At 39.8% G+C, this 72,089-nt stretch overlaps 1 protein-coding gene across 1 annotated transcript; it reads left to right on the plus strand.

The window, feature by feature from the left end:
- The first annotated feature begins 11,766 nt into the window (after nt 1–11,766).
- Nucleotides 11,767–41,102, plus strand: sema3d (sema domain, immunoglobulin domain (Ig), short basic domain, secreted, (semaphorin) 3D). The gene is made up of 18 exons (XM_063874602.1): nt 11,767–12,042; nt 19,288–19,545; nt 23,396–23,556; nt 25,679–25,741; nt 25,833–25,952; nt 26,044–26,137; nt 26,670–26,798; nt 28,233–28,369; nt 30,035–30,149; nt 30,290–30,359; nt 30,434–30,578; nt 31,132–31,354; nt 31,762–31,850; nt 32,106–32,147; nt 32,756–32,913; nt 34,737–34,801; nt 35,009–35,148; nt 39,861–41,102. Exons 2-18 carry the CDS (start codon nt 19,338–19,340, stop codon nt 40,323–40,325), a joined length of 2,424 nt encoding a protein of 807 aa, XP_063730672.1. The 5' UTR covers nt 11,767–12,042; nt 19,288–19,337; the 3' UTR covers nt 40,326–41,102.
- Nucleotides 41,103–72,089: the final 30,987 nt, after the last annotated feature.

Genomic DNA, 72,089 nt, shown 5'->3' on the forward strand with positions numbered 1-72,089 from the left:
ACACATGCCACGGGCCCCAGGATGTGTTGTTTTCCTCTTTGCTGACAGCCTGTGTTCTTCTGTTTGGCCCTACGGGATTGTTGGATTAAAGAAGTCTGCTCTAGTTTTACAGTGAATGTTAAACGTCAAAACAGTCTCTCGTTAACAAAAAATGAGTAAGGGTAAGAAAGAAATCCAAAATAAAGAGCAGGAAATATGCAAATCATAATTAATTCAGACATGAATTAAGTGGTGACATAATATAACATGAACTTAAAGAGATGACAAATCTTTAAGTATCATAAAAAGTAGAGCTTAGAAGGTACAATGACAAAGAAGGAACTGGCAAACAAAACTGTAAAAGCATGTCATGATTTCTGTGCCACTGTCAGAGGGAGAAAAGCTTGTAAAGCAGAGAGAATATCAGCGCTCTTACGGTGTCTACCTGCCAGTCAGAAAATAATCACTAATTGGATGGTGCCATGTTGTAACCTAGGAAACAGTAGGTCATGCTAAATTCAAAACCCACAGCAATGAAGGTCATCTCACAATCATAAAAAACATGCTTCTCATAAAAGCATTTTTCCCTTTAACTGCGTGTCAATGATAATGATGTTTCCTGTCAGTATGCGTCCACATTTCAGTTAAGCCATACCTAAGCTAGTGGTTACTGTGGCAACATACATGTCTTATCCCATTGCCTTTACTCTTCTTTGCAACAGTTGGACATGGTCATATTGTATCTAGGGTCAATTCCCAAAGTCATAGGTTATATTAGACCGTGATACAAGATATGTACGAAACAATGAGTGCTTTAAACACAAACTCACACACATACACTAGGTGACCTTAAGCCAGGCACATCATGATTGATTACTAGCCTCAGGCTGTCCCTCTGTCTGAACTTCCTGGTTTTTAAGTCTTGCATCCTGCGAGGATCACTGCTCTTTGTGATGTGATTAACTTTCCAGAATGAGGTCATGATTCATGCTGGGGTCTTCAAACAGGTAGGGGTTACACCAGAGATTAGAGACAGTTTCCCAGGTGGTCTGGCTTTGAGAGTGAGGAGGCTAAAGGTGGGCTGGAGGGGGCTGGAGGAGAGCCACTGGTTATTTGTTGGGGTTTAAGGTTAAGGTCTGGGTTAAGGCCAGATCAATGAAAGGCTGGGCCTGAGGGAGCTTTTCTTTTATCCTCTTTAGAGGGAGCAAAGTGTTATTAAATCTAAGGCTCCTCACTTTATTAGTTTCTTAACTAAGATGAAAAGATTTAACTTTGTAAGCACATTTTACAGTTTTAAAATGTGTGATGGGAAAATGCCCTGTTTGTATTCACTTTCTTACAAACAATACCACTCTCATATCTTAATGCTAATTACAAAGCTACAGCAAGATGATGGTTAATGAAGTTAAAGAAATTAAAATAAAGACAAGAGTTGAGCAGCCTGGCATTTGATACCTTTAAAACCTACAAATTTACACTTAATATCTTTTTTATTTATATCATTCAAAACAAAGTGTTAAAAATGTGTAGTTCTAGATGTAATTAATTTGCTTTAGAAAGGCTGGTGGACTAGCTGTTTTACTTAGTTTCCATTATATATTCTAACCGTATCTAATGGCCTCATGAATGTAGCTTTATATTGACCATAAAAAAAGTGGTAATGTTCCTCTCAACTAATTCTCATCCAGAAACTCCAGAAATACTGCTTTTTGAGTAACTGTGGTTGCTTTTAAAAGTGCAATGAAACCAGGCATTCATTGCTGTTTTTTTCTCATTTCTTAATACACTGAGAATCATGTTGCTTATTTCTTTAGAATAAGCACACATCGAGACTTCGTCTTCCCCTGTTTTTATCCACCACCATATGTAGATTCCTCTTTTCTGTCTGTCAATCTCTTGAAACCCAATGCCCTCATATGACCCCGTTAGCTTTCTAATTGAGTTTCTTCCGTTTACAACCATATGGTATTGGTTTCAGTTGCTCTGCTCCAATCTAATGAGCAATCCCATGCGGGACAAAATAAAACCCTTTAGATTTATAACCAGCTCCTTCTAGTGATTCTAAGGACTGACCCCGTGATTTCAAAGGTTAAAAATTAATTGCAAGCTAGCACAATCTGAGCTAATGGCCATTACCGCAAATGAAAAGCAGATAAAAGGGTTCATTTTCCAACTTTATCACTGCTTTACCCATTTCTCTCATCTCCTCTTTCTCTCCTCTCTATTTATTGCCAATTTCTCTTGTTATGGGTGACAAAGTCAGGCAGGTTTACTGCCTGAGATTCCCAAGTACTACCAAGACTTTCCCTTAGAGCAACTTCTTCATACTCTAGGAATACAATAACATTATTATAAAACAAGAAGCATGCAACTGCTAAAGATTTGCACTCCTATGTAAATAACAAAGGAAATGCAGTCTGATTCCATATCTCATGTTGCGTGTTGTTGTTTGTTCGGGTTTAAAAAAAACACAGTGTATTTTTTATGTGCTTCAACACAGTACTCCATCTGTACTAATGCAATCAGCCATTAAAGATTATTGTTCCATAACATAATTAGGTTTTACCATCTTGTGAGTGTTGGAGAAGGAGGTGCACTAACATGGAAAAATGGAGAGAATGGTGCCACAGATTGAAATTCCATTTATAAAACATTGAGCTGTTACTGTTATCGGTCCCATACGAACCCCCCCCCCCCAAACCAACACACACACACACACGCACACACACTTGCAAAGGCTACAAGTTGCTCCCTGTTTCAGCACCAACACCCTGCAGGTTAATAAGCATCACAGTGGATGGAAACCCTGCCACTACCTTCGAACATATATCCCTGGCTTATCCCAGTGCCACTTTCAGTTCACAGTGAGTCATTGTACCAATCACTCCTAATTTCCTCTCCGGTGAAGTCTTGAGCTGTGTGGTAGCAGTCGTATCCAGCAGCCTGACACAGCACTCATTATGGCCTAAGGGAGGGGAAGGTGTTTTTATGGCTCTGTCTGGCCCATCTAGCCAGTCAGGTGCCACACAACCCTCTCTGAGGACCTTATTACTGATATCCTTACATGAATACTTAAAGACATACACAAATAACTGAAATTACTCATGTCTCCCACCTTGCCAGGACTCTGGAGTTTTGCCCTTTTCCACTTAGAAACTTTGTTACCGAACCCCTTAATAAGTGGCCTTATTTTATTGGAAATCCTAACTGCTGCTAATTTTTTCCAATTAGATTAAATTGGTCAGTAAAATAGTAGGCTTATAGTGGATGCAAGTGACTTTCTGAATCACCTCAGCATGTATTGTGACCATATTAGCATTGAATTTCTCTGTAACGACGCTGAAGTTCCTCAATAACCTGAATGTGTTGGTAATTGGATGCTTAACTGCTCTCAATTGTTCTCAAACTGTAATAGAGTGATTTATGGCCTCCAACAGGCCAGCCAGCACCAGACATCGACACTGAGTGTTCCCCAAAGTGAAGTCGTAGATTAAAAACACACCTGAGTTAGACGAGGTCACACTTCACTGGCACGCACATTTTTGTCAATGCCTTCCTCTGAGACTTAATGAAAGTCATGTAAATGCCTTTCATTGTCGTAATGAAAAGGGGCAGAAATACAAGCCCAATAATAACTGAATGAGTAAGTCAGTGGTGCGGCAAACAATATTAGACACAAAAGCAGAGTTAATGCTGTATCTGTAATTTGATCATATAGTCCAACTTTGGCTGTGTTGGGATGTCTTTACTAACTTCCAGGGAAATTATGGAAGGCCGTCACAATGGAACTTTGGTTCCTGATAATCTCAAGTAATTCCCATGACTTCTCGTTTTTGTTGACAGGATTTCACAGAAACAGCATTGGCAACATTTTCCACGGGTATGAGAGAGGTAATTTGCATGCTCAGTCTCCAAACCTGAATGTTTACAGTATTTCAGTAAGAGCAGTGAGGTTATCGCAGAATTCATCTCCCTTTTTGTTGTGCTTTTTCTCCTCTGTCGGCCCCTCTCTCTTGCCTTTATATGCTTGAGTGACCACAATTACCAGCTGAAGGCAGCACAGGATGCGGCAGTGATTTCAAATGATTCATTTAAGGAATGCGGATCGCTGACACACTGGAACACATACTCCCAATGCAGCCCTGCATCCCACCCACATGCACTGGAAAAATACTAAATGTATCTACACTTATACTGTTAATTGAGTAGATTCACATCCTTTTTAAAAGAACGACGTTAAGAATGCTCGCCTTTTCACTCTTAGCGAAAATGAAATGTGGTTTGAATGTAGTTTATTTTCACTTTTTCTAGGGTTACCACACAAGCATACACCATTTGCTCACTGGAATCAGACCGCAAACCCTGTTTACTTTGGAATGTCAAATCTTGACTCCATCTTTAAAGGCAACCTGTCTCAATGTTTGCAAATGTGGGACCACCTCAGGGGATAAGACCCCCCTCTCTCACCACCCCTGACTGAGTGATGATGTTTGATAAGCTGTGAGAATGCTGCAGTAATATTCAGCCAAGTTGGGCCACAGGCCTTGCTGTTTTATCTGCCGTCCTCTCTCCCCTTGAGCTTTCTCTATCTATCCCACCCCCACTATTTGATGGCCTGAAGGTGTAGATATGAATCACATGTCAACAATGTATCAGTTTAAAAAAAAAAGAGGGAGCCGAAGAGAGGGAAGATGAATCAGATAAGAAAGCTCTGCTGTCCCCACTGACACACAACAATTAAGCCTTCTGACAGGAAGTTGAGTGGTTATGCCTCCGGTCTGCATTTCCTTACACCACTGCCAACATCTGACACTCTCTGATGACAACACATATTGAAAGCAATAAATTACCTGAGTATAATATAATGGCATCAAGCCTATTCACTGAGAGCATTGCGTTGGCTTGTTTTGTGTTGTCCCTCATATCTAGTTTAGTTTTTCTCTGATTTATGCTGCGATGTATAATAAAAACTCACTTTGTTATCCTTTTTCAGTTTCCAGCTCACAGAAGAGGTTAAATGAGATGTCATATTTGTTAAACACTTAGCAGTGAAAGATAATAAGATCGGTAACTGAAACCTCCCTTGTTTGAGTCATTACTGTAGATCTCAGATTTATATGACACATTGGGAACAGCTGATCGAGGGAGGAGAGGTCTCCCTGATAAAAAGACATAGCACAGCTGTTCTGTATCACACAGACACATTCACTCACTAGCTACACAGGGGAGGATGTTGTTAAATGTGTTTTGTTCAAAGACTATACCATCTGAGGCCGCATGTAAGCCTCCTCCCCTGAAGGTGTAATTTCCACTCTATCCTTCTATGAGTCTCTCCTCTCTTTTTTCCCTTGTAAAAAATGCTATTGGCTTATCAGATGAGCTCCACAGATGTTAATCTCAATAGGTGTCAACTCAAACATTTAGTCCAGCTACATAACAAAATATTACAGTACATATACAGTTGAACATTTTTTCTGGATTTGACTTGAAGGAAATTATGTTTTTTGAAAGGTTGTATTTATTGCAGAGGCACAGTTATGGTTAAAAAATCCCCAAGCTCCCCTATCTATTCTAATATAATATGAAACTCATGCTAACATACACACGTTTTAATATCTGCTACACCCATTCTTAGGAAAACATTCATTTTTACAAGATAACAACCATCCATTTCCTAGGAAGGACAGACACTCCCTCATCATAATCGGTACTTTCCTCCTCTTTCCTGACCAACAAAAATAAATTCTAGAGAAAAAGTGATGCTGTTGGCATATATTTACTAGGAACCATTTGGGACTATCTGAGTGAGACATTGGTGGTTTGCTTTTGGTTATTTCCTGCACAGAATCATTTGAGATACAGAATCGTTATGTTTCTGTTCGCAGAGGAATACCCTGTTCACCAGCTGGTATACAGCATAGACCTAAGATTACATAATGAAGGTAGAGAAAATATACTTATATAATGTAGAGTACTGTACAAGACGGTGGATGTTCTTTCTTTGTTTTTAACAATTGCACCTATTCCATTACTTGGAGATTGAAGATGTATTCATGGCTGCATTAAACAAAAATGAAGGAATCTCTTATCAACACTTAAATGACTCTTCTAGCCGGAGTGTGATAAGTGCTTTATTATAGGATTTGATTTTTTTCAACCCCTCTTTCAAATGTCTTTTATCGAGTAACATGCCTTCTGATGTTTTCTTCTTTCTTTCCAGCTGCTCTACATCCTAACTGTTTCTACTTTCAGGTCACTTCACTCCTACTTTAGAGCTTTTTGCTCTCCAAGCCACAAAGCTGTATTTTCCTGCTGAAAATAAATAAATAACCACACGCTTAGACACTTCAGAATCACTAACAGACCCAACATATAAATAAACAAAATGGAGACGGAGGAAAACTCATTTTCTAAGTGTGTGCTCACTGCTCACTCTCTACCTCTCTGGCTGTATGTTTTTGCTACAGTTGCAGTCTAATGGGCCTACGTGTTTAGTGTTTATCTTTGGCAGTATGGCTTGCTGAATTTGGAAATGCGCATGTTTAAGTGTGTGTGTGTGTTTGGAAAAATGCATTAAATTGGGCTGCGGGTTTATTGTTTAGACTGCAAGACTGGGATGTTTGAAGCTGTGATTGTTTGCCTTCCATTTAGTCTGGGAAATGCAGTCTGTGAGTGTTTTGTTTGGGTCCCTGTGTGTGTATTGGAGGAAGACAGTACTATCAATGGAGTGGCTACAAAGGAAAATGTTTTTCATGCCGAAGAAGACCAAGTGTTTTCTTTTAAAGTGAGGTAAGAGAGGATTTATAGAGGTAACAGGAACAAACTAAGCTCTCAATAAGATGAGGTGGTGTGTTAAAAGGCTTTACAGCACATTTGCTTTTCTGGCAGTAATTGAACATGTACTCAAATGTTTCACTTGAGTAAACATAGCTATATTATTTATGTGATGTAGATTGTCCTCCATCTCATTATTATGTGTCATGCTACGTGTGTAATGTTTGTCCTTGTGTAACATGGATAAGTAATTGGTGTGCAATTCTTGGCAGCCATGGCCGGCAGTCCTACAGTACACAAAGCATGACGGTTTTAAAGCTACACTAAGCAATGCTTACACTGTTTCATTTGGGTTTGTCTTACCAGGGCTTCTTAGCTGTGTCTTCCTACTGTGGTAAAAGAGTCTGAAGTTGAATCCAAACTTTTTGTACTTCCTTGTTGTTCCATGAATGAGAAGCAGGTGAGGGTGGGGGACTGTTTGTTAGACACCTGTTCTTGTAAAATGGCTTAACTACAAACAGCAAGTCACACAATACTCTGAATTGTGTTATGACTTATTGATATATTGAGCAGATTTTATATCATGACTTTATTAATGAGGCCAAATATTGTAAAAGATGTGTAGGGACCACCCCCTTGTTTGGTTTAGTCCAGCCTGATTACTCAGTGGGAGGGTATTTAAAAGGAGGTTGGGCTAAATGTGTGGTTGTTGCTTTTGTCAAACAACTGGACATGTTGCAATGCTTCCATAAATGCCCACTCGAGAGCTGAAAAGGTCTATGACCGAACCTCTTCACCCATCCACATTGGAAGTAAGACCTTTTTACAAAATGTAAAGAGAGTAAAATGTATGTTGGGGATAGGTGGCACAATCTCTTTTTGCTTCCTGTTTCAACAATGAAAGCCATGTTCCAGTTTAATTTGCAGTTTTAAACACATGTTTAACGTGTTAATGAAGCAAAACGTTTTTTTATATTCCTTTAAAATGAAAAGGAATATGTTGAGTCTGCAACATTTCCAACATGCGTAAGCTTGAAAAATCATGTTCCCCTCAAAATGGAATTGCGAATGCATTTTTATTAATCGGAACGTTGTTTTTGGGAGACCAGGTTGCATGGTGAGCATCTCTTTCTGGAAAACTCAGTACATTTTTAATCAAGCAGGAAACCCAGAGTGGTGGAGCACATTTGAATAAAGTTGTACTTGTATACTCTCTGCAGCTAGAGGCACTTTAAGATGGATCTTTAGGTTACAAAGTAACATCCATAGTGGGAAAAACAGCCAGTCATGTTATATATGCAGCACTGTTGCTGTCATCCCAACACAGCCATAACCTTGATGTATGATGACAATGGTTTTAATGGTGCCCATTTAGTTTTATTGTGTTCACTGCCGTTCATCATTTTCACAGTTCATAAAGAGTTTTATGGTAACATTTCTAAGATTCACTGAAGGAGAAGCTTCAGATATATGGTCTGTGAGCATAAATGCTGATGGTGTCCTGAAATTAAGAACTTAACCACTTTATTTACCACTCATCTTAAAGTAGCCATTACACAAAAAAAATAGTTGTGTAATGGCCCTCTACGCTCGTCGACAAATCTAGTTGAGATCTAATTAATGATCCTTATCCCTTATTATCGATAAGTAACAATCATTGATAATTAGCTCCAGTTGTAGTTAGAGCACTACAAGCCTGGTGGCTGCTCATGAAATCAAGATTAGTTAATCAGTTCAAGTCTATTGGCACTAGGGCTTGGTGGCTGTGTGTGTGTGTGTGTGTGTGTGTGTGTGTGTGTGTGTGTGTGTGTGTGTGTGTGTGTGTGTGTGTGTGTGTGTGTGTGTGTGTGTGTGTGTGTGTGTGTGTGTGTGTGTGTGTGTGTGTGTGTGTGTGTGTGTGTGTGTGTGTGCGTGTGTGCGTGTGTGCGTGTGTGCGTGCGTGCGTGCGTGCGCGCGCTTGTGCGCGCTTGTGCGCGTGCGTGCCTCATAGAGGCTCCCTGGGTGACCAAGCCTGGCGGACGGCCCTATCACTGGAGATCTTCACGATTACTCTAAGAAATTACTCGCAGATTGCACTGCATTCTGTACTGTACCCTAACATCCACTATTTGTGTGATTATGCACAAGGCCCTCTCCCACAAGAATACCACAAGCATGTTAAAAAAAGCTGTTTCCTTCTGTAAACAACTGAGGACTGCGGACATACTAATGGAGCCTTTATGCCCAAGTTTACAAGATTTTTGGCACTCTCACCTCATTTCACAGAGCATTTCACCGACAGGAGACTGTTACTTCAAACTGCTTAAGAAAAACCTTAAGAAAATGAGACAGGGATTATGAACCAAACAATGTGAAGTGATATGTTGGCCACTTACATATCCCAAACACATAATGTACGATTGAAAGTGTTTCCAATTTGTAAGTAGTTAATCCCTTTTGAATGAGAGAAGATTTCCCATCCTTTAAATCTCTGCTTCTCTACATCTTCAGATAACACATTCTTCCTCCTCCAATGTCCATGATCTTCTCTTGTTTACACTTCAGTAATACCATCACAAACGTGTGGGAGTAAAATCATTCCGATCCAAGATGGTATATTTTACTGAAAACCACTAACTGCTGATCTCACATTTCTGCAGCTGCACCTCATCCAGAGTGAACGGTTGATCCTCCTTAATGGAGGATAACAACATTGTAGAAATGACTGGGGATTAACAGGCTATTCTTTGGTTTGCTTTACCATGTCTTGCGTTGCCAAACCCTTTCAGTTCACTCACACAACATCATATCAAAGGATAGGGATATTTGAAACACAAAACAAGCTACTATTGTTTAAGTAGTGGGAAGAAACAAAATGATCATGTGTGTAGGCATGTCGTTGTGGGTGTGTAGTGCGCACACTAACACATTCACGCATCAAATTTCATATCTATATATTGTCTAAAATATTTGTTAATGTAACCATAATCAGAAGTAATTTAACTCCATTTATAGTTTGTGTTGCAAGTCTCAGCACACATTATGTTGTGACAATATTTCTTTTAGAAATCTGAACAATAGATGAACAACTATATTGTTTTATGGTCAGATCTCAATTAACTGCTCCTACCCCTAATTGGACAGATGGACTGCTTGCTGTGCTGTCATGGTCTTTCCTCTTGATTTTTAAATAACTTGACAGCTGTTCTGGGAACATTGCCAACTTCCTCTTGACCTACCCAGTTAAAACAGTGTCTCACTAATTTGAAAAAAAAAGATGTACATTATTGTCTCCATCAATCTCTTTTTTGAGACTAGGGATGTTTGGAATAAAATCCTACAAAATGGCAACAAACAATATCATAGGCAATTAAAAGCTGTGCCTTGTCCTAGGGGTTAAGACTATGGACCCTTTTTGCCCATCTCTCTCATTCAACTAATATTAGACTAACGCATAAAAAGATGCATTAGTTATTTTTGAGGGACAAATGTCAAACACTTATATTCTACTTTCCTAGAGGTGTGGTGTCTGTAGCATGGGAAATGGTAAGTTAAAATTGCACGCTTATTTTTCTATATCCCTGAAAGAAAATGGTCTAATTGTGGCTTTTTTTTGTTTGGAAAAATGTGGAACTCACAATGATAAATTGAACAGGAATGTACAAAATGTTTAACACAACTCTCAGGAGAATGGGCAGGGATGGGATTGACAGCATGCGGGGTTTAACGTCATCACATTTTACGTCATCAAATGGTTTTACTCTTGTTTTTATGGGAGTTGTCCTGAGGAAGTACACACTCTGACACTGAACCACCCAACAGGGAGGGAGGACTATGGTTTAACCTTTAACCTAATCTTCTTCGGTAACTGGGACAAATTGCATCAGCTGAAAATACATACCCCCAGAGCTTGAGCAACAATAGGTAGATTACCACCGAAGTGCAATCACATGTGTATCCATCTCACTTTATCAGTGTGACACACTGCTGCTCTTTTTTCTGGGTCCAGCATTTCAGCTCTCATCCTAAACGAATGTAACCTCTGTCAGCATTTGGCTCTGACCCTTCTTCAACTTCTACTCAAGTAAAAAATAATTGTGTGGATTTGGACTGGCTCATGTCTGTGTGTTCATCTCTGAGAGTGCCAAAAGAAAAAATCTATCTTAACTTAAAAATCTACCAGAAGTTTAGGACGGCACGCTCCCGTCTAAAAGACACGCGACCAGAGCATCCCACCCAGCAGGATCTGGCTAACCCCACGTACAGCTGTTCGCTCCTCTCACCAGAGTCCAAGGGAAACCTAGAGAAGGAACGGTTCAGAAAAATGATCGGCCTAGGCCGTCACAAGACATGCATGCTTTCATATCCCAAATTTGACAAAAATGTGTTATTCCCTATGGCATGGGAAACATTTTCTTTATCAAATCAATTGTAATCAATCCCAGAGAATAGATCATACAAGTTTCTTTGTCTCTATGCTCTATATTATACTTCATTCTTATTCTATCATTGAGCTCATTTCATCTTATAGCTATCAAACTTCTATTGCATTTTGGTATGATTTTCTAATAAGTCATCAACTCAAAGAGGATTATAAGATCTAATTCATGACTTTACTAATGCTTTATTAATCGTTGAACAAATGTGAGTTGTTCAGCTTATGAAAACTCCTACTGGTGTTTTTCATCAAAAATACTTCTTCAATGCACTGCTCTTCCACTTCTGTAACAGGCATGCCGAGCATCTGGACCAGAATCCATTTATAAACAACTTTCGAGCAACATTTGCCGCTGCAGTGTTGATAGTTTATTTGATATTCCATACTTAGCTGGTTTCTATTATATCTTTTAAATTACAATCAGTGTTATTATAGTTCTCCTTTTGCTGGTGTTTCTACCATTTGAGAACTAATAGGTCCCAACCACAGTCTACAGACTGAATTCACTGTTGGCTGGCAGCTGCAGATGCGGAGGGCCCCTCCCCTCCAGCAGCAGCATAATTGGGAGCTAACCGTCTGTCTTTCCTGGGGCGAACTGCCACAGAGTAACCAGCCATCCAACACACACATACACACAGAAGGAGTGCACTGAGAGTTCAAGAGCGCAAGAGTGCGTTTGACTACAATTAAGGGGAGTCGAAATACTTTGGGGAAGTTTTAGGTTTATCCATCCATTTCCTTTTGGTCGGGACGACGTCGCGCAATGCTGTTGATTACTTTTGTCTGAGGGTTAGCTAATTAGGGAGAGTGACGCTTCTGCCCTCTGTGTGGGCATGTGTTGCATGTGAGAAGAGACGGAGTTTAATGCGCAGGTAAGAGGAAACAAGCAATATTGACAACGGAGATGCAAATCGTGTGCTGTAAAGTGGAGCTCTGATGTACTCTTTAAGTTAATATCATGAGTTTTGCTAATGACTTTCAAATTCGATGCATTTGTGTTATTCTCTTGCGATGTTGATTGATGTTGTCCAGATTTGAGCTGAATCGAAGACAGATCCGTATATCACTTCAGGTTTTACTTTCATTTAACTTCATGTTCATATATATTTCCCACAATACGTCGTGTACGCCGGTTATATTTCTTCTTTCCTAAAATCACCTACTTCCTTCGTCGTTAATGTGTCTATCGAACGTTATGATATTTAATGTATTCGATTACTTCTGCAACAAGTCCTGCAGGACTTTACACATTTCCTAAATCTATCTTTTTAAAATCTGGATTTTGGGGCTTATCCCTCTTAAATGTCAACTTTTTAAGAAATCCAGAACAGTTTTCATTAAACATATTGAACTGAACTTTTCAGTTACTCCGATGGATTTTGAAGATGTATTAATGATGTTGAGCATAACCCTTTTGAGTTGCTGAAAATGTACAATAATCATTGATCTTTTGATTCTATTCATCAAAAAACAGCAATGTGTGTATAATGGTGCTAACACTTGGGGTTGGACATTTCCCCTAGGATTAAATCACACACATGTGATATTAATATATTCGAACTTTACAGTTAATGAAGCTGGGTTTGTAACTTCAAGTCAATGTGTCACAGTGTGTTTTTATGTTAAACCAATGAGAGATATATGGGGCTGAATACGCACAGGTATACAGATATACTGTATGAGTAGTTGGTTCAGTGGCAGAATGTTATGGTACCAAATGTGCTTGACATGTATTTAGACAGTTTTTGATGAGGGGGCTGAATGTGGGGGCTTCAACCTCAAATTAAATGTGACAAAGTGCACTTAGACAGCCTTTTCAGTCCTCTTTGATGATCCAAGTATTCACATTGCATCTCTACGGTTCATTAAACATGCTACAGTGAACTTACTTGCTTTACTTTTGGAACTCACTGTGATATTTATGTTTCTGTGGTTTACTGTGCAGCATATTGGGGAAAAAAACAATCACGTGGGTTTAGTGTAGTTATTTAACCATCCTTACCTTCCCTGTATATCAAACAGTCTCAAGGACCCACTCTCCACTTGCTGTGCTTCTTAAGGTTTATCTAACTCCCTACAAGGCGCTTTGTGTTGAGGGGTTGTTATGGAAGCAGAGAAACTATCGAAGTGAGGCAGAAAGAGAGATGGGAGTTGTGCGGATATTGATTTCCCCGGCAGTGTTTCAGGGCTTTCGATCAGCATGACTGGGGAAAATAAATGATTTCTGCTTCGGGCCACAGAAAGACAAATTAGAAAAATCCTGTCTGATTTTCTCCTTTTAACATGGTCCAAACATTACGTCACTGAAGTGGTGTCTGCCAGGCATACTTAATGCAGGCCACTGTATACACAGCAGCTGCGGACGAAGCAGATTATGGGCTGTGTGTGATACCACAACCTGGAAACGTGTGCTGGGAACATTTTGAAAATTGACAGTATGCTCTGAAAATGTTTTTTAGTCTCATTTCTGTTAGAGCTGTTTTATAGTTAGGAAAATATATTTGTTAATAAGTTATAATGTAAGTCCGGTATGTGGTTCCCTTCCCTTTGTTCATTGTGTACATTTCTTCAAACTTATGTTGTGCTAACCCTGAGCCACCTGTGCTTTAACTCATCACTGTTCTATGTTGCTTGTCTAGACTGATCAAACATTACCCGTAAAAAAATCACAGCAACAACATGTAGCTGTGTTATGAATGGCCTCCAGCACCATTCCTGCGCTCTGTGACAGCGTCATGGCGTTCAAAGCTTTTTCCTGGACGGTGATGAAAACTATAAACCTAAAGAGGTCTTTCTCAAAACTCAACAGGATCTGGAAGGGGAGCATTATTGAAACAGATTTGTAGCCAAGCTGCACATTATCCTTATATGGACTTGTTTCCAGAATCCTTCCTTGCACACAGACAAAGAAGCAAGCACCTTTACTGCACTGGTGATGTTAGTGTGTTTAAAAAGTCTGCAACGTCTAGGTGCCAATGACTTGCAGACAGACATCTCGGCTAGGTTTGTCTGCCCTGCAGCTATTTAGCCTTTCCTCTGTCTATACTGAACTACACTGGAGCTCGGGTGGAGATAACCACATAACAAAAGCTCTCCCAGGACTAGGAAAGAACAATAGAGATACTTTCCACATTTGTTTAAGAAAGTAATGCTCTTGAGAGGAGTTGTTGCATAGCATACATGGGTGTACCCTTATATCCTCAGGCCGTCAGGAGAGTGAGAGCACCTACAACTGTCAGCCTCTGTTTAGTGTTTTCATGCCCTATTACTCCCATCTGTCTACCTCAGGATGGTATTAGCTTACATACACGCATATGCTCATACACAAAGAGACAATCATACACATTCAGAGATGCAGGCTTGGGTCATGCTCCGTTCAGCATGTGTAGAGTTACTTGTGTTGTTTCCCATATTAAACGTCATGTTTATCCATACTCCGTTATCTCAGTTACACGGTTGTTTCTCTCTGTTCTCAATAGCCTCTCAACTTTGTCTCAACTTTGTTTTTCCGTAACCATCCTCTCTATTGAAAGGAGTTAAAGCCCAGATCCAGTGTCTCTTCCCGCCCCGCCCCGCTCTCCCACCTCTCCATTCAATCTTGGTGTGACAGCAGACCCGAGCTGGCTCCATATACTGACTAAGATTGGAGGATTAAACAGTAACATTAAACATAAAGCAAGACTTTAACAAAGGCAGCACAAGCAATATTATGTGTCTTCGGTGTATTTGGTTACCATACCAGCAGTTTCTTAGGTTATTTCTTACCAGTGTTTTCAGTTAACAACTTAAGGGCAAAAGGACAAAATGTGGATGGATAGGAACTCAGGGCTGGTATTTTTATCCCTATCCTTATGATTTTCACCACAGACATACTCTTCACCTCAAAATAGCAAGGAATTCCAATGGAATGTAGTCGAGCCTGGGCATTACCATCCACCTATTTCATGCGTAGAGGCTTCCCAAGTGTGATTGTCATGAGATGTCTGTTATTCTTAATGTAGTTCTAATGTGTTTATGTGATGCAGAACACAGCCAGAGTGATTCACTCTGAGAAATCTTTTCATTCACTTATTTACTATAGCAGTTGAATTAACTGTCTGAGTTGTTTAGTTGTATGAGATGGGCCTCCTGAAATCAGACAGCTGTGGATTTCTGATTTATAGGATTTATTTGCAGGTAAACTGCTGCAGGAAATACCGACTTTCCTAATGTCAAGGGATCAAATTATCCCTGTTCTAGTGCAAGGAGAGGTATTAGATATCCCTATCTCACATGTTTTTCTACTAAGCATTTATTCATGTTTTAGGGCTAATTAATGGCTGCATTTTTAACTTCAAAGCCCATCTATGTCTTTATCGCTCTGTTTGGAAGATTAGGTTTTGTGCGCAAGGGGATATTTTGGCAGTTGATTCATTGTTTTGGAGTGATATGTAATTTCCCAAGTGATACACATGCTGTGTCGATTGATACGGCATTTCACTCAGATAATGTCGGGCAACGTTTGAGGTTGGAATCTATAATGAATTACAGCTTGCTGCCTTGATGTTTACTTTATGACTTGAGTAAATAAAGTACTGAATAAAAGCGGCTATACAATAAAAGCTGCTGAAAAGCTTTAGTATAGTATTTACGTTGAGGTTTTTGATCTTAGTCCATAAAAATATTACATGGCCACAGGGATCACATGTTTCATATTTACTTGTTCTGTGGCAACAGTTAATTCTCAACAGTTAAATACCATTAAGCTGCACCAAGTGTTTGATGTATTAACATTATTAAGGCAAAATAGTTTAGATAGGAGTTAGAAGCCATAACGGTTGGACCCTATAGATCAACATTCATATTTTTGGTTAGTAGCCTTAGGAGACAGAGCTGACAGTGCTTTTTTCAAAAGTATTTATTATGGAAGTAAAAAACACAATATAAACAGTGCCAAGACCTAAAGCTAACATTTTTTGTCTTTATTTGAACAATGTTGTGTTTTCCTTTTAACTACCATCCGTAAATGAAGTTATAGCCAGCAGAACAACGTTAATGCTTTTCCTATATGCTTTATAGTTTGTGTTAAGTGAAAACACCAACAGTGTGGCCTGGTGGCTGTCCTGCATGTTCCCTTTGAGACATGAACTCACACAGACTCACAGGGGAGTTGCATGCTTGCTTAAATACAAAGTAAAAAAAAGATGATTGACTGTTGCCAAGAAAAGCAATGAATGTCTTGAGAGCTAGAAACAATTACCTATGTTGTTGTGCCAGGTCAGTGCCTGTGGTCGGGGAATAAAGACAAATAGCCTTGCTAATGCACTCTGTCCTGTGGAGATGGAGGGGTTTGATAATAGTGTACGCTACAGGGCACCTGGGTGTTGCTAAATGCCTCATTAGGGGTGGTCTCTGTGTGAAAATGCCCATGGCCAGAGTACTTCTTCACCATCTGCTCCTTCCTTATGTCTGCTGACAACTTCTGTGAATATTGTTTATTTTTAAAGTTCAGCTACTCGTAATGTCTAACATAGCACTCTAGTAAAAAATACATTGTATTGGTAATTAATGGCTGCTGGTGAGTGGACGTTTATGACGGACAGCACATTTGTTTGATGTTGAGCCAACGACTGGAAAATTGGCGGTGACATCTTTAACATGCTATATGTTGGGCTGAGATCTGAAGGTAGCAGCACCATATTTGCTGCTAGCTTTAAATCTGTCACCATCGCCATCAGGATTGTTTCCCATCACCCCCTGCACCTTGTCCCGGCCGTGCTGCCAAAGACAACAGGGGCTGTAGCTGCCAGGAAACAGGGGTGTTAGCTTAACCCACATGGCACAAGCTGTCTGATTCTTCTCTTTTGCACCTCTCTATCTCTCACATTCTATCTCTCTTTTCATCTGTATTATCCACCATTTCCATAGTATCGACTGACTGGCAACCGAATTGTGTCCTCCCTTGCTATATCCTGTGACGATCTCCTGTTGCCATCTATTTCTCAACAGATGGAGAGTTCTTAATGCTCCACTTCTAACACTTGAGCTTTCTCCTTTGTTTGAGGTGTATTCTTCCAGAGGGGTGCTGCACAGGCCTGTACTACTGATAGATGGTGACACTCAAGCGGTAAAGAGAGATACATTACTCGATCACTACTCACATGGGTGAAATCGTGTCACTGCGCCCCTGAAGATACTGTAGGAAGGATGAGCCCCACTAGCATCACTATCACTGTCGCTCACAAAGTTTGCATCGACCGCACAGCTTTAAACCGTCTCCCTTTCACACTCTCTTTGCCGATTGCCCATCCATCACACACAGCTCTATATCTGCATTTCTAACCCTGAAGGTGTGAAGGTGCCTCAATTTGTCATCTTAAGTAAACAGCAGTCTGTTTATCAGGGTCTAATCCTCTCCAGTTTGGAGCTACAGGGTTTTGGATATTTGCCACTCTGCCCTGATTCTCCATAATGAGCTCAAGTTGCCAAAACTGGACAGGGAAAATAAATGAGGTGGAATGATGTTGTACTGTTACAGCTTGAATTTGTCTGCCAACATGCCATGCAAATCTCTGTGTGTAGGGTTCAATACATGTATGTTCTCAGAATGTTTTTCTAATTACATTATAATACACAATATTGGCCCAAAAGGGTTATCCTTTCTTGTCTATACTGTACATCCAATTGTTCGACATGCTTTGTTGCAGTGCAAAGAGAAAGTCTTGAATCTTAATTCACAGAGCATTGTGATGCCAAGTGCGTCTTCATCAGAGTCATGCTTGGTTTCAGTATTTGAGATGTGTGAGTGTTTGCAACATCCAATCTATTAATTTAGCTTGACATTGTTTATGTTGTCACAAGACAGGTTGATGTGTGTTATCTGAGATGGGGGTGGAAGGAAAGTAATGAGGGCAATTCAGCAATAAGGTCTTAGGGGGGAGGCATTCTTTTGATGCATTCATTAATTTCTTCATCGATTGTTTGGTTAATTAGTAGCTAGGTGGCTGTGGAATGTGCAGGAAAGCAGTTTTAAAAACACTGTTCGTAGTCAGTCGGTTCTTCGGCAGCGAGATGCACTACATACAGAACGATTCTAATTTAGGGTAAGGTTGAGGTAAGGATGCATTCCATTATGGTATGAGACACCATTTTTCTTGAGTTTGAACGATCAAAGTAACAAAACTTGTGTAGTTGTGTTGATTAGAGTAAATCAGCAACAATAAACTATGAAAGACATTTCAATTCAGATACCTATGAATAACCAGAGTCTGTTTTTTTGTCTTCATGCAGAAGTTGTTAATTACTTATCAATTAGCTCTTAGATCTGATTTTTTTCTAGTCATCTCCTTTTTATATCATTCTTGTTTTATGTACAGAATATATTTGACAAGGCCATGGGAAATCTGTTACACGGTGTTACAAATCAACTTTTAATATTACCATCTTTGCTAGTTCACAATAAAAACATTCCCATATGGCGCATTTCTAATTTCATGTTCAATCATTTCACTTTGTCCCTGTTCAATTTGTACTTGTCGTTCACGTTCTTCATGCTTATAAGTGCTAGAAAAGGCAGAAAGCGTTCCCATGACTGTTCACTCATATGTCTCACTTTGCATTGAGTGTGAACTAATGTCTGTGCTACAGGCCTCTTTAATGCACTGTGAAGTCCAACACCTTACATGGCCCATTTTTATCACAGGATATAAAGCAGGAGATGACAGGGTCCTCAGCTAATGCTGAAACTACAAAGCAGTATCATTTAGCTAAAGAATTAAATGAGTTATCCAAGTCAAAGAAGATAGAGGAGATAGAGAGGATGTGAAAGAGGCATAGTGAAGTGAAAGATTGTAGAATGTCACTGTTTTGTTAGCGTGACCTTTGTTTTGGGCAAACAGATTTAAGGGCGACACAAAAGGAAAGCCAGTGACAGGCAGCAGCTGATGTAGGACGGGTAAAGAGAGGGGACATGCCTGTAGGGCTCCATGGTGAAATGACTGAATAGTCACAACAGAAACCTGTGTGCATATCCTGCGCAAAGTTAGATGAGACTGCACATACACTCATGCACACACACAAACAGACACATGTATGATTGCTCCTCCCTTGCTTGACTCTTTACTCCGGTCTTCCTCCAGGGTTGCAGGAAAGGATAAAGTGAAAACGGAACAAGACCACTCCACACACCATGAAGAAAGGGGACTCTGTTAATCAGAGTCTGAATGAAGTTGGGGCTCTACACTGCATGTCTGGCAGTAATTATGGCAGCAAAAGGAAGAGGATTAAGGTACTATTCCATCCAGGGTTCACATTAGTAGGATTGATGTTGTTGGCCACCCTCCCTTTTGGAGCAAGCATCAAACAAACTGTCCCCAGGGTCAAACTCAACTATAAAGGTAAGAAATAGTTTTGATTTGTCTGAGATTTAAATGTTGTTCCATAATTAACATTGACCTTAATGCATTTGATTGCAGCTTGAACAAAATAAAGTTTGGGTAATTGAGTGCTAGCAACCTTTGCACCTCGCTGTAGTTATTGTATATATGAGATACTCGTTATGACTCTATTGAGTTACACTTTTGATTTTCCCAAATGTTCTTTTGTTGTCACATTTTTCCCTGTAAGCTTTTCAGACATTCAATGTGCATCTTCAAAGGCCTTGTCTAGCTCTCTCTCTCTCTCTCTCTCTCTCTCTCTCTCTCTCTCTCTCTCTCTCTCTCTCTCTCTCTCTCTCTCTCTCTCTCTCTCTCCCTTCTCTGTCTCTCTCTCTCTCTCTCTCTGTCTCTCCCTTCTCTGTCTCTCCTTGTAAAATTGGTTTCCACGTGTCTCTCTTTCTCTTGCGGTTGTGTGCACACTGCCAAGAGGAAAGAGTAAAAAGAGAGAATATTACACTCAGTTGTGCTGTTAAAGTAAATGGTCTTTGAAACAACACTGTAAAGTAGAGTACGAGCTATAAGACTCAATTATGGATCTAATAGCCCACCTCCTAGTTCCCTGTTTGTCAAGTTAGATGGGTATGAGAATGTTCCCTGGTCACCTTTTGGCAAACATGCACTATCTTGACATAACCGTATAACTCCAAATTGCAATCAGTTATTAAAATGTGCTGTATTTTATGTAACTTTTACTCTCATACAATACAATCATGCAGAGTAACTGTTCATGTTGATGCTCTCTGTCCATTGGAGACTCTCGTTCAAGCTGCTGTGTGCATATTAGTCGGCAATGTGCACTACAATATATGTTTAGTTTTGCGTGAACTGTTTGCTTTGTGCCACCGGAGAAAAGCTGAATTATGGTTCCCCTTAAAACCCATCCTAAACTCCAGAGCAAACTTTACTTCAAAGTCTCCATCCCTTATGCTTTGTATCAACTGCCAGAAACCACACAAATGAACTTCAGTCTTGCTCCATAAAATTCAATCCCCACTGTGGCCTAAACGTAAACTCACTCTACTTTAACCTCCAAAGCCTTCTGGTCAAAGGCTTCCAAAACCCATGGCTGAAAATAGATACACATGGATGTCCCAGGTGTCCACCTTAAATATATGTAAGTAGCTGAAGGAGTAATGATTGCTATGGATAGTGTTTACTCAGCAGTAATTCTAGCATTTAGCTCTACGGTTTGTCTCATTTCATTTTTTTCCAAACCCACCAGATAATAAAATAAAGCACTTTATTATTTCACATAGCATTTTAATAGGGCCATATATCTGAGAAAACTTTTTTGATACTGTATCTGGGTGTGTCTCTTGGCTTTGACTATCAGGGCGGGTAACTACAATTTGCTGTTGACTCAAGAGGCCTTCTGAGAATGTAATGGTTTTCTTTAAGACACCAGATTAACAACTGTAGAACAATGTCCATTTTTGGTGAAGAACAAACCATCAAAAGCAAAATCACCGCCAAGCCAATGCACACATCATTCACACATAACTTGTCATGGTCTCATCAGTGCACGCTGTTCAAAAGCAACACCACCATGCAGTGATCACTCTTCTAACATCACATCACGCCCCCAGTGAAAACACAGCTACAATGAGTGAAGGGTGAAACGATCAAAGCACAATCATCCCTGATTGAGTGAACACCTCCAAAACAACTGCCTTTTACTCCAAACTTATGAACTCTCCTCTTTAAAAAGACAAGTTCAAGTTTCATTCAGAGCCACATCATATACATCGAGGCCTTCTTACAAATCGGTTTCAAATACTTTTAATATGCTGCACATTCAGATTATTGTGATGAATTTGTTCCTAATGTGTGACTAAAAGTACTTAATTACATCGTTGCAATCTGTCATAAGTCTTGTGGTGTGTATTTCTCCAGGGCTACATTTTATAAGTCAAAATGTAGAGTAGAAGCACAATTTAAGGGACAGTTTCCTCATAGTGCAAAGTTGCACAATATAACGCTACAGTATTTAACTAACTAATTTTCTTAGAAACCACACATCATAACTCATGTCAGTGATACATCTGGCTGTGCAAAAGTTCATGAGCAATGGTTTCTTTATTTATAAGTTCTTATAAACATAATTGGCTGTGATGCTACTCTGTGTCTTCTGAAACCAGTACAGAACCTCATATACTGCATATTAATAAACAGAGAACAAAGACATAATCATGTGAAAAATACAGCCTCCTCTTAGCTAGCCTAACGCAGAGCACATTAAGAGGTAGGGAATTCTTATGGCGTGACTGTTCTTCCAGCCATATGGCAGATTTATATACAGCATCATTGCAGCAATGTACATCTTTTCCACTTCAATGCCCTTGTATCAAAATCAACCTTCAAACAAAAGGGAGCAATGCGGATGATGAAGCATTACCTTACTCATCCTTTGTTAGATGGTCTGCTCTTCTTCAATAGCAGACATTAAATCTAATTCATCAGCGGAACAGAAACCTGTTGGCAGCAAGCCAACATGGTGATGTCTTACTCAAATACATGTGTGGATGAGAGTGCCTCAGAGCTCCAGCAGAAGAGCTAATCGTCAGCTGTTAAGGGGAATGAGGGCTCTCCTCTCTGGGAGAAGGTGTGGACCACTATAGTAAGCGGCAACAGCTAAGCATGCTGTTTGAATGGGCTCATAGTGCTACGTGTTTACAGAGCAGATTAGCGTTAGCCAAAGGCTAGAAGGCCTAATCTCTCTGTGAGGTTTAGTCTGCTGGGGGCATGATGTTCAGGGGTGAGAGATATGAGCATGTGGCAGTGCTGTGTGTGTGAGCGTGTGTAAAGGAGGTGGTATTAAAGCAGGATTGCGTGGTTTGGAGGGGTCCTAGAAGTTAAAATATTGAAGGTTGGTAACCTCTCCAATCCTTCACACCAAGAGGGTAATCACAATGTCAATCCTTTCAGAGTGACTCCCAAAGGACTCCCCCACACTGAGCCTGTGTTTATTCAAGGCATGTTGCTATACTGGCGCAATGAAAAGAGCCTGGTGATAGAATAGATTTACTCAGATCAAGGAGATCAAGGACACAGTACTGGGCTGAGAATGTAGTCAGGGTTCAGCTCCCAGAAATGGAACCTGTTAGTCAAAGTGAAACTGCAGAACCTATTTACACCATATATTTTATATTTTTTATACAGCTTTAAAATGTAACACTATAAATCATAAAGAAGTCAAAAGCAAACTGCATCATCAGCTTATGGGTGAGCACCAGGTATTCCACCTGCTCTTATCATGATCTAATCCCACATTACCCATGACAGGCCTATGGAACAGCTAAATCCATGTTTTCTGAGGATGTTCAGTCATTTTTGTCAGGAAAGAACTAAAAGGCAGACATGTTAGTGTACATCAAACCTCATTTTAAAAGCTTCTGTTCAACAAAAATATTTTTTCATGGTTTATTAAGCAGCTATGAAAAAAGCTTGATGAAGATATCTGATCATGCATGCACCAAAGTAGTGTGCTGTTAAATGTGTCTGCTACTGTATCTCTTCTCTATTAGCATGTGTAGCTAAGGTGTTAAACCACATTGGATTAGTCACATTTTAGTTCTAGCCAAGACTTGTCTTCTTTTCTGTAAGAGGAAACCCAGTGCTTGTCTTTAGGATGAATGAACTGAAGAGAAAAAATTAAACTTGACAGCCTAATCCTGCTCAAATAACTTTTCCAACATAGTGTAATGCAATACTAGATGGTGCATTTTTAGATGTACATAAGCACATTGTACAGCAGAGATTTATTAATCTCTTTGTTTGTGTCAATGTCTTTCTTTTGCTCTCTCTGGGCCAGATCTGCTGCAAGCCGGCAGTGTATCTCTGTTTTTGGGCCCCTCCGATGGCCTCCACTCCCACTCGCTGCTGCTGGATGAGGAGAGAGGTCGTCTTCTGTTGGGAGCCAGGGATCACATCTACCTGCTTGACCCTGACAACCTGGCCAGAGCCCCAAGAAAGGTAAACCATGTTGTGAATTATACAGAATATGCAAATTATATACAAGAATATAAAACAATACAGGTCAAAGAATGAAATGCAATAAATAAACAATAGTTTTTGAGTATGTCACTGTTGCGGCCATTTGTTATTCATGACAAGTTGTTTTGGTATATTTTGAAGTGTTTTAAGAATCCCTAACACCTTCTGACCAGATGGTGGTCTATGAAATTCAAGTTTCAATAGGAGATGGAGTATCTGCTCCCCACTGAGTAAAAGTACCCAGTATTTAGACATTCAAACGTCCTAATATGCTCTGTTATTTACTGTCAACAGCTCAGTATTAGACATGAAATGCTTCAGCACATGACCCCTAAATGAGGCTTGCCATTAATTGGGGTGATGTAAGTTCCCCCCCCCCCCATTTGTTGCAAAGCTGAATTGAACCCTGACGTGTTTTGTTTAAGAGAAGAGCTCACCTTTCAGTCACAGTCTGAAACTGTCTGTCGGGCGAGGTCAGGGTCACCATGATGGAGGACACACGCACAAGTATAAACACTTTTATGGACTACACACACTCACACTTACACAAACACACAAATGCATTTTGACAGATGCCACATGTTAAAGTTTGTAAATGTGAGTGTGTGTTTATGCAGCTGAGGTTGATCCGCAAGTGGGATGACTGTGTGTTTATTTGATTTGTATCTGGTTATTTTAACTCTTAGTCTTGCTCTCAAGGTGTTATCTTTTTGTTGCCTCTATGGTTATTGTTACTGATGCCAGGGAGTTATGCACCAAAAGTGTAATTCTCTTTGCCCTCTGGGACCAGCCCTTGACCGTGAATATGATCTAGAAAAGCAATCTTGTTGTTTATCAGTTAATGAAGAGGCATACCTCGAAGATAGGGACCCTCTGGTACTGAAATACGAACAAAAAAAAAACTTCCCAGTTGTTTCTACCTTGATTTGCAGGACATAGCTGCTATGTTTTAAATGTTTTACTTCAGTCTTTAACAATCCCAATATGCTGTGGTTAAACTGTGCCACTGATTACTTCATTTTCTGAACTTTAAAACCATTTTAAGACCTTTACAGGCCCCACACCGTACTCAGTCGACACATCATGTTGTAACAGTGGCTTTTCTTATGAATTCCTTGCGGCATGCATTGATATGGAATCATAAGATGTTTTAATAATTATGCAAGTGTTTGTAGACCAATGAATATGTTTGGCGATAGCGCTCCTTGGTAGGATTTAGGGGAGGAAACACGCTAAGCACTTAAGCCTGTTATAACACATGTGTGAACAAGATGGGGAACACTGATTTTATACGTCCATAGCTCTCTTGTACCAGCACCTGGAGCTGTAAAATTATCGTACAACTTGGATCAGCTTTTTAATAATCCTCAACTTGTCACAGAGAGAGGTGAGGAGTGAAGATTTTGCAGAGCTCATTTTATTTATATAGCACTTTCAATATTACACTGGAACTTTGTACAGACCAAGGGGGAGTACAATGCAAAATTAAAAAACAACAGTTCAGAGGGAAACAGAAATAATATTCTGCCGCTAAAAGGGATTATGTATTGAATAAAGAACTATCGTGCCTGTACTTCTCTGGTACTTTGTTCCTCAGTTGGGAGGCCCTCATGGCAAAGGCCTGGCCTCCCCTTGTGTTGAGCCTTTAAGAGCCACTACAAAGGACTATCTTGAGGATTGTGAGCTGCACTTAGGCTCATTTAAGGTTATGGGGTCATGAGCTTACTCAGGAGAGCCCATTAAATTGATCCATGAAATCTTATATTCTACTCTAAAGTGCACAAGTAACCAGTGTAGAGATTAAAGATACTAAAACATGAGTATTATGCACCCCCCTTTTTGGATGTTATGAGAAGTCGTGTAGCTGCTTTCTGAACCTTCAGCAGCTTGAACGTGTTTATTGTTCTTTCATTATTTAAAAAAAGGTGTTATTGCATTTCAACATCCTGGCAGAAATGTAATTAATATGTTAATGACATTGTCTGAAACATGATCTTAAAAACCTGAATTATTGTTACATATACTTGGAAAATAACCGTGTGAGGATGTGTTTAGCATATGAGATGTGAAAAGATTCTTCATTTTTTTTATCTGTCATTAGATTAACTGGCCTGCTCCCCGGGACCGAGTCGATATGTGCAAACTGGCAGGAAAAAATGCAAATGTAAGTACTTGACTATTTCAAATCATATCATCTCTTCATCATTCTTATAATAGTTCATCATTGCTCTTTTTTATGTCCCTGCTTGTCGTAGTTGGAGTGTGCTAACTTTGTAAGGGTCCTCCACAACTACAATCGAACACATGTTTATGGCTGTGGGACAGGCTCCTTCCACCCCACCTGTGCTTTTATTGAAATTACTGGCCGCAGAGAGGTAAAGTACACATGAGAATGAGAACCTCAGCAATAATTAATTTTGACTCAAGGTCAGGATTTGGATTTCATTTTGTGAAACTTTCTCTTAGGATGGCGTGTTCCAACTGCTGTCGAGTACAGTGGAGTCTGGCAGATTGAAGTGTCCTTTTGATCCCCTGCAGCCATTCACCTCGGTCCTCACAGGTACGTTAAGCCATCACACAGGCCTTTTTGGCCTTATCTGTCCCGCACCAGATTTGTTGGGCTTCACGCACCATTAAACCAGGAATAAATGATGTTTCTCCTTAAGTCTCTACTCGGCTGTTTGAGTACATTTGCATTTGTCATGTGTCTGTTTTCCTGGCACTTTTCGGTAAATTATTTTGCTTAAGAAAGCAAAGCAAGTAGACATTTCCTAGGCAGCAACACAGTCACTTGGCAGAGACTTGAAAACAACAAGTGCCTTTGAGCCTTATCTCTCCTTTACATGTTTGTTTCTTGAAATGTTTTTGTAGATGAGTTCATTGAGGTAAGTCAATCAAAAATGGAAAGAGCTAACAATAAATGGAAACTGTTAAATCATTTTTATGAATGATTTTTTTCTGGTGTACATGTTTAATTAGATTGTGAGAGGCTACTGCTATTTGACTTTTCATGTACAATTATATTTAATATGTGCAGATATATTTTCTGCACATCTAATGTAATGATCGATTGACCTTTCTCTGTAATCTAGATCAGTACCTGTATGCTGGCACATCATCAGACTTCCTGGGCAAAGACACAACGTTCACACGCTCCCTCGGCCCTCCACCTGACCAGCACTACATACGTACTGACATGTCTGAAGAATACTGGATCAATGGTACGCACATGCTTGCACATATCCACATTAGCACGCTGAGTGCACTCAAAACTTGTTATTGCTTTTTCTGCAAACTTCCAGCCTCTCCACTGATACAAAGAGCCTCTCTGTGCCCTCCGGATGGTTATTGACATTCCAATGCGGAGGAAACAGCCCACTTATTCATTTAGCTGCAACTTTTATATGAATGCCATAGCTGAACAGGGACCGCACCTACGGGGAAATTTACAGTGTGCCACAAAATTCACAAGCTTAGTCACACAACCACAAAGCCACACACACATTTACACACACACGGACATGCCCAGTCATCACTGAGGAGAGAAACTTCTCTCTGTGTATACATCTCCAGTCTCAAGGGTTTTACAGCCACTGATGGGTTGTCGTGTATCAACAGTCGTCAACGGGATCTAAATCCTAACACATGGTCTCCACATTTCCCAACCACGCATTCAGAGATATTTGGACTAATTACGTCTCCCTCTCTCTATAGGTGTGTGTGGTCTGCTTGTGTTGGCGCAGGGCAGGCAGGGAGAGAGAGAATACGTCACCTCTTGCAGTGTTTCTGTGCCTCTGAGTCTTTGTTACTTCTTTCCAATGCTGCAGGACTAACAATGACCTTCTGTTGCGTGTGTTAGCAGCGTTCATTAAGCTGTTCCAGTTGGAGAATCACCCTCTGGTGTTTGGCTCTGATTGTAGGGGTTGAGCTAAAGTGAAGTCATTTCACTGCAACACTTAAGTCTTTGGACTTGTTCCAGCCTGAGTCAGGAAAATGAGGACAACATGCTATTGATTGTCTCCTTTCATCAATGTTACTTCCAACATCATATCTAGTATGCATTGTTCTTCCTGTCACACTGTGCAACAGCATCAAACAGTAATCACTGATCAATCTCAGAATTTGTTTTTCTAATGTGTTAACTTAGAAAACACTTATTTGTAATATTTACTGCAGCACCTTTAGCAGCGATCTTTCTCAGAGGAACAGAGCAGGTAGGAGAGTTTATGTTGGTCTTAATCCATTGGGTGCACAGAAACACAACTTAAACATAATGCTAATGTTGTTTGTGTCTGTTCGATGTGTAAATGGGCAAAACTGTTGATCTACATGTTAATCTTTATAAAACATTTTTTTAGATCTTTACTTTTCAGTTTGCTTTTATTTACTGCTTAACCTAAATATCCTGGCAAATGACTGCATTAGCCCACGTATCAAACTGTACGTCAAATTGAAGATTTACATGCAGCCTATGCATAAGCTCACTTAAAAGACATCATAATAGGTCCGACCTTTCTGAAAACATATTGAAAGGATGTAAATAAACAAGTTCTAAGTGTAGTGTTAATCCCACCTCAAGGCAGCAGCTCATGGCAAATCCATTACCTGACTTTTTTGAACAATTCCCCCTTTCTTTTCTTCTCTCCCTGCTTCAGAGGCCAGGTTTATATCGGCTCATCCCATTGCAGACACCTACAATCCAGATGATGATAAGATATACTTCTTCTTCCGCGAGGTTTCGTGGGAAGGCAATGACAAGAGCATCCTGTCTCGAGTGGCTCGTGTGTGCAAGGTGAGATATTACACAAGAGGGATGAGGATAGTGCAAAGGTATACAGAGGCACAGTGGTGAAGATATGACATATGGGAGGACAGGTAGTGGGGAAAGGGGAGGGTTAAAGCCCAAACAAGGCTACTTCTACAGTACATAGACTATGGGACCCAGTTAGTAATATCAATGTATGAAGTGGTACATGTAAGATAAAGTAGGTAGGACTATAGAGGAAAACAGCAGGAGGGAGTCATGACTCCTATAGTGATCTGATGGGCTTAGGGTCTTTGTGGTTACCACTACAGAAGGGGTTTTGGTCCCCCCTTCCTGATACATTCTCCTTTTGTAGTGATTCAAAAGAGTCTGTTAGGGAGTAAATCATGTTTTGGCCTCTTTGTGCCCTGCTGACAGAGTATTCTCAGGTCTGCTGCCTACATTGTCACCGAGATCGATTTATTTGCACCATCTCATTGTATTATTCCCTTCGCCAACAGATTTGCATGTATTATCTATTCAAAGGGTGATAAAGAGAGGCTATTTTGTGTGGTTCCGTTACATTACACGAGACTATGTTAGTTTGGTAGATGTTTCTTTTGTCCAATGCAACTTACAGTCAGAGCATACAGCCTCTACTGGAAAAAGAGTTACATGTCATCCTTGAAATGTCTCTTTCTAGCAATGCAATGCAAAACTTCAAATTCAAACACAACCATTTTTGAAAACAGAAAAAGTATCTGTTCAGTTGTTAGTTGCTGCAGGACATTTGAGGGGTTTTCAGCGCCCATTAAGTTATATTTGTCAGGAGGACAAAACAACTGTTAGCTTGAATGGCACTGCAAAGCTGACAGAGGACAGAACATATTCATAATGGGGGACCTTTAGTGTAAAGTACAGTGTAGCATTAGTCATTCAAATAGGGACTAGCCCACACAGCAATTTGCTATTAGCATTCGGAGGCCTATTGCTACATTCTTAGAAAAAAGCCTTCAGTATGTTTATGACTTGGGAGTAAGCTGTAAGGCAGACTAGAAGGACATTCCTTTGGATTACGGGCCTTTTCTTACTCTTTTAGCTATCTCTCTCCCTCTCTTTGTTGGTGTTTTCCTTTACTTTCATTAATCAAAGAAGTAAGAGCACTTCACTTCAATCCATTTTGGAGATTATCAACATTGTAAAACATCCTCATTAAGGGCTTCCATTTTGTGTTTCCTAAACACAAGTGTGTTTTTGTGGGTTGAACTATAACAGCCTTTCCTGTACAACTAAGTTAGTGAACAATCCAAATGTAATGGGGAGGATCTCTTAAGTTTTCTACTCAATACAAAGAGGTGTGCTTGGATGCTCTTGCAATTGCTAATTAAAGGTCTCTACTTTATTGTCGGCACTCTGTTTTCCTGTCTTTCTCTTTCTCGTCCTTTCCCTTTTCAATTACTCCAGACTGTTTTTATACTAACAAGTAGGTCTCCTTTGTGCTGGTAAAATAAACAAATTCATACCAGCGGCATGCGGTTTACCTGTTTATTTTCCTTATTAGCGTAGGAAATCTGAGTCAGGCTGTGATGCTGTGGGCCTGTATGCAAAACCAATAGATTGATTACAGTGGGTTTGTGGTAAAGTACAAATTGTGTATTTATTATGTGTGGTTGTCTGTCTGGTTTTTTAAGAGGTACTGTGGTTGTGTTTCAGAATGATGTGGGTGGGCTGAGGAGTCTGACCAATAAATGGACCACCTTCCTCAAAGCCAGACTTGTATGTTCCATCCCTGGACCGGACGGAGTGGACACACACTTCGATGAACTTCGTAAGTGATTGTAGGATTAAAATGTAGAAATCTAAGCCGATACATTTCTCTGCAGTGGGACAGTGGTAGAAAAGTATTTTCTGTGCAGATAAAGTTAAACAAACAATTTACCTTCATCTTGCTCCCACTTTTTCAAATAGAGGACATATTTATGCTTCCTACCAGAGATGACAAAAACCCCAAAGTGTATGCAGTGTTCACCACCTCCAGGTAAGTTAAGTATTTATCATATTATCATCACCACCAATGGCAGTTTCTCTTTAACCTGTTTCCTCTTCTCTCAGCTCAATTTTCCGTGGCTCAGCGGTGTGTGTGTACAGCATGGCGGACATAAGAGCTGTGTTTAATGGACCCTACGCCCACAAGGAGGGGCCCGACCACCGATGGGTAGAATATGAGGGAAGGATACCCTATCCCCGTCCTGGAACGGTAGGTTGCCCACTGAAGGGAATAAAAGTTAAAGTTGATTTTCTATTCACAAGTTGAAAAATAATCCTCAATGTAATTACAGAATAATAAACATGGCCTAATTTAAAAGTACTGTATTCAAAGAGTGAAATGTTCATGATACTATAGGGTCATGCATGCTCACATCTGCGCATGATGTATGACATCACTTTTGCTTTGAAGAGGTTACTCAACATGTTAATCAGACTCTTGTTTTATTTTGTTTACCAAATGTAATCAAGGGAAGGAAAGGGATGAAAGGGGAATTCAATGTATGCTTCAGGTGTGCAGCTGTTTCAGCTATAATATATACAGCATGGGGAGCTGGGGTGACACGGATGTTCCAGATGGGTTTTGTCTTCTGCTGTTCTGCATTTGACCACCAGAGGGCGGCATGCACCATTACATTGTAGGCACAAACCACTAGGTGAAAAGAAATATGGAAAGAATACTCATACTCTCAAAAGACACTCATAGATTTAAGACGTCATGTCATTTTAAAATGTTTGCTAAAGATCAACATGTTGTGCTTCAGTGTCCCAGCAAAACGTATGATCCAAGGATCAAGACCACCAAAGACTTCCCAGATGAGGTGGTCAGTTTCATTCGATTCCACCCTCTCATGTATCGCTCTGTGTATCCTCTGACTGGCCGACCCGTGTTCACACAAGTCCGAGTGGACTACACTCTGACTCAGATCGTGGTGGACAGAGTTTTGGCAGAGGATGGACAATATGAGGTCATGTTTCTGGGCACAGGTGAGAAACCTACCTCTCCTCTCAGTTTTCACATGGAGTTCTACCTTTAACCAACAGAGGGCACTAAACTACTATAAATTCTCATCAGCCATAGATTTCTTTTTTTCCTGATGCCATTATGGTATAGTGGTTAGAAAGATTTATGAACTTTAGGTTGTAGTTGGATCCATTATCCTTACTAAGGTACTATTTTAACACAGTATTTCTGAAAATAAGGTCTGTGAAATGTGTCAGTTCCTTAGAGAAGAACAGTAAGAAGAGTACATTTAAGGACCAAAAGTGCTTATGTTATTGATACAACTACAATACAATGTTCATACCTGGCCGGTTCACATGATTCACTTTTGAATGGGAAATTGATTTTGTGTGGTTTGCTTGATTCATCTCAGTCACCCCTTTTGCCGTAGATGCCGGCTCAATCCTCAAAGTGGTGAGCATCACTCAGGAGAATTGGCCAACAGAGGAAGTGGTGCTCGAAGAACTTCAAATTTTCCAGGTTTGTGTACACACGCAAATACAGAAACAGACACACACACTTTCATTCAACCTTTTGATAAACGATGCCAACTGTTCTCTAGCTTTCTTCCATGGGACAGTTAATTCATCATGCACAGTTAAAAACTTGGCACCACTGATGCATTTTTCGAAGTTATTTATCAACAAACTCATATATTACTCAAAGTACTCCATCAATGTTTAAATTGGTTGAGGTGATAAAGCTGGTGACTGCTGTTTGTTTTACTTTTTGCAGGTTCCCACTCCAATCCTCAGTATGGAGATGTCTTCTAAACAGGTTCGGTGTCATTCTTGTCTATTTTGATCACACACTCTTCCAACACTAGTTTCTGCTTTTATCATTCTATAGGCATTCAAGTTGTGTTTGTAGGTCTTTTACCCAATTCATTCAACTATTCAATTCTACCCTCTCTCTTAGCCATTTTTTGTCGCTCTCTCTCCTTACCCTGCCTCATTATCTTAGGGTCAGGGGTGTCAGTAGACACTTCAACTCCAATCATTGCTTCCATAAATCTCCAGCAGTGTTCACCCTGTGTGTGTGTCTATACGTGCATACTCTCTGGTGTTTTCACAATGTTGTTTGGAAGTTCAGCCCAGGAATCTCCATAACTTCAGGCGAGTCAGAGCAGGTCCTTACTGACATTTTTAAGAACATCCTTGAATCTCGTTGTTTGTTTTTTTTTGTTAAGATTTTTAGCTAAATATACATGTTGCAATTGTGATGAATAAATATCTGCACAGGAAAAAACTATCATAATTTTCTTTGTCCATGTTTTGCATAATCTAACCAAATGAATTTCCTCTCTAAATAATTAATTTGAACTAGAAATTGAATATGTATGTTTACCTTCCCTAAAGAAAAGTGTGGTGTGTGTTTCATTATAGCAAAAGCTCTATGTGGGCTCAAGTGAAGGGCTAGCCCAAGTTTCACTCAGTAGATGTCACCTGTATGGCCAAGCCTGTGCTGAGTGCTGCCTGGCTCGAGACCCCTACTGCGCCTGGGACGGACACACATGTTCACAATACGTCCATGCATCCAAGAGGTATGATACAGTCTTGAAAATTCACTATTGTATAAAGCATTAACCAAAGCATGAAAAAGTTTCTTTATAATCAATTTTTGGTTAATAGCCACTAAATGGATACACAGCTTTCACAGCAAACATGTAGGGAATTTGTAACTTTGCACATTCAGGATTGACCATGAAGTAGTCTGTTGTTGACTCGTGAACTTCGTAAGAATAATGACAGGCCATGGTAAATTGTGCTCAAATGTTCATGGTTATGTACCCACTGAACAGAGTTATTTAGGTGTATACTGCTTTATATCACCTGACATATAACCATAAAAACAGAGAGCTAAACCACAACAATGCTGCTGACAGTCAAAACAAAGTAAAGGAGATCAAGTGAACCACACGAAGTGTGTGTGTGTGTGTGTGTGTGTGTGTGTGTGTGTGTGTGTGTGTGTGTGTGTGTGTGTGTGTGTGTGTGTGTGTGTGTGTGTGTGTGTGTGTGTGTGTGTGTGTGTGTGTGTGTGTGTGTGTGTGTGTGTGTGTGTGTGTGTGTGTGTGTGTGTGTGTGTGTGTGTATTCTTGGACTGTCAGGCAAAGTTCATAGTTCTTGTTAAATATGTTTTCTATTTTGGTTGTCTTCACATATTCAGCATTTTTCCTCGCCAAAGGCTATTAGTCCATTTGAGGCATTGGTTTTAGATTCTGCTCCTCAACTGATTAATGCTACTGTCATTCCATACCTCTACAGTTCAGTTCTTGGGTGAAAAAACACATACGTGTGTGTACTGCATGTGTGTGTTTTGTTTGTGTGCTTGCTCTACAGAATATATACCCTACAGATAGAGGTCACAATGCCATATTATTGGCCAGTGGGGATGCTGTTATAGTTTGTGGAGCAGTGGAGTTCCTGCGTTTGGTTTCCAGAGCTATTTGAAAGATGATCTCCACGGTGTCAGTGAGTGTAGGCCACAGATGTCCCATCACAGTGGACTCAGGAGGTGGAGGAGGTGAAATCAATACAAACTGAAGGAGCCCAAGTGAGCGTCACCGAGCTAGAGGCCAAAGAAACATTGTTTGAATAAATTTTTTTAACCATTTTTACTCTTAACTTTTTTGCAGGAAATAAATAACTCAATAGTAGAGCGAGTGATTTCAGAAGTTGTGGTGTAATTGCATAACGTTTTACAGGTTAACTGGAGGTAAAAACTGAAGGTTAATGGTAATCAGAGGTCACCTTAAATCACATGTTAAGTGGTTCTGAAATTGTTTTTGGTAATATTCAGGCCACTTCTTCAAATGTCTACTATAGCATTCTTTCCACTATTTTACAATTTAAGATCAGACCCCATTTTGAGATGTGAGAAGGTGTTTTTTATTAACTTATTTTCTCCAGTACGCCTACACCGAGGTAATGTTTCCGGCTTTCTGTTAGCAGGATCATTGAATAAAACTACTGGCCCACAATTCATTAAACTTAGAATGGGTCAAGGCCAAGGAAAAGCCCATTACACTTAAGAATACTCCAATTCACAGAGGATGGGATACAGAATTTATTTATAACTTTTCTAAGCAATTTGAGATCAGTAAAATTATATCCCTACTGCTGAAATTCAAATGAACTCCCCCTGAAGTTCGCAAAACAAAAACTCGGAAAACAGCTCTCAATGTGTTATCACAACAGTTTAAGCAATACAAATAAAACTCTTTGTTAGTTTTATTGAATGTGAAACAAATATTTATTTTATGATTTGTATGAGAAAATATGGTTGCTGGCACTGTCTCACATTTCATTCAAATATGTATTTCCATTCTCTTGTAATCTATTTACACTCTGTGTGTTTGTTTTCCAGGCGAGCCAGAAGACAGGACATCAAGCATGGAGACCCAGCCAGCCAGTGCTGGGACACCGAAGACGGTATGTAAAATGTGTTCTTTTAAGAAGTACAGCCTTTATCCGTCTACTTAAAAAAAATCTGTTTTTCCCTGCAAGCTGTAAACAAAAATGTCAAGAAACAGATAAATTCATTACTTAACAAGTCTAGAGAGGATACTTGCAAGATAAACCTTTTTTTTTTTATAAACGGGGAAAAGAGTTCGGTTCAATAAGTCGTGTTTTCTGCAGGTCTTGTTGGGGGACGGGTGGAGGAGACAGTCCATTATGGGGTGCAGAGCAACTCCACCTTCCTCGAATGTATCCCCAAATCTCAACAGGCCAAGATCCGGTGGTACATACAGAGACGTAGTTCTGAACGCAGAGAGGAGGTCAGACAGAGCACTCAGCAACACACCTGTACACACACACACACACACACACACACACACAAAACATTCACATTCATTAACTCCCTCATTGTTTTCTTTCTTTTTCTCTATATTTATATATTCACTTTTACATTTGAAGGGGGACCTTGTGATTTTCCTTCTTGAGTTTACTGAAGCTTAGGGGTTACATTTTCTACAGGCCAAGTTTTTACTCTGAGAAGCTAAGAGCCTTCAACTCAGAAGCAACCGTTTATAGCACAAATCACAATGCTACTGTTCCTGCCTATCTTTGTAAAGATTAAAACAATGCTTGGACCGAGACAATTTGTTATAGGTAATATTTGATCCATTCAGGTTCTCACTGGTTCCTTAAATAAGGACATTATGGATGTTTATGGGTGTCCAGGGCTTTCTGAAATGTTTTGCAGACCCTCTCTTATCTAGAAAGGTGAGGAATGACTCAAACTAGAACCATCTGTGCGGACGGGGAATTATCTATCTCATATGAAAAATGAGGGGAAAGTACTCTGAGCATCACACTCAGACAATCTTCATTTTACCTTTTTTTTATATTGATGCTGGAATGCAAATGTTTTTCCCCACGGGCCACCGAACAGGAGATATAATTTAAACCATATATACTCAGTTGTGTTCTGGACTGGATTGTGTTGTGGATCATAGAAAAGTTTCTGGACACTTGAGCTGTTGAAAATACTTTCTACAGACAAAGCATTACCTTAGTTGAACATTTATATGACGATGTTTGTCGTAGTAATGGTAGTAATATCGTGTGTTAATGTCCATCTCTTGCAAAGTGTTGTATGTTAAGAATTTGTTCACAAATCTATTAAACACATTTTTCCTTTTTTATATTTGCTAATTGTCATTGCCTGGGACCAAAGTAACTTTGAAACTCCTTGGAGACAGGATGTTGGACAGCGAAGCACACACAGGGACAGAGAGTTTAATGTGTTTGTGTTTGAGGTGCTGAAAGGAACGCATTGATGATGACACTCGTCTCCTGAAAGAGACAACAGAGACGTGCTTACTCAGCACCTTGGTGCCACCCCCTTACCTATCCAAACATACAAACCTTCCTCCACCGACTGTGAGTGGCCTGCTTTCAACTCAACCCATTCTCTCCTCTATCAGTCAACTTCCTGCTACACTTCTCTTCTCCCACGACTGGTCCCCTGTCCTCTCTCTCAGGGGTATTGTAAACACAATGACAGGTGCAGAGGCCACTAAGACCCATGTTTCCTTAATAGGCCCGCACAGCAGAAAACCTGCATTTCCTTTGGTGTGTGTGTGTACGTGTGTGTATGTGTGTCTGTGCGTGTCTGTGTGTTTCTTTATGATCTCCTAAAGGAGAAATTCAAAACAAAGTGCTCCCTAGGGACAGCCATGTGTTTTTTGGTAATGAACACAATGGGGGGTTTTCTGTGTTTGTGTGTCTAGGCATGCAATGATATTTGACCTATTGTACTCTAGACAAAGTGATGAAGAAGAGAATGCAGGAGTTCTTCCTCCCTTAGGATTGTCATGTGATAGACACAGAGCTAAACAAATACAGCAGAATCTGTTGGATCAGCAGCAATTCAGAGTATTTATAATGGCAACACATCTTAGAGATTTGGCTGTGATGAACCATTTACATACATTTTTATGAGACTAAAATTGTATTTCAATATATTCTCTGCCAATGAAGAGAAAGACAGCCATCACCTTGACTAACAGGCAGCTCAATACAAATGATTTGGTTTTAAATTCTTTCCAAAAAATGATATTAGACTGAGGTCTCAGTTCTAATAAATACTTGTAAACAAGTTTGTCAGACTTATAAAGGATGCTTTGGTGCATGACTAATAATGACTGAAACCCAAATAAACCAGATGGTTCATTAATACAAAATAAATGAAAAAGACAGTTCAGTATTTGCATGAATAAATAAATAATGCACAGCAGCGAGTGAATTCAAAATGTTTTTAAAGAGAATCAAAGACAAAAGGAAACTGCGAAACAAATGCTTGAATTTATAAGTAATTATACACTGCTGAAAGATACATTGTTTCTACTAATGGGCTAATAAAAAGAAATTTAATTAACATGTCAGACTACCAAAAAGGCTTTCAAACTGAATAGCCATAGTCATTAATTTGAGAGAAATATTGAATTCATCTGGGCTGTGAGTGTCTAATACTTAAGTTTTCTTTCTCAATCCCCTCATTGGCAACAGGCTTTTAGCTTTACAAAAAAGTGGCAGTTCAGATCAAGTGAACCACACCAAGCTGGAGGTCAAAGAGACACTTCTTCACTTCTGTGTGTGTGTGTGTGTGTGTGTGTGTGTGTGTGTGTGTGTGTGTGTGTGTGTGTGTGTGTGTGTGTGTGTGTGTGTGTGTGTGTGTGTGTGTGTGTGTGTGTGTGTGTGTGTGTGTGTGTGTGTGTGTGTGTGTGTGTGTGTGTGTGTGTGTGTGTGTGTGTGTGTGTGTGTGTGTGTGTGTGTGTGTGTGTGTGTGTGTGTGTGTGTGTCACGTTTGAAACATTTTGGTTTAGGATGAATTAACAACACAGCTGTTGGTAGATATAGGGCTTCTCTCTATCAGCTGGACATGTGCTGTTGAAGCAGGTGATTTCTGAAGTGTCTGGCTCATTTCACCCTCTCACTCCCTGTGCTTTTCATCCCTCTCTCTGTTTCCATCTGTCCGTCATCCCCTTCCCTCTTCTGTCCCGCAACCTCCTTCATCAGTCGCACCTTAATCTCTCCTCACTTAATTTCAGCCTTCACGCTCCTTCTCCATCTACTTTGTTTCCTCATACTTTAAGTGACATCTTCGCTATTTCACACAGTCTCTTTCCTTCTGCGTTTCTCTCCACAATTTCTGCCTCCTGATGGGTTTTGATTAAGGCATCCTCAACCAGCTGCTCGCAGCACCTGCAGCACACCACCAACACATACCATATCCCCTCGTAAAAACTCAGCTATAAAGATTTGAGCTGGAAGAGATTCCTCAAGACTTTCTCACAGCATGTTTGGTTTTTTTGTGCGCATCTACATCAGAACCGCTATGTTAATTCACCTACCAGAGCCAGGAATGCAGGCCCATTAGAAAATAAGAATGCATGAATGACATACAATTGTAGCCATGGTGTTCATTAGAACCAAGCACAGCCTGCCTTAAAGCAAGATACGTTCTTAACCTGACACTTCAGCTTTGCTTAAATCTTAAACCTTTAAAACACTTACCCACAATTGAGCTTCATTTAACTAATAAAAGCTGTGTTTCATTGGATACTCCACATGCAGGCAGGCTTGGTCATACATACAAATATGTTTGTACCTACAAATACACAGCTTCATATAATTGGCTTTAAAGCTGAATCACTTTTCCTTGAAGGAAAGGCTTATTCAAATGCCGAGACAAACAGAGGTACACGAACAACGACACACCATCTGGTCGAGTTTAAATGTCTGGCATTAGATAGCCGCAGATGCCTTTGTTTGGATGGAAGAGAGCCCCGGCTTTAAGACACACAAACAAACAAACAAACATATAAATACCAATTGAATGAGCAGAGGCATTGTATAAGGGAGTTTTTCTTTTTTTTAATATAACCCATGTGTTTTGTAAGTCAGTTAGGTGTGTGAGGAAATGAGAATGTGATAGGAGACAGACTAGTAGGTCTAATGTGGGTAAGGGTCAAGATCCAAAGAGTCTCAGAGGCCTTGGGGTCTGCCTCTGGCTGGACAACACATCATCAGTGTCAGACCTAAAAAACCACACACACATTCATATGGAGAAGGATAAACAGACAAATATTCACGCTTTCGTACATGCAGTTTGCGCCTGGGCCTCCTTCTCTAGCTGTCTTATCTTACACCTCTGGGGGGTCGGAGCAAGGCTGTGGGAGGTATGCTTTTGAAGCATCTGCACATTGAAGGACACACACACACACACACACACACACACACACACACACACACACACACACACACACACACACACACACACACACACACACACACACACACACACACACACTGCCTTGCTCTTTTGCTGTCCTCTGAACACAGCTGTGTTGTTTTAGGCCCTGACTGCAGCCATACCACCTGATGATTCATTATGGATGCTAAATGAAAAGAGCGGACCATAAACATTAGCACGCTACTTACCATACTTGAATGTGAATGTGTACACACACACACACACACACACACACACACACACACACACACACACACACACACACACACACACACACACACACACACACACACACACACACACACACACACACATCAGATTTGCCAAATGCCTTCTTTAGCATTTGCTAACTGCTTACACTCATCATGCATCTTAAGACGTCTCCACGCCACATAATGACCCCTGGTTCCCCGGCGAGTGGTTGACACTCACCACACCCAATTCAATATGTTTCCTGTTTCATGGGTCATTACCATGTTTAACGCACCTTGGATACAAATCAGGTGTGAAAATCTATGGGTGTACAGGGGGGCATCTATCAAGCAGGTGATTTGGAATGTTCAGCCATTCTGATTGATTGTTTTGGGGGTTAGGGAAAACACTTTTGTGCTGTTTTATTGTAAATAATTATTTGTATTTGCTTTGAATTTAAAATTCTGCAAGAAAATGTTTGCATGCTTTTTTGTTACCATGACAAATAAAGCTCTTATACATTTTTTTGTCTCCCAGGTCAGGCTGGATGACCGTGTTGTACACACAGATCAAGGTCTCCTGATTCGCTCCCTCCAAACCTCAGATGCCGGTGTGTACGTATGCGTTGCTCAAGAGCACACAGACTTCACCCGCACTCTCCTCCGTCTCAAACTTCAACTCGTTACAAATGGACAACTGGATGGAAAGCCCAAGCCCAGTGAAGACCCTGCAGTGGAACAACGCCATGGCGTGGAGTCCCGGCAGCACTATAAAGACTACCTGAGGGCGATGAGCTCCCCCTTCGGCTCTCTGGAAGAGTACTGCGATTCACTGTGGCTTGAGAAGAGGCCGACAAGGATGCGCGGACGAGTCTTAGGAGCGGGAAAATGGAAACATATACAGGAAATGAAGAAGAGCAGGAACAGGAGACAACACAGAGAGAGGGAGGAAGATCGGGATAAACAGGAGCGAGGGAGAGTGGTGAGGACAGCAAATCAGTGAAGGACATGGAGAATAAAAACATTCAGTGTTAGTTGCCTATTCTTGATAAAGCAGGACGTGACGCAGAACATGAAATTCATAAGTAAGCTAAATCTAAGCTAGTTTAAATGGCTTGAAAGACCCTGAAATATATACAGTCAAGATTTGAAAATAAGTATTCATTTCCACAAGCAAATTTAATGAATATTAAATAAGCGAAGAGAAGTAGTTGTGTACACGTCATTTTATTCTTGTGTTTGTAGAAAACATGCTTTTAAAACCGTCAGAAACTGAATGACCACATTATTGCAATGTTAAAAATGGTGCTTAGTTATCTATCAACTTCTTTTACAGCCACAGTGATTATGGAGATAACCTGACCAGATGAAGGACTGCAACATTATTGCCATTTCCTTCATTTTCCACTGGCAAAATATGTTACCCAGCCATAGATTGATGGTTAATGGAGTTGATAATTCAACCATATTTAAAAATATGGTTGAATTGCTGAGTTTAGGAAAAAATAAAATAAAACAAAAGTAACAGACTTTTCTTTTAGTGATGACAATGGATTCATGTTGAAAGACTGTAAATATTTATATACGATGTACAGGAGATATGGCATGCTGCATTTAGTCTCATTACTGATGATATAACTATGATAATCATGTATTATGCTTGAGCTGACAAAATGTCATATTTTTGTACAAACTTTTCATTATATACAGTACTGTAGATTTGATAGTTTTTCTTAATTGCTGAAAGTTATTTAAATAAATGGTCTTCGAAACTCTGTGACCTGAATGCGTGCTTACTTTGTGTGACAAGATAAAACCCAAAAACTGAAAATCTGTTAATGTAAAAATGCAGTCACAGGCATTCTTGGGCAAAAAGCAGACACAATTGCGAATAGACTAGGGTTGGTTCAGCTGAGCCTCTCCTGATATAGCATCACAAGTCCCTGTACACTGTATGCAGATGTCATAATGATTCAGGACCAGCTGGTCTCTTGCATAGTGTGTGTGGGCAACTGTGTGTGTGTGAAAGGAAGTACGTTGGCATTTTCAGGAGAAACCATGCAAACGTGAAAGTCTGTGATCAAATTAAGACTTTCGTTACAACATTAATAAAATCAATTCAAAGTCCTTGGATTTAATGTTGACAATAGCATTACAAACATTTCTCAGCATTACAAAGGTTTTCTCTGCAGAGCGCTGGTGACACAACAAATGTATCGTCTACTTTTACTGTCGCACCTGGGCCAGGGCCAGCAGTTGGTGAACTATTTTAGTAAGTAGTTACATCATAATGGGTTGAGGAAGAGTAAATCCTATTTACAAAGGCAAAAAACCTTTGTTTTCCATAATTAATAATAGGTTTGATGCACCACCCAGCCACAACCAAACAAACTGATCCCTGCCCCTCTATGAAAGTTATAAAAACATATTGCTCGTTGGCCTTTTAATTATGTTTCTGATGTCATTTATAGGCCTCCAGTATTTCTATCTCTATGGGGAGGCTTGGCATGTTAGTAGTGCCTTACGTTTTGATAATACCAGCATGCCCCTAATTTCCTTGTAGGCTACTGGACCTCAATGCCTATGCACATAAGGAATGTCTATGGTCTCTCACTTTGTGTTTCTCCACAGTGATTTCTCCACGTTTCTTGTAACAAAGGCAATAAATATTTCAACACTGCCTCCTTGTCTATAGTTTATTTATCAGTCAGCTGCAAAGAACAAACTACATCTTCCCAAAAAACAAAACAGCATTGGGACACCAGGAAAGCATGAAAACAGACCTTAGCACAGTATTACTTAAGAAATAAACAAATAAACCACTAACGGTATGAGTCCCTGAAATGCATTTTAAATAAACAGAATAAAAAGTTTAATCATAATTACAATTTCATTTGTTGGAGAAGCACATTGCAAATGGCATTCAGTTTGTAGAAATAAATGTAGTCGTTGCATATTTTAGCTAGGACCAATATTGTTTGCATTCTTCTGGTTCTACACCTCAATAATTCCCCCATCTGCCTCTCACTTTCATGGGTCTATTATATAATGAACTAATCAGCTCATTAAGGCAGAGGAGAATTACAAAAAATGGAGAAAAACAAAACCGAAACAAAACACATTATTTCAAAATGAGATGTTTGAGGGATGATGAATATGGTAAGGGATATAATACGGTATGAGAGTGCTCGCCACTTTTCGCTGCAGCCAGCAAGCTCCGCCAGAGAATTTCGTCAAAGTAAGTCATTCTTATTGGCTGTTCAGGTTCAGCGAATCAGCGCACAGGAAGAGAAACGAAGCAAATAAACACAAACGACGAGTGCGCACATGGAGTCGCTTTTCATTTTTCATCTTATCTAATCTTTCTAACACTGGGATATTTTCACAACGAATTGGGGGTCGGAAATGAGGCGGTGAGTCTTGAGTGTTGTGAATATGGTTTGCATGGCTGCTGTGTTTCAATGTGTGTATCACAAAATTGCCTTGACTAGCTAAAGGTCTTCCGGTTTCCAGATAATATTACGCAGGCGCAGAACGTGACAGTTGGCCCTAGATCCAAATCTTTATTGTATTTAGCATGTGTTCAAGTTCTTCATCGTGGTTTGGTGTCAAACATTTGCACCAAACTTCACCTTGCTGATGATGGCAACAGTCAGTAGAAAGGCTCTACTTGTTGGTGATTTTGTTTTAAACATTGTTTGAACAAACAACAATGTTACATGCAGTAACAAGATGATTACAAATGAGTTACCTTTGTAGGTTGTTTCCTCAGTAACTTCATATCTTCATAATGTACATTTCCTTTCCTAAATAGGAGGGGTTCTTTCAGGTGTTGTTTCCTTGTATGGAGCTTTTCCCAATGTAGGCACAATTGGGCGTCAGGGAGTTGCGAATGAGTTAACTTGACCTTCACATTTGGCTGGAGAGGAACCACTGAGTAAAGATGACTTGTTGCGATAGACGGGCAGACAGAGACAGTTGGGGGTCCAACAAGGAAACCAAATTTCAAGGAAAGAAACCAGATTTTACGAAGGAAGTGCTTAATTTGATGTGATTGGTGTAATGAGCTGTCTGGTTTGGACCCCATGTAGTGGCCTACAGGATACACAGACAAAGTCACATGCACATTATACTCCCTATTCAGTGACTCTGTTTTAAATGTTTTCCTGAGTCTTGTAATCCACGTTGATCAAAATCAGATACAGTGAATGAGATTGGGGTTTTGGCACAGCTTTGACACTGTAAGCTGTCCAACTGAACTTTGAAAAGTGGTTGTCGTGTAGCTATTTTGTTTTCCCTCTGTGTCAGGAATCATTACATTACCTCCAAAGAAATTGCTGTACATTGTTCAGTGAAACCTGTGTAATATAATATAGCTACATACTTGTTATTCTGTTACAGTTTGATTCAGTAACACATTTTACTTTCTCGTTTGATTTAGAGGGAGGTTCAATTTTCCAAATTTACCTCAGAAAACAATTATCAATATCATTAGTATCTTGTGTTAGATGACACGTATAAATGACCATAAAGATAGCAATATTTGTTGACCTGAATCAGTCATTCTGTCTTAATTCATCATCCTGACACCAGTGTGCACATATTTGTGTCAGTTTATGGAAGTATGTCCAGGTGCAAGAGTTTAAAGGTAAGGTATTTTCCATTAAACACTAGTAGCGCCACAGCGAACTTCCACAGGATGAAGATATCAAACATTATGACAGGATAGATGAGAAGAGAGGGGAATTGAGATGTCAGACCATAGAGGTGTTCCTGGTTCAATATTACAGGGTATTTACGGCTGTGCAGATGTGTGTATTTGTCTGGTGTTGACAGTTGACTTCTGGGCTGGGCGGAGAGAGCCAAGTGTTGCATGGGACCTGTCGGGCTGGGTGGTATTGATGGCTGCCTGGGGGTATTGGAAGGCAAGAGGTATGTGTGTATGAGCTACAAACAGTTGTTCCCTGCAAGTAATAACTACTTGTGTTCTCCCTGCCTGATTTACAGACGTAGGCCTACATGATCTATCCTCACTCCAGGATTTCTGGCAGGAGGGGCAGGATACAGTGAATATCCTGAACACACCCTATGATAGATGTTTTCATTGGTTGTGTTTGTAGAGCTCCTTTGAAATGCCATGTAAATGAGATGTCTCCTGTGAATGCTCCATGCCCTGTCGTTGCGAACGCTTTGTAGATATGGTATGCACGTTTTTTGTGTTGGCTGTGGTGTCGTCGTTGCTGATTGGATATCGGGTGTCAGTTCGAGTTGTGCATCCATGCATATCTGCTTTCACAGAGGTTTTGATCAGGGCCGTGTTCGTCTCATTAGAGGTCAGGGGTCACAACAAAGGCTGCTGGGCTCAGACATCTCTGGTATCAAAGAAGCAGAGTTGCATGATACTGATTGTACTCATGTGTCTTGAGTCTAATCGAATATCTAACATTCAATTAAATCACTTATACTGCTGTTGTTGTTGCCTTTCACTACTGGTAAATTATAAAGTTTCTCAAAACAAGACATTTTTGAACAAGAGAAAAACGTCCTATATAACAACTGACTGTATTATTTTTGGTAGGCACAAGCATTCAATGTGATGAAATCAATAACTGCTGTTAGTATGAATTTGTTGGTAATAGCTTTACAACTAAATAAATCTTCATCCAATCAAACCCTTAATTATTTAATTATCTCAGATTTATCTGTAACATGGGAGTGATTCTGGTATTACTTGTAGACTGCATAATTGAAAATGAGTCGAAGTGTAGTCACAAAGATTTGGCAGTGTTCATTTTAAATTAATACATTTATAATTTCTCTCCAAAGGTTTTCATTCAGTCCGGCTATTTCTTCATGTTACCGTGTCATCTCATTAATTTATGGAGGAGATCGCCTATGGAATCCTCATGCTGTGGACATGTGAAAAATATTAAAGAGGAGAAACACTTCCACATGAAGTGAAACGATTTCCAGTAATTAATCATAACAACAGTTCAATTAGAGCATAGCGTTCAATGTTTATGGTACTGCAAGTGTCATCAATTCAAGTTAAAACCTTAATAAACATAAGGTTTGATTTACCCGTTTCAAAGAAGAAGTTAATTTCATCGGCTCTTGTCTAGAATCTAATCTACAGGATCTGGTAAAATAAATGTCATTCTTGTTTCTGCTTATGGTCAACCTTTTCCCAGGGATGCTGGAGAAACAGTACTGCTGCAAATCCAAATGCTAAACGATGACATATCGTGTGTCAATATATTTTTTTAATCTGTGAATTAAGGTTTATTTTTTGGAGTAAAATATCTAATGTAACAGAACTCTTACTTGAGTATTCAGATGCTTTTCCTCCTCTGGGAAAGGAAAAAGGCCCGATGAGAGATAAGTGAAAATGAAATAGTGAACAAGGGTAGAGAGAAATTGGACAAAGTGCTGTGCATGAGTAGCAACACGCTATGAGGCTGTCCTGTGTGTGTCTTGTATTATGGAAACCCAAACCCCACGAGAGAATACCTTTAGCCACGAAGGTTAATGAGCTCAGTAAACATGGAAATCTTCCAGAACATTGGGGCCGGGGAGGATTTTCAGCTATTTTCATTGTCTAGGTGTAAAGAAAGCACTCAAATTTCAATGTTGATTTCGTAGATCAGCACATTACTTTCTCAAAACACCCTTTTTAAGTCCAGGTCAGTCTGACTTTTAGGCAGGTTGTTTTTGTTAAATTTAGTATTTCCAAAATAACAACGGCAAGTGTTTAATCTGTGTCAGATTTTTGGCAGCCTTCATGTTTACATGATCTTGACTATATAAAAATCACTCCCAGCAATCATTACTCGATTCAGGGGCTTTGTCTGTTTTTATAGTTTTTAGTTGTTTTTACATCATGTCAAAAAGAGGACATGTTTAACCAGCTTATGTTTAAGTCCTGTTAAATTTGAACAAATATTTGATTGAAAAAATGGTTACACTTGCAGTTATTTGAAGGGGTTTCAATTCTATCTTATAAAATATTTAGAAATTCCATACAATATCCATGTATGAATAAAGGTGAGGTTTTATCCATCATTTAGTCAATTTATTATGTACAATAGATGGCAGTCGGCACATTCTCAGTTCCTTCAAACCAGGGATGGGTCTACCACCACATACTGAATATACCCGCTATGAATAGTACCTCATACAACCCCACTTCAAAAAAATCTGAGCTACCCTTTTTAGAGAAGGGTAAGAAAAATAATCCGTAGCTTCATATGTAACAAGAAAACCTTTGACTGTTTGCTAAACATTAGACTTTTAAACTTCATAAAATTGGAAGCCGATAGTAAAAGCAAGAATTTAAAAAATCCTCTGTAATTAAAATGAACATCAATAAAATAATAACTTGTGCTAATAAAAAAATAAAAAGTACATCAATAGTTAAGTATCTGGAATTAAAAAATGTGTAAGTCAGGATTACTTGCTGTATATTATTATTACTTACCCTCTGAATCATACCATTTACTCCCACAATATAAAATTAAATTACAGTAATAAAGTAATTTGTACTTTGATGATAGTTGTTATGTACATGATGAGGATATACAGAGTTGACATTACCAACTCCAACGTTTCTAATACTATTACTTTACAGTTAAACCATTTGGATAAAACTATTTTAAACAATTTACACAAATCCTGTGAAGTCATCCTAAGAGTGATGAGAAACATGTCTGCTAATGGGCAGATGTTACTGTTATTTCCCATTTTAGATCGGAGACACACTTGTGACAGACAGATCATTCATAGATCTACAGACAGCGCTGTCAAATTATACAGTTAATTTAATGTACTTAATGAATAGGCATATCAAGTTGAACGACTGCCTCAGCATGAGCCTTATTGCATTAGGCATTACAGTGTGATGATGTAACTGTGTGTGCATGCAACACCAGGACAGACAATATTCTTTACTGTATGTGTTTCTGTATGAGTATGTGTGTGTCTCATATTGCTGCTGGCATTCACAGATCCCAGGGGCCAACACAGCGTGTGTATCCATGAAATGGATATAGCTTTCAGTAATGTTTGATGCCACACCTCATTGACCTTTAGCCTTAATCGTTTTTACCAATTGGTCACATATATTTACTTTATCCTTGCATTACTCTGCAGACAAATGGACTGCACTAATTTCATTTGGAAAATATTTCCCTGATTATTGAAAAAGATATCAAGTGTGAGGTAAGGAAGCGCAGGCTGACTCTCATTCCAAGTAAATCTAATTATATGTATACATATTAAATTAGTTGAGTTCATGTCATCACTACTATATCTATGTTCCATTGAATTCCATAGCTATTTCACAATGTTGTACACTATAGGTGTTTGGAAGCAGTTCAGCTACTAGGGAGAATTTAAACCATCAGTGTCCATCTTTGCCCCGACATCGCAGTCTTCCCAAGCATATTTATAGTGATCTATGGTGATAACGAACTTCTTTAAGGGCCCTGTGTATGCAGGGCGCTAGAACAAAAAAAGTAACACACCATAGAAAAGGATACAGAAAATATAAAAAGAAAGGCTATCATAATATTGATCTAAGACTAGGATCCTTGGCAAGTGGTCAAGGCTATCAGATGTTAGGGTAAGGAGAGGGAGAGGAGCAGGAGAGAGAGGTGAGAGAGAAAAGTGGATTCTTGAATGGGATTAGTATCTGTCTACAGCCTAATGGCAAGCAATGGCATCTCCTCCTTCTTCAGTCATACCACATCTCATCCAACCAGACAGGATTTGGCAGCTGAAATCCAAACACTTCTTAACGCTGCCCTTGGCTCAACTCTCTGCTTGACTCTAAGGTGAGAAAAATTCCTAATCTTTTTCAAAGGCAATTTCTTATGCATTTTAACCAGTAACAATAGGTTTCAGTGTTGCATTTGTCCTGCCATGGTCAGACACTTGCCTCTTGGGGTCACCAATTCACTCTGCTCATTCCTTGACACTGAGCTGAGGGACAGTGTGTGTGAGAGCAATGAGGCAGCTGGTATCATGCAGTCCTAGGGAACTCAGTGCTGCTTTTTTCCGTAGTTCTTGCCTAGTTTTGGTTGGTGACTGTTGGATTCCTTGTATATTTATTATTATCTACAGATGTTGGATACATATTGCATGTAGCAGCATTATGATACTGGATTAAGTTTTATTAGATTGATTATACTCTTAAGAACATTGCAGTGCCACTTAAAATTAGGTTTTTTCGCTGCAGTTTGCATTTCATTTAAGGAGGAGAGACATAGATACATGATATTTTTGTCAAAGACATGGTCTTGGTTTCAAACATGCACACATGCTGTCGGCTTTGTGCTGGAAGCATATATTGTCCCTTTAAAAACCTTCAGTTGAATCTGTTTTTGTTTAACAATTGCCAATTGTCAGCTGCCGTAATGTAGGTAGAAAATAAGATAAACAGACCTATACAATTCTTAAAAAAACAAATCACATATAAGAAGATGTGATTGAGCAAAAATGTTCACACTGGCTCAGAGAACAGGGACTTTAGCTGTGTAAACCAGGAAAGGTATCATAGCACCGTTTAACACATTAACAAACAAGGTGGCATAGAGACTCATAAGTGCTTTCAAGACTGTATGTGTGTAACTGTGTGGGTGCACACTTGGTATGCTCTAAGTATTTTCCAGAGGTGTGAATGGTGATGAGTTGCCAGCGTTGGGAGATCAAAAGCTTAGATGAAATGTTTGGCACTGTAACAGCTGCAGCACTGTGGGTTTCCACTTGATACTGTTAAGCACAGTCAAGATTGCATGCGCCTTCATTCTTATGTCTGTGTTGAGTGAAAAAGTATGAGAGCTTGTTTCCTTTAACTCAAAACATTTGCGGAGCAACTTAAGACATTTCCTGCAAGTTTAACCAGGTTTGTAACTTCAGTTTTACAAGATCCTCATTGGCTGTTTTGTTCTTTTGCAATAATACACAATGTTCCTCTCTGTTTTATCGTGGACAATTTCCAAACAAAACAGTTTTATTAAGAGAAAGGGCTATTTAATTAAGTCCCCAGGTGCCTCACCAAATTTACAACATCATTACAAAAGACAAAATCTGGAAGAAACTTTCAGAGAAAGCAACAAAAATAGAAACAGACTGCATACAAACAGACATCTTGTTTTAAATAAAGAGGATATGTTTTGACCTTAAGTTCTTTTAACCTCGCTGCATGGAAAGTGCAATATCATCACCACACTAAGATATATATAGAAGGGCATTTGACGTGTTACATTTCTATTTACGATTGCTAACAACATTTGGATGCTGGCATCACAGTGGGAAACGGGAGCATAGCAGTGCGAAGGCAGTGAGTATAGGCATTCTCGGTATTAATCAGTTTCAGTTGAAAAGATAAATGGAAGGGCCATGCTCCTATTGACTGAAACTCCTTTTCAGATTCAGGGCCATTCAGATGTCCCAGTAATGAATGCCAGTCATTGGATGAGAGACAGTCCAGTTTGTGAGGCCTATTGTGTACAGCTGGAAATGAAAAATTACATCCGTGGCTCTACACTGCTTCATCATTCATAAAACTGATGCCATGGCCTGGTGATCACAGCAGGTCCTCCTTGTGTTTTAAACTGATTTGTATGACGGATGATTCAGTGCTTTCATAAAGGAGAAGCTGCCTGTGCTTCTTTTAGTATGATAAGCCCCCGTCTTGTAGTATTTCTCTTAATGAGCTCATTCTACATTCATTTCTAGCTAATTACTTTCCTTAATCATCACCAGACACATGGTAGTCTATTATGATTATTATTTATGGTAGACTGTAAAATGAACTGTATTTTTAAAATGTAAGTAGTTTCTTTCTAGCTTTCTTTCCTTCCTGCTTCTTTCCTTCCTCCCTTCTTCCTTCCTGTGGTTTTGATAACCTTACCCATATGGCTCGGTCTTTGATGTCTTTCCCAATTCCACATGCTGGTGAGTTGTCATGTTGCTTCATGGCAGGCGCATTCCTATCTTCCAATGTGAGGGCCTCCTGACACACAAACACACTAACACATGGTCAGCATCTCAGTCAAATTAAAATGGAAATATTATTTCCCCATATGTCAAAAATATCAAATCCCAATGTACTTTAGTTATAACTATAGCAATCCATACAAACAGTGTATTAAGAACTAGACAGCGTATCATGGTCAGCAGATGCCAAAGTTAACCCTTGTCCAACTAACTCAAGATGGCATTGGAAGGTCTTGCACAGGGAGAGAACCATTTTTGTTATGCATGAAGGGCATCGCTATCATCAGTGCAGAGGATGTTCAGTAGCCTTGTGCAAGTGACAGATCACTGCCCTCACTGCCATTTTATGGTTCCTTCAGCCATGCTTAAAGTTGAAATATGTGAAAGAATGAGCAGAGAATATATTTCACACAAGACATGGAGGTCACAGCAAACCTGCTATGAATTTTATGGTGGTTCAGATTCCTTTTCACTATGTGTGCGCGTGTGGTTGCATGTTTATGTGTGTTACCTAGAGAGAAAGGGAGAGAGAAATAACATTAAAGCCACTATCAACTTGATAAATGATATATCGTTCACAGTGGAGAGTGTCATTTCATAAGATTCATGAGTCTTAGTACTTCCAGCTGTTCAAGTCTGCTCGCTGGATTCTAGCCTCAACTATTGAGACCTCAACTACTCTCATATCTATCTGGGGAGTGCTAACAATTTTAACAGACTCTAGACTTAAACTCTATTAAAGTCTACTGTTTTCCTCATTTCTGAAAAAATAGGACTATTGCTTGTACTGTAATCACTCAAACAATTTTGAAAAATTCAACAACATCATGTAAATGTTATGAGTTTTTCTAACCATTAGTTTAACAAGAAAATGTTACAGCAGTGCCCATGATTAATGACAAACTATTTAATGGCACAGGGATAATTTTAACAACTGGTAATTTGGCTTGATCATATTTTACAGTACATACACAAATGTCCTCTGTACCCTTTTACACTAGCTCTATTATGGAAATTGTATGCTAATGCTCATTTGTTCTTGTGTGTGTGTGTGTGTGTGTGTGTGTGTGTATATATATGAAAGAGTGCAGGAGAGAGATAAAGAGAGGAAGGGTGATCACAGAGAGGTATTACTCCCCTGCGAGTGCTGTAAGGGCAGCACTATTATGCAGATGAGCACATTAAATGTGGTTGGACACCACCCAGCATGTCATTAAATCTAAAATGGCAGTGAGATCTAATGGTAGACTGATATTGTAATGTGCTCCATCATTCCCCCTTTTGTACATTGAAAATCCCTGAACCACCATTAACCACCCGGCAGAGAATCTCGGTCACTTTCAGTTTCTGTCATTCTCTTCGCTCTTATTGTCAAATCCTGCTTTTGTCTTTGTCTTCCTCAGCGTGCTCTCTTTCTCAGTCTGTTTGGTTATAGAACCCAAAATAAAAATATCCAGCATTGAATTACCTCTGGTTCATCCTATTATACCACTGGACAGCAAGTGTAGATAGCATAACTATATCAGTCCATCCTTGTTTGTAATGATGATCTCAGAGGACCACAGGGACATCCATTACACCATTTACCCAATTATTTCAAATGACGGGTGATTATCAGACATCAGCACCAATACTGATGTATCACCACCTTTAGAGTAGCTGATTTTGTGCCTGAATACAGCTATTCATGTCTCCATTTTCTTAGTGTCAACACAGACACACATGCAAACACACGTACATATCCAGTTAGTCCTTGGCCTGCTGTCATATGCTTATTTTGACAGGTCATTGGTGCACTGTTCACTTTTCAGAGCCATTTAGGGATCCTGGGCGAAGCTCTCGTATTCGATGGCAAAGGAAATAGAGCTGTTAGTGCAGGGTCACAACCTTTCACCTGACATGTGAGAAGACTGTATGTGCAAGTGTGTGTCTGTGTACGTCTATGTGAGTAGCACAGGTCACACTCTTCAACATCCAATGATATGTTGTCCTTGTAGCTCCTCTGCTTCTCCCTGTCTAGCCCTCTGTCCTCAAACCCAGGTCCCACAAATGTCTTAAAATGACAGCAGTAACCAATTGCATCCCTGTCCTTTAATCAGTGATAATAGCCCTAGGTCTTCATGAATCTAGAGGCAAGAATGTGTCTTACGTGATCCGGCCATCCTACTTCCTGATGATTATCCGTCTCCTCCTCCTGTTCCCTCCTCCTCCCTTCTACTTGTCCACCCACCTACAATTCATGGCATCACACCCAGTGATGATGGACATCTCAAGCACAGACCACTGTTTACTCAGTCTAAAAATAAGAGGTTAGGCTCCAAACGCCATAACCTATGCATGCCTGAAATTGTGTGTGTGTGTGTGTGTGTGTGTGTGTGTGTGTGTGTGTGTGTGTGTGTGTGTGTGTGTGTGTGTGTGTGTGTGTGTGTGTGTGTGTGTGTGTGTGTGTGTGTGTGTGTGTGTGTGTGTGTGTGTGTGTGTGTGTGTGTGTGTGTGTGTGTGTGTGTGTGTGTGTGTGTGTGTGTGTGTGTGTGTGTGTGTGCACGCATCTTTCTGTGTGAGAGGTTGGAAGGGTCATCGGTCATGTCATGTGTGTATATCTATGCCAGGTAAAAGAGATGTCCAATGAAGGGCAAAGGCTCCTGTGTCTACAAGACATCTCCCATGCGGCATAGTGTCACTTCTACCCCCCCCCCACTTTCCTCTTCTCCCTATTACCACTTCTCTCCCCCTGACCGTTGGTAATACAGCCAGGGCTATTCTTAGCTTCTGTGTCAAGCCTGTCTCTGGGGAGCAGTCGAGGGGTCTCTGTTACATTACACATACACACAGAGACACACACACACACACAAACACACACACACACCAGCACACAGGTGTCTTGAAACATCTCTATTTGATCTGCATTAAGCTCTGTAACTCTGAAACCAAGTTGACGAACAGCCCACTAAGTACAAGATAATGTTCCACCACAACGGAAAACTCAATCAGTGTAGATGCATGTAGATTTGGCTGTTTCAACACACTGTCTGCAGTTGACATGTTAGTAATGATGTGCTCATCCCCGACATAATCTGAAGAGGATCTTAACTGTTGCCAATTTAGTTTCTCATGCAAAAAGTTAGATTTTATTATAATTAGTGGATTTTGAGTAAACACACTGTAGCATTATGTCATGTAGTAAGTTGTATCCATTTAGTGTGCAATAAATTTGAACATAAAGGTTTTGATAACATGTGTTTTCCATTTGAGGAGGGAATGCAGACTCCATATCTTGCCCTGAAAAACAAATGATCATACTTCTTTGCTGTTTGAACTTAAACATCTACTGTAAGTAAGTTAGCATAATTGCATGTTTGTATGACCCCTTTCTATCTTAAAAAAACATAGTGACTGGTCCTCCTATCATTATTGTAAGACTAAGATTAGGGAGGCGAAAGAGTTAATTTCATTTAAAGTTATGTTGGATGTATTTGCTTGTACGGCTTAACCCTTCCTGCAAGTTGCTCATTGCTGTTGCAGAGAAAAGGTAAAGTTTGTCCTTAGTTTGACACTGAAAAGTTGCCCTGGGTGACTCTGCATGTGACACATCAACACAATAACCTGCCCCTTTTTGAACCCTGGTAATTCTAGCCTTTCCTTGATAGACGTTATTCGATCCACCTCTTACACAGGATTTGTGGCTTTAATCTGACAAATGTATTACTCCCATCACACTACTTGAGAATAAGCCGGTCTTTGTTCGCTAGTGAGACAGTAACACCTGGTTTTTGCTTGCAGTTTTGTGTGTGTGTGTGTGTGTGTGTGTGTGTGTGCTTGTGTGTGCTTTCACATGTCTTGATCAGGATTACAGTTAGGACTTCCCTCTCATGTAAATCCTGAGGTAAGCGTCTCGAGCACGTAGCACCTCATAACAATGGTATTGCCTTACAGACCACACGCAAGACCGGCACCCAGCTAAAGGGTAGAACATCCTGTCAATGTGTCTCCGTGTGTGGCAGGGGAAGGGGCATGAAGAGGAAGGTCTGCTTTAGTCCCCGATGCAGCTGTCCTGACCGGGGTAAGGGGCGTGCAATTCTGCACTCATCCAGTCAAACTTCACATACATGATCACCCTCATATACTGCACTCAACTATCCCTAAAATCATTTCAGTGAAATAAGTGAATCAATGTAAGATTGTTATTTCCTATATTTTATGTATTTTGTATTTGTAATTTTAAACAGCAGAGCACAGTTTTGGCCTTGCTAAATTAGATTTGCCATTTCAATGTTGATTTTATCTGATTAAATGTGCGTGTGATGAACTTAAAGTGATTAATCAAATTACCTTAGTTGGCCATTGGAACTTTGTTGATTGCCAAAGCTTTTGGTGATAAACAATCTGTTGAATAAACTAAAATAGCCAGTAATCCAAAAGTATTCTTTAAGGCTCTTAATTCAAATCTTAAATCGCTGCACTAAAAAAGGCAATGCTTAGTCTGTTTACTGAGTGGTAATGAAGGATGCCCTGGATTACACCATAAACACCTGTGACTTGAGTAACATATTGACATCCCATAATTGCATATTAAAAGGTTAATTAACTCCACACTCTGTGTAAAGTGGTTGTCGCTGCAAGAGGCAGGAACACAAAGTTCACAGAGGCGTAGACTAGAGAACAAATTCACCAACACACACACATTTTTTCATTGAACTGATATATTATTAGTCTAATTGAAGTTATTTTTGACAATTTTCTGTCTTACCAAGAACTGCACATGCTGAATAGAAAACCCTATGAATTACTGTATTGTGTGTTCTGGATCTGAGACAGTTGTAGTCTTTAGTTAGTTTACTGCAGGGTTAGAAGGCTCATTTGTTGCACAGTATTGACTATACAATACTTCAGTGATTGTGTGAAAGAGTCTGCAGTCGTTTGCTATGCTGCTGAGCTCTAATGTGTTCTGGTGGTTAATGGCCTCCCATGAGCCTGCTCCTGTTTTACTGCCCAGCCTGTGGGAGGGAGGAAGGGAAAGAGTTATGGCGCCTGGGGGAAAAGGAAGTACAGAAGCCCAGAGAGAGAGGGAGCGAGATAGAAAACAGTAGTAAGGATATGGAGAGAGTTCGTAGGATGAAGGAGGAAGGAATGATGCAAACAAGTACAAGATTGGAAAGAAGAAATCCACCAGTGTAAAAATGTAGCGAGGGCGGGGAATTGGGGTGTAAGACACGGTATAAGGTGACCTGAAGCCCTGCAGCTAGTCTGACTCCTGCTGATGGATGGGCTGCTCAACAGGGGACGTCTGACTACCAGAGCTAAAACTTGACATTTATCCACACAACATTCTCATAATGGGAATTTCTGCTTAGCAAACTTTACAGGAGCTAGCCTTTGAATACCAAACCTCAACAGAGTATGTGTTAGGTCATTTTCCAGCAATATGGACTTAAGTTGAGTTGAATTTGAAACACTATCACAAGCACAAATAAAACTTCCTGTTCACAGTCAACACCCTTACGCATGAGCTATTGATTTCACATGGCTCCTTTGTGTATGTATGTGGTGCACTTTTGTTTTACTGGTTCTGTATGTATATACAAAGGTCATCAAGTTCACGGTCACATTCACACCCATTAATCACAGATGAGGCACCACATCTTCCATTCAAGCAGGCTGAGGTTGTGGTTTGCCCTTTAAGGTTCAAAATCTATTTGTGCTGCAACTGCTCACTCTGAATGCTGATCAGACAGGACGGCAGTAGGGTCATGTTGAAATTATGATCTTTTAATAATGTGTTGAAACACTTGAAGCAGAATATATAAGCAATGTCAACATTTTACATGACCAAATGCTTGCTTATAGGGAAAATAAAGGTCATTTGAGATGATTTTTGAATAACTTTTTAAAGAGAGCAAATCTTTCCATCTCTGTTTAGTTTGGCTTTAATGACAGCTGACAGGAAGCTGTGGTTGTACTTAAGTACTTTTGTAGTCTATAGAACTGGAGTCAGTTATAGGGCAGAGAGATGAGCAGCCACACCAAAGCACCCTCCCTGCAGCTATATATAGAGCCTGTTCACCCCCGCCCTGCTCTGGAGGTGAATGGGCTGAAAGCAAACACACACAGCTTATATGACCTGTTTTTACACCCACCTCCTGGGTTCTGCAATTCTTTCCTCTTTTCCAGTTTCACATCCCTCACATTACATGTTTTTAGTTAGTGCTTTGGCATGACGAGTAAAGCGTGCTGTTAAAGAAAAATAAAAAGCACAAAGCAGTCTAGTGGGATGGTTATTAGTATAACATATCAGTTCATTCCCTGTCCTGATGTTTGCCTCAATTTGTATATATGTGTAAATAACATTTCCGCTGCAGTTTTCATTAACTGGAGTTAGGCCGTTAAATCGCATGTGATCCAGGACTGATAGTTTACATTTCAGAGGGTCTGTATATTGCTTTCACTTTAATTGTATTTTGAGCACAGGCCAAATATCTAAATTTTTTAGGTTCAAGGAGAGCAAAAGTGTAAGAGAGTGATACAAAGCAACAGAAAGTAAGGGTGAGAAAAAAAGGAGGGATGATAGGAACAGAGAGAGAGTTAGGGGGGGGATGCTGACAGCAACAGGATGCATGGATAATGTCACAGAGGCCAGTGCAGTGTGCAGTTGGTCACGGCCTCCCATGGCGCAGAGTGTTTTCTGCATGCTGGCTGAGAGTGTGTGAGAGGTCAGAGCTGGATGGACACTGTGGCTATTGTCCTGAGATGGCTGACCACTCATTTTCTCTCTGACCAGGTGTTGAGGCCAGACAGACGACCTGCAAGGAGTCTCTCTGTGTTTATGTGCGTGCCAGCACTTTCACACATGCTGCTTTTACTACTAATAAACATGTTTTACTGTTAATGGGTCAGGTGTTGATACCAGCAGAAATAATATACATGTATGACTGGCATACTTTCCTCAGTTTGTAATTCTTCAGTTCTTTAAGTTTCTAGTAAAATATCATTTAAGTTAATGCTCATACTCCAAAACAACAACTGTACTGCAACAGCTTGGGTTATGTCATTAATATTACACAATGCATGAAAGGTCCATCTGGGTGAACATATGTTTGTGTGCCCACTGTTCCCACTGAGTGCCAATCTCCCCCCAAGTCCTGAGAAAATGTTTACGCTATTTAACTTTCAATCTTTATTGAGTTCATGCCCCTTCTCTTCCCTTCCTCTCCACAGAGTTAACTCACAAGGTGTTGTTTATATGCCCCTTCTTGGTTACCATGTGGAGCTCCTGCTGGGTGTGTAAATCAACACTTTGTCACACACACACACACACACACACACACACACAAACACACACACACACACACACACACACACACACACACACACACACACACACACACACACACACACACACACACACACACACACACACACACACACACACACACCAGCTTATAGCCACCTGTGACAAAACACCCAGAGAAAAGCACTGGTAGAGTACAAATAATAAGACAAATCATGGTGATGAGATTCATCTCCTTTTTCTAATGATAGTGTTTACTAATCACATGATTCATCTGGTAGTGAATAACAATAACAGTGCCAGGAGACACTTTCCACTCACACACTTTCCATTTCCCTGAGATGTACTGACAAACACACACATGCAGAAACAGGTCTGCAGTGTCACTAACAGCTGGTGCCCCACCACCCTTTAAACAATAAACTCAAGAGTAGGACCGATCGTAGACCAGTGCGTACTGAGTGCTTTTAAAAAGCTGTATGTACGTACAGTGAAATATTAGCATGTGTGGATGGAAGTCTAAAGCAGTACATTTTTTAAAGAAAATGTGTTAAATTCCGTTTGGTTTAGTGTGGCCTCAGTAGCACTGCAACAACTCAAAGAAACACTCTTTCCCTCTCTCTCTGTGGTCCAGCTGCTTTTCGTATTATTTACCAGCCACATAGACTCACCTGATCAATCACATTCACTCATTCGGGATCATAAATGTCACATCTCAGTTATCACCAACAGCACACAATATCCTATTATACAAATTGCAAACATTAAATGGTGAACACATTCCTAATGATTTATTATTGTGACATTCTTGTGACAAAAAAATAAAATAAATAATCCTGCTGTGGTAATTCTCCAGGGTTATAAAATCCTGTCTCAGAGAATTATAAATCACTGTGCTGTGTTTTGGCACTCTGGATCTGTTTCTCAAACTAGATTTTCTGGATCCAAATCCATGTCTATCAGGAGCTGACACACCACTTGAATTTAATTTTTTCGGTCTGAATTCCTGCAGGTCCCAAAGTGCACTCTTTTGACGAGGTCCGTAATTGCTAGCAGTGTTTTTGGACACACCTATCTAAAGCTCCTCATCTTCTACAGTCTCATACAGTCTATGTAGTCGTCAGACCAGTACAGGTCCAGTTACCAAACGTTTCCGTCTCAGGTAGAAATAATAAATAGTAAAGCTGGGCAGGTCAGATTAGAGAGACCGGTGTGTATTTTCATATAGCCGAAGACAAGGGCTGCATACTAAAGCTCTAATGCCCGACAGATGGTTCCACTCACTTTAGTCAACTACAGGACGTACCCTCTCTCCATCCCGGCTATATGATATGCTGAAGCTTGACCAGACTTTGTCGAAAGGATAGACCTTGTACAGGAATTTGTCAGGCATTCAGCTGGTCAGATAATAATCTGCATGTCATAGTCTACAGCGTGCAATCAACATTTCGTACTGATCCAGAAATGATTACCCGTTTATTGATGCTGGGTCACATTCAAAAAAAGGTTGAGAGCAAAAGCAAAAGGAATTGGTCTTAGTATAACCAAAACAATAGTCTCGAATAGAAAAATCACTTTTTTTTCCAGACTGACTTGACATTTAACAGTCACAGAGAATGAAATAAACATCCTATCTTTACCATGCTTATGACTTGTATACTCTTGCGTCTGTAAAACCAACGGCTGCAACAAGTCAGCGGCTTGTTGTTTGTGTCGGATATGTCAAAAACTGTTTTGATAATGTTTAAATCATAGGCAAAATACAGTAGATGCAGGTCAGTAGGGTTTAGAAACACTTCTTCATACATAGAAACAGAAGATCCACATATGCATAAAATAACTAAAATTATGAAATGCAGACCGAACTGAGACTGTAATTGTTTGAAGCCCAGTTATTTTGGCGCTGGTTTTCTTTTAAAACAGGATAACCTTGGCTTACATAACTTATTCTCCTTTCCCTCTCCATCTGATATGTGGAAGCCTGACCAGACCTCCGATCATTTCTTTGTAAACATTCTTGGAAGAGATACTTTATACAACAATTCGTCAGGGATTTACTGTGTCAGATAATAATCTGCCTGTCATAGTCTAAAATATGCAAACCAGAGATCTCCCTGGCCAAATGCGTTGGGAAAAATGATAAAATCTTACCAAATATTCAATTGCCACCCACCTTACTACTGTGGTTAAATTTAAAGAAACATTTAATCCTAAAACACACTTTTTAAAAGAGCTTTAAAATATTTTTCTCAGTACAATTCTAACTAACAAACAGCAATGTGAAAACTAAAGGACGTGTTTTGAAAAAGCAACATGTTCTACAACACCGGACATTTAAAGGATAGGTTCACATGTTTTCAAATCACATTGAAACAGGCTTTCCTTAATGTTATTTTTTCTCCTTTTAATACTGGCCTTCAAAAAGATCACTTACTGGAAAGCTTCAAATGGAAGTGATCTAGCTAAGACTTATTAAACAATTTGCCAGAAGTCAATATTAGGCTTTCGCAGTCTACTGTCTTTTTAGTATTAAACTCCCACTTCTTGTTTCTCCAGACAATATTTCCCTTGGTGGTGGGATGGTGACATATTATTTGAATATGGGTATCTGACCAACATTAACTAAAATATAAATCTGTGTGTAAACTATACTTTATTTGTTATGGTTAAAAAGTATTAACACACTGAAAAGAGTCACAATAATGTAAAAACATCCAATATTGTTTTTCTTTTTCTTTAAATGGCTGGATTCTTTTCCTGAACAGCTTTCAGATTGTACTGCAGTACTGATAGGATTGGAGTCTCACATTCTTCTGTTTAAAAAGGATGACCTTAGATAACAACTTTCCACTTTGTATAAATCTGGCACAAGGTAAAAGTTTTGTCATCAAAATTTGATTCCCTTTTTTAATAACTGTCTGGTCACATTCAATTCTTTCCTCACTTCTGCATTACCATGGTGTAGGTTGCTAAAGGGCATCTGCATCATCTCCACTGCGCAGTGCTCTTTACAATGGAGGTCAAAGAAGTGTCACCATTTCGAAATGGCTGAACGCTAACATGCTTGATTACGGGGGAAAGGTCTGTTATGGTCTATGAATGTGGATTCCACAAAGTGCATGAAAGTTCACGTTTAGAGCCCACCTTCATTTATTAAACAGAACACTCCATTCATTTAATCAAAACTGCTGAATATCCCAAAGTTTCAGTTCATCAGTTGGGCTTGACTGACTTATAATGAAAAACTGTACTTGGATTGCTCAACAGTGTCCAATTTAGGCTATTATGTTTCATTTCAAGCTTGTAAAGAGTATAATGTGTTCTACTGCTCTTCTGTGTTTAAGCCACTAATCACACTGGAGCCTTGCATAACTGTTGTTTACCAAGTTCACCAACAGTATGCTAATCTGTACCGACACCTAATTAACTCTCAAGACTTCTTTAATTCGCTCTTCTTTTTCTTGGGTTTCCTCAGACCTAACTTTTTGGCCAGGCTAAATCGTCTTGTCATTTGGAAAAATTAAATGTATGAGAATTTTGTGAAGCAATGGTTCGCCTTGGTTTAGCGACCTATCACATGCTATATCCTATAATAAAAAAAAACAAAAAACAAATACTTAAAAAAGGTCAAATTATTATGTTGTTTTATGCAGAGTTGATGATTGGGAGAGTCTATCAGTCCCCGCCCCCCATCCCCTCCTTTAGGATGACAGGCAGGAGAGACAGTAGATCAGTACAAAAGGGCTTTGTGAAGGTAGCACTCAGACATTTGTGCTTCCATGCGCGCACACACAAACACGCAGCCGCACTTCACGGCACCGCAGCGGCAGACAGTCTCACTCCATTAGGGGTAAAAACACAGAAATTAAACGCTGCATGCTTTTGGTTTTTAATTTAGCGTGCTGACAGCCCTCCAATAGTCCTGTGGTGCCTCTGGATAACTTTAGGACCCTGGTGAGCACAGTCTGGGACAGGGACCAGGACAGACACCCGCTACACACACACACACACACACACACACACACACACACACACACACACACACACACACACACACACACACACACACACACACACACACCAAAACCTAATCTAAAATGTCATCTGGAAGCTCTAAATTACTACTGCAGATGTTTGCTATGTGATTAAACAATTTAACACTCATTGGGGGGGACATAATGGAGCTATTGATCATGTAGTGAAAACATTGCTGTGGTAAAATAATTATAATATTGTTTCAAATACAAATGCGAACTGTTACTCATGCACAATATGCCAACTCTGTCTCAGTGACTGTGGTCTCTGTAATTGCCTACTTGAGAAAAATATACCCTGTTCTCAGGATAATATCAACAGCAACTACACACAAATGCATTGTGTGTGGTTGTATCTGTTTGGCCTCGACCATTGTGCCAGTTCAGCAGTGCTGAATGTGCAGTATTTAAAAAAAGTGTTCTCTTGAAATCCTCTCAGTGCAAGGCACACATGTATGTAAAGAATGTATGTTTAGGGATACATCTCTTGTATCAGATTACCATAGTTCCATTAAGAGCTGTTGAAAACAGATCTGACTCTGTGTCTTTGCTCAGTGAAAGCTTGTGGCTTGGTGTCCTTCATATTGATTGTCTAAACCTTTCCCTGAGTTGACAATATTGACATACTGTCAAGTGTCTGAATACCATTTGGCAGTGCTCGGTATGACCTTAATAGTTTGACCTAAACATTACTGAACTTTGAGAAGTAAAACTGTGTCCAGATCAACAGTATGCATTAAACAAAGGTTGCTTTCACATTGATTTAATTTAGTCTATTCTGTTGGCATAGCAGGGGTGGGATAAATAGCCCTTTCAAGAAACATAGGACCATGCACCAAAAAAGTTGTCTCAAATTTGATCAAGTATTTTCAAAGTGCATCCAGGTGAAATATATTGTAGCTCATAACCACTGTTGTTCTTCTAATATGTTAACTGTCGAAATAAAAAATTGAAATAACTGCTACGGTGTTAGCTTTCCAGAGTTGTGAAATCTTTCTCCAAAGTAGTATTTAGAGGGAAATAGGCCTACTGCTTCATAGGTGGCCTGGAAAATGCTTGCTCTTTAGGTGGCTGTTCCATTGCCGCATGGTGGTGACAGTGTGTGTTGATGAAAACCACATGCAATGCCAGGACTGTACTGGTTTCCATTTCTCTTTGTTTTTATGGAAGCTGCCTGCTAAATTGATTATGGTCTAGGTTCAGTGGACTCTTGTTGGCTAGCAGTGAACTGCATTAATTCAATGTGATGACACGTGTTTTCAAATTAATGCCATTGATTTGTTTGCATGCATGTGTGTGTTTTCTGAATGAAGACATAGAGTGAAAGGGTCCAGTGAAGTCATATGCTGGGTTGTTGGAAAGGAAATATTTGCTGCTGTGTTGGAATATTCTGAATGGCTATCAAGCAGGCTGTTCCACATTGTAATGTACTTTGGAGAGTTGTAAATCTTTGTCATTTGGGAACCATAGACTATACATACTGTAGCCTTTTATGGGTCTGTGGCATCTGGAACACACAATCAGTCACACAGTCTCCATCAATGAGTCATAGATGAGTGTGTCTTTCTTGGCTGGATCTCTACGCATATCCTTTTTGCCGGAGGGAGACATTTCACATCTGTGGTCCTCCACCCGCACTCTTCATTCACTCTGTGTACCTGCCTACCTGTGTCTCCTTAGCTTGCTTTCACTCTTTGCCAAGTACTGCACACTCCCATGTTCCCAACAGAGGCAGGCAGCAGGCAGGTATGCCCATTGCCAGCCCCTCCCTCCCCTGAGAGCAGCTGACGTTACTGCTCTACTCTCAGGTGAATTTGTGAGACACATCTACATTAGCACTAACCAATATGATTTTTCACATCAGACCAGTAACTAGGGAAGGAACAGTTTGGGTACAGTATGCGCACACAACTGTGTTTATGTTTGTAAGACTTAGAGTGATAGAGTGAGAAATAGAGATGCTAATGATCAGGGGTTGGCAGATGGTAGAGTGATGTAGTGAGGACTGATATTGCTGCCCACTTAAACTCATCTGCTGTTTCTCCAACCCCCAACACTACTACAAGGCTGGACTCATTGCACACTCATGTACAGACTCTCTCTTTCTCTCACACACCGAAAGGTGTTTGCTCCTACAAACACTCTTTCAGAAACATGGAAATCTATACAAACATCAATCTGGAATAATAATTGTAAGTCGACACCCCTTTTTTTTAAATTAGCATTCGTATAGTATTATTACAGGAGATTTGATATGTGTTTTAGGCAAGAGACAGGATAGTTGTTGGTTATCCATAGAGAGATCTATTGTGTTGTAATTGCTGATATCATGTTGTCAGGGTAAGGAGATCGGTGATCACATATTTTGTCATAAAATAAATAAAATGACTCGTTAATACAATTGGTTGGTGTTGTTGGGATGAGTAACAGATATGGAGACAGAACCTGGGGCATGCCATGTGATCTCATAACACAACCTGGTGTTATTCTCTTTGTGTACAACACGTTGTATAGTAACCAGGACAGCAACTATTATTGTGTTCTTGTGGGTGATTTAAGAAGGCAGCTAAGTATAGGGAATTATTAAGTGTTCAGTAATAAAGTCAACACTTTTATGGAGTATTTAGAGTCCCATAATTACCATATTGGTCTGGAGTAAGACATGGAATTTCAACATAGGAAAAAACTCACTGTTCTTGAGGAACCTTGAGGAAATTATTTCACTATGACCGTTATTTTGCAGGTTTATCGGCAATATTTCAAAGGTTAGACCTTAAATATTTGTGATGATACAATTAATGCATACTTGCTACTGCAAGCTCACTCCTTATCTATGATCAAATGGTATGGCTATGTGACCTGATGATTTGTTAAATAACCCATATGACTTACCGGTACTGCTATTTGTCTTTTGGCAATTATCAGAAACCAGGGAATAGGTAACCAAAACTCCTTTATACCTACATCGATGAGACACATAATACATTCTCGGTAATGGAAGAAAGTATTCAAATCCTCCCTTGGGCTGCATTGTTGGGATGTATGCTGTCAAAAGATAGTCAGTAAAATTGACAGTACCACAGGGTGCTGCAAATAACTTGTGTTATTTCTCACGTCTGTCTGTGTTTACACTGATCTTTTAGTGTCTAATTAAAAGCCATGTACAGGGATGTGTTCTCTTAAGCAAGAGGCTGAAAGGCTTGAAATCTTATTTACTACCATGCTGCACTGTGGGGACTAGTTAAAGGTGCTGACAGTGGCTCATGCTGCTCTAAATACTGTAAAACACACACACACACACACACACACACACACACACACACACACACACACACACACACACACACACACACACACACACACACACACACACACACACACACACACACACACACACATATAGCAGTAGATATAGATAGATAGTGCACAGCTGCCCTGTCTCAGGAGAGAGAGTGAACAGACTACTCCACAACAAGACCACTCCTTACTTCATACATAATAATTAACTTCCAGAAGAAATAACAGAAATCAATAATATGAGGGAGTGGCAAAAAAAAGAGAAACTGAGCAAATGTTATGATCAGTGTCCCAGCTCCTGCAAAGTTGCAGGCTGTTTTCTGGGATAAGCAAAGTGCTGAATCGCTGTTAAGGCTTTATATTTGGGCCAACTTGGACTGAAAACACATTGTCTCTTGACAATTAGTCTACATTTTCCCCTCACATGGTCAGCTGTTGCAAAGCCAGAACCCTGCACGTGGTTTCTTTTTCTGTGGGCACAATGCAACAGAATACTTCTCATTAAGTGTAGCTGGCTGTTATCATATGCTTCAGTGTTAGAGGGATTGGCATAACTCTCGTAACTTTACTGCTCAACCAGAATCTCTTAAGCATAAATAGTTTCTGGGAAAAATTTGCTGAATGTTTGATAATGAAGTTTTTAAAAACACAACTGAAGAGAGACATAACACATTCTGCTTTTACAGGCACGCAGAGAAATTAGTTCTGGGAAGTCATGTTGTTTTTTTAAATTGATCTCATGACACTGAAATTTTTAGAGGGAAGTTTAAAGATCAAAGTTTGAATAACTCCATTTTGGAAATACCTCTTTGGAAATGTAGCCCCCCCCTTTCACCCCATCAATTGTCTATTGTCATCAAGTAGGGTGGCAGAAAGCATGGAGTCACTTATGCTATTTCCTCTCATTACACCCTCTTCACACTCAGTGTTAGGGTCAGCGAGCAGAGGGCTAATTGAACTTTAAGATAGTTTAAAATAAATGTGCTACTAGTTTTCTCCCACCGCAGTCTGTCACTGGCATGAAAGTGCATATCCTGGCTGTTCTGGTTTTATTATGAAAGAGGCATCCTTTTTTAATGTTTGCTGGCACTTAAAAATGTACTCTTTGTTAAGGATCCAGAATAAGTCATCTGTTATTATGCTGCTTGTGAGTTTCTAAAAAGGGATAGAATCGGAGGATGAAACCCTCTTTATTTGTCACATACATGCACACAGCAGAGCACACACAGTGAAATTGGTCCTCTGCATTTAACCCATCCTAGTATAGGAGCAGTGGGAAGCTATTGTGCAGCGCCCGGGGAGCAATGGGGAGGGAGGATTGGAGGTGTCCGGTGCCTTGCTCAAGGGCACCACAGCAGGGCCTAGGAGGTGAACTGGGACCTCTCCAAGTAGCAGTCCACTTTCCATATTTCAAGTCTGTTCAGGGAATTGAACCAGCGACCCTACGATTCCCAGTCCAAGCCCCTACTGACTGAGCCACTGCTGGAAAATACTATATTCAATAAAAATACTGGATTTTCTACACCTATTTTGTATGGCGTTTTTGGGTGGTATTTGAGATCCTTAGTTCTTTTCCAGAGATTGGCGAATGACCCAAAGTTAATTAACCTATACCTTTTTGCCTTGATGAACATCTAAGAGGTGTGAATATGTTTCTCATCAGGAGAATAATAATCAAATGTTGCTTTCACTGTGCCAGTTTCATGGCTGACTGAAAGTCGAACAATTTTCTAAAATTGCAATGATGAATTATGGTTGAAACACAATCCTACTGTTAGTTAACCTCTATGCGATAATGAACCTTAACTGTGTCTTTATCTATGACCCGCTGTGAGTTACTATCTCCAAGGCTCCCCTCTTCACACCAGTTCAGATTCAGAAGTCACTCCCCAATTAATCGATCTGCTATTGTTTGTCAGCAACATATTTCTCTATTACAGAAGCCTCATCTGAAAATAAAAAAAATCGGGGGCCAGATTAGCCTTTTTTGGAGAGTGACAGTTGAAAGGGTGAGACAGAGAGGATGACATGCTTAAATGGTCCCAGGCTGAATTCCGACCTGGATCTTCTGCATGAGGACTGAGTCACAGTACATGGCCCAAAGGGTCTCTTCATCTCTTGTTCCAGTGCTCACTCCTTTTACTTAAATCTCAGCCACACTCCATCTTCCACACCCAAAGCCCACCCTGTGCTGCAACAGATGGGTGCTCTGCTAGTTCATGCTAGCTGACCCATAAAGTAACCCCTCTGCCCCACCGGACGCTTCTGTTTGCAAACTGTGACAAAGTATCAGATTTACCCTTTTCTGTAGGTGCAGGCAGCGTGGAGGAACAGGGGATCTGGGCATGTTCCTCCATATTACCTATCACACCCCCATCACACCCCTTGGTGCACACATTTACTGGCATATGTAGACATGCCTGCACGTGTTCACACACACACACACACACACACACACACACACACACACACACACACACACACACACACACACACACACACACATTCACCAATCATAAATTCCAGGGAAAGCGTGTGAGTAAAACCCTCTGTGGTTAGACTGCTGTTCTGAATTAAAGTCAGCCCATGTCGTTGAAGGACAAAGCCTTATTAAATTAAGTTAAGAGATTTGCTAAAGTAGCTTCAAGGCACAGAGTTATACTCACACAGATATCCTAATTAGCTAAATGAGTCATTAATTTTGGCGGAGCTTTATTAAGATAAAGTTAATGAAGGTAAGACTAATTAAGAGATGATGAATCGACTTGTCTCTTGCACTCATTAACATGTTATCTACTGCCTCTCCGTTATCACTCTTATCTGCTTTTACAGCAGAATGGCGCCTGGAAATTAGGCATTAAAGTGTCATCCAACTGGTTTATCTTAGAGATTGACATTTGCAGGGACTTATGGGGAAGTTGGTTTTCTTTATCTTTCTCAGTACTTTCACATATCATCATCATTATTTTTTATTCAGTAACCATGTCTTACAGGCCTGCAGAAAAAGTGTTTTGCTTCAGCAGCACCGTATCTATAAAAGGTATGAAGTGGAAGCCTAGGAAAAATCACAGAGCTCCAATTGTCTTAAAACTCCTATGTAAAGAAGATGTACCTGAGCTTGATCTTGTGAAGAAGTGATTGATCCAGTAGTGTGCTAACTGTGATTTGTGTAAAGCAACTGATCTCACAAGGGTTATCCGGGGAAGACACTGATTGGCCTGCATGAAAGGACAATATAGACATTTAAATGGTTATATTGACAAAGGTAAACATTTGTTGCACATATTTTGTTGCTGAGGGAGATCGTCAGAGTGTACACTAAGCTTTAATCCACTAGTGTAGCTGATAAATACCATGTTAGATAATAACTAAACTGACCAGCATGCCTTTACTCACTGTGAATGGTTTAACTTTTTGGGTTTTATAATCTGCATTAGTCCTTGCTGCAGTTATAATAGGCACTTCATTTGCACTGGTATACAATAAACACTTGCACAACTTTAAGTGGTAAAAGTTGTTTAAATTACAGGATAAAGCTCTTTCTTTATGTTCTTGAGACCACTGCATTGGCACGATGTTTTCGAACATTTTAGACCAATGCATAAAGATCCATAGAAAAAACGCACAGCCGTTCAGCAAATCAGTGTGACCAGTTGAGTGTGATTATTTGGTAAAAAGGACATTTGACAATTGATAATAGTTATCTGACTGTGTGACGGTGCAGTGGTGCCTTAAGTAAACTTTGTGGATAACACAGCCTGAGGGTATTTTATTCGCCTTTACCTTGTTATGGAAGGGGAGGTGACAGACCTTAGAGAAGAGTGTTATAATGACCCTGATGTCCTGAGGTGAGTTTCACTCTGTTTTGAGAAGACTCTCTAAGTGTGCCATTAATTCCCGCTCCTCCCCCTCATATTGCTGACCGTCTTCCCTGTGGAGTGCAGGGTGAAGAGGTGGGGCCGGGTTATTATAAGCCTGTCTGTGCAGGTGTGAGTGACAGCAGTCAAAAAGGTCACTAAGGTTCCATATGCCTTTGTAATACCTAACTTTCCAGTTAAATAAATATCTGGGAAAAATAGAATGAGTAGAAAGAAGCTGTGGCAATATTATAAATAATATTATGTATGATAGTATGGGGCAATATCATAAATAAGCATGAGTGTTTGTTCATAACGTTGTTATTGTTCTGCGGTGTAATATGGTCTCACGTATCCCCAAGCTGTCCTTTTCCGCTCCTCTAATTCACTGCGAACCCCTTCCCAACACAATATTTTTTGCAGCAGCATGGCATACCACATATTGGAGGGAGGGAAACAAGTATGATAACACAGTGTTGTGGGTTTGGTTAATTACTCAATTCGACAATGAAGCTAACATTGTGTTCTCAATTATGCTTTGTTGCAAGCGTGTGTTTAGGCAGAGTGTGTCCATTTTCCTCTCAATTTGACTGTTTTAAACAAATGAGGCAAAATATCAGTAGTGGTACCAGGTTTGGCCCTGGGCTAGTTTGTAATGCACCTTAAAAAGAAGGCATATCATTAACAGAGAGAGAACAATGTGTAACAGAGTTATTATTCACATACAGATGGCTTTATGTAGAATAAACTTCAAACAATGAGTGCTGATGAGTACTAGATTTTAAAATTAAGCCCTCATTAACAATAATTTAAACCCATGTTTACAAGTGATCATACTCAATGGATCCATCATAATGATGAAAACAAAATGATGCATTGATACAATGTATCCAATTAGACAGACACATGAAAGATGCACTGTGGTATGATTAGAGATGGCAGGGTTGGCACTTTAACCCTGTTTGATCGCGGTCAGTGGGGCAGAACCATTGAACACCTAAGGGGGCTTAGGACGTAATCAAATTACTGTGCATGTCAGGATGGTTTTCTGAGTTCCTTTGTTTGTGTTTGTATGCAATCAGCAGCATTAACAGAATGTGTTTGTTCACTGTAACAGTGGCTGCCTTCATCTAGGATCACCATGGGTCACTTAAAACTATACATCTATAGGAGCTGTGATGAAGCGTCCAAGCAGAAGAACGTGAGGCCCGAATGAGGATGAGATAAAGAGATTACAAAAAAAAAGGAAGGTTGAATAAATGAGATTTTAGACTCGGAGAGCAGGGGCTGTGTTGTGTTTGATGCCTGGCAGAGACTGGTGTCTGACTAATGTGGCGTAATACACTGGAAAGCAGGGCCAAAAAGTTCCTCCCTGGGCATGAGTTTCTGGGTTGGAGCTTCTGCTTAATTGGACAGCTGGACCATTTTACCCACATATTTTCACAGAAAAGGATGCTGGGAGCTTCCCTTCTCTAATGAATCCTGAACTCCTCTTTGCGCCTCCCAAGTTTTGCTTGCCCGGTATTGGCATTACTTCAGGGTAGAGTGTTTGCTATCAGTTCTGTAATCAGAGATTGAGAGATGGATATGTGTTGTTTCTCTCTTACCTCCAGGTAACAGCTTTTCTCACTCGACCATGACAAGCCCGGCAGTTATTGATACTTTAGCTAAGGGGGTCATACAATAATACCCCCGTCTCTTTCGCAGGTTGCAGGGGTTCTCCCTATCTAATTTAGAGCAGTAGTCAGTGAGTGCCCTGTATTAACTTACAGGAATGCAGGCTTTCTACTTAGAAGGAAAAACTAAACACACTGTCCTTTCATGATGACTTGTTTTTGTCTGCAGGTCACTCATTTTGATAAATGCTTTTTATATGACATGACATTGGATCCGTTAACACATGTTTGTATGAAATGTTTACATCAGTGAAATTTTCATAGCAGGGCTCAGCTTATGGCGAGGCATGATATAAATGGAACATGCATTTTAAATGCTACTTGCCACAATATTATTTACGAGCAGGATGTTAAAAGTATATGGCTCCACCTGGCAGACTGCAGCAGAGGTTAAAGCATGTGTGTCTACAAACATACCTGTAGATATACCTGTGGATAAAGGACAGAGATGGAATGAAGGGTTTTACATGTTATTTTTACACTGAAAAATGTTTAATATTAGCTTTATGGAAAATATATGTTGTTCCATAACACTTTATTATAACCATAATTTCGAATTGATAAATTAATAGTTACTTAAACTTTTGGAAATTATTTTATTACTGTTAAAAGACAATGACATTGGAAATATTAATGATTACTTATTGTTAGTAATACTATAATTTCTGTTATTTTATCACCAGTGGTTTAAATGATAATATGAGATCATACCTTTATAAACAATATGTTGTGTCATAAGTTATAGGAGATGAGAACAATTACATTACACTACAATTGATTGTAAAACATGTATGAACATTACACAGAAAGATGCAGCAGAAGTCCATAGTAATCTGACAAAGTATAAACTATCTATCCAAATAATGTTTTTCCATGCGTTTCAAATTTAACAAGGTATTTTCAATTTCATAATAAATCAAAAAAATGTTTAGTGATGGATTACAGATAATTATTAACCAATTACCACCACCACCATTAACAAAGTGCACCAAGTAGATTGTCGATATTGTTTATACCCTTCCTTAAAGCTTGATTTCTTCTAAGTTAACAGTAAACAACTCTAAAGTCAAAGTTAATTAGCTATAATTTAATGATAATTGTAAACCGTTGACATTTTCCTGTATTCTTGAAAAAATGCAGTCAGCACCTTGGCTGAACGGGCAGGATGAAGACATGTTGTGTCACATTTTCTGCTACATGTCCAGCAATAACCAAAATGAGGTGCAATTTCCTCTTGACTAATTACTGTGGAATTGCTGGTGTTTTATCAACCTCCCTGGGGCCTCTGCAAAGTAAGGTTCGAGCACGAGTTACAGAACGCTGGAAGTGTCTGGATGAGTATAGACTGACAGACAAAACAGGGGCACAGAGCTGTGAACAAGAAAGGGACGAGAGACAGAAGGCATGAGCCAGAGTTTGTTTTCTTTTGGTTTTATAAGGGGCAATGTGGGCTGAAACAGGAGACCTTCCCCGGGTCTCATAATGACCTGAGAGTGATGTTTCTCACTTCAGGTAATGTTAAGAGCTAAGATGGAGCGTTCAGCTATGCAACAGGACGATAATGACTCCTCCCTAAGATATTGTACAGAGATTGACTTGTATCTGTATATCTGGGTTATT

This window comes from Eleginops maclovinus, chromosome 2 (genome assembly GCF_036324505.1).
Source record: "Eleginops maclovinus isolate JMC-PN-2008 ecotype Puerto Natales chromosome 2, JC_Emac_rtc_rv5, whole genome shotgun sequence".
Lineage (NCBI taxonomy): Eukaryota > Metazoa > Chordata > Actinopteri > Perciformes > Eleginopidae > Eleginops > Eleginops maclovinus.

Coding starts and splice junctions, on each gene's coding strand:
- sema3d (XM_063874602.1), top strand. CDS start 19,338: ATGAAGAAAGGGGACTCTGTTAATCAGAGTCTGAATGAAGTTGGGGCT. Junction 25,953..26,043: donor AAATTACTGGCCGCAGAGAG/GTAAAGTACACA, acceptor ACTTTCTCTTAG/GATGGCGTGTTCCAACTGCT. Junction 31,851..32,105: donor AAGAACTTCAAATTTTCCAG/GTTTGTGTACAC, acceptor TACTTTTTGCAG/GTTCCCACTCCAATCCTCAG.